Source organism: Mastacembelus armatus, chromosome 21 (genome assembly GCF_900324485.2).
Source record: "Mastacembelus armatus chromosome 21, fMasArm1.2, whole genome shotgun sequence".
In the NCBI taxonomy this organism is placed as follows: Eukaryota; Metazoa; Chordata; class Actinopteri; order Synbranchiformes; family Mastacembelidae; genus Mastacembelus; species Mastacembelus armatus.
Window position 1 is genome coordinate 7,262,880 of NC_046653.1, and position 72,089 is coordinate 7,334,968.

Sequence of the window (72,089 nt, forward strand, 5' to 3'; positions counted from 1 at the left end):
CGTCAAAACTATCCATTCCATATAAACACCCACTTTGATCCAATAGCCTTTCGATCCTTGGGTAACTCCACTAAGTCCCATGTGTCATTTTCCAGCAGTGATTCATACTCTAAGTCAGCTGCTTTCAGCCATTCTTTTGCTTTTTGGACTCATCATTGCTTCTTTCAATGTACTTGGCTCTGTGATACAACACACATTGGCATAATGATCAACATTTGCTATGTCTGCAAACTCATTATATCCATATCTTTTTGGAGGCTTTCTGATCCTTCTACTTTCTGTAGACACTTCACTGGTGGTGGTCTCATTTTGTGACATTTCTCTTTTATGTTTAAGTTTACGTCATTCTCTGATGAGGACACTTTTATTTCCTGTTTCCATCCAAAGTCTGATTCGTTGAAGATTACATCCTGATGAATGAATATTTTCCTTTTTTCTTCATCCAGGAGACAATACCCTTTCGCATTAGCTGCATATCCCATGAAACAAAGTTTTTCTGCCTTTTTGTCCAGTTTTCTTCTTTCTGTGTCTGGGACATGTGCATAAGCAATGCAACCAAAAACCTTCATGTGACTCATGTCTGGCTTTTTTTCCATACCATCTTTGATAAGGTGTCTCCCTCTTCAGGATAGATGTTGGTAACCTGTTCTGTATTTAAGCTGCAGTTGCCACAGCTTCAGCCCAGTGCATTTTTGGTAGCTTGGCATGTGACAACATACTCCTTGCTGCTTCAATCAATGTTCTGTTTTTCCTTTCTGCTACACCATTTTGCTGAGGTGCATGAGGTATAGTCATCTCATGATGGATACCCTGAGATTTCAGGTATTCTTGAAGCTATTTGGATGTGCATTCCCCACCATTATCGGTTCTCAGTTTCTTCACTTTTTGTCCACATTCATTTTTCACTTTTTTCACAAATGACATATACCTTGCAGCATCTGGAGTAGTCATCAATGAAAGTAACAAAATACTTCGCTCCACCTATGGATTCAGTCTGCATGGGGCCACAGACATCAAAATGAACAAGCTGCAATTTGCTTGTGGAGCGTATTTCTTCCACTGGTTTGTGTGGTTTTCTGGACAACTTGCCCTCCACCAATGTTTCACAGAAGGTAGTTTCCTTTTCTGTAGTAAAGTCCACTCCTTTTACCAGATTTTTGAGTTCAGTCAGTTTATTTGTGTGACCTAGTCGCTGATGCCACAGACTGGCTGCAACTGATGTGCTGTGACAAACAGTGTGACTTCCCTCAATGTCCAGTTGATACAGTCCATCAGATCTTTGTGATCCTAATCCTTGAAGACTCCCATCTTTCCCACGTATATAGCATTGGGACTTCTTGAACTGCACTGTGTTGCCTTTCTTGGCAGCAGCTCCCACTGAGAAGAGATTCAAGGAAAACTTTGGAACATACAGGACATCACACATCATTACATGTTTTACATCACAGTCTCATTTTGATGTTGCCAGATCCTAGAGCTTCATCCACTCTGCCATCACCAAGTTTGACAGACTGTGGCTCTGTGAAGTCCTGATACTGCTGAAGACTTTCTTTGTGACACGTCATGTGTTTTGAGGCTCCAGAATCAATCAACCATTCTTTCTCTTGTTGCACTTCATTCTCACTCGACTCTTTAACAACAAAGGCACCTTTGCAACATCACACACCATACTTTTGGCTTTGTGGATTTTCTTTTTCTTTTTCCACTTTGGACAATCATGTTTTACATGTTCTTCATTTATTTAGATGTAACATTTCCATGAACTGGTTTTGTCTGCTCCCTCTACTTGCATGTTTTCACAAACTTGAGTTGACATGGCTGATGTTCCACTGGACATCTACATGGACAAATGGTGCTTTCAATGTATCCCATGCTTCCCTCAGGTTTTTACAGCTTGTTATCAGGTACAACTGGGATGTACTTACATTCAGAACAACCATGGAAAATGCTTTCTCTCTGTGCCTTTCAAACTCGGCTTGTGCATTAGCATTAGCATCCACTGCTAGGTGTTCTGTCTCCGTGACCATGCTCCATAGTCCTTTTGCCTTTAGCAGATGCTCCATCTGGAATTTCCATGTTGCCCAGTTCTCTGATTCTCAGCTTGTCAGTAAACTGTTTATCTTCCATTGTGAATCCCACAACACTGTTTATTCCACACAAAACTCCGTGCGTAACTGCTGTTTTTCAGCGACGCACTGGGCCCATAAGCTGTTGCATGGAAATAGCATGTATATATTGTAACCAGCCGCAAATTATTAAGATGGTTTATGATATTCATAATTCCTAAACCAGACATAATAAACTTTCATGTTTAATACATGTATATATTTAAATTCGCTACAACACTGAGCAAGCATTGATGAGAGCAAATCTAATTGGTGGTTTTGCTGGGGTGGGTTGAGACAAAAGCATTATAGAAACAGAGATTCTATTTTAAAACAGTGGTATAGTGAGTATATCTGTTCCGAATAACAGACCTTATGGGAAACCCATCAAACAAGATACTGGACTGTAGATCTTAGTGGTGGCATGCATACTCAGAGAAGGGGAAGAAGCAGGCCAGATAGGCCTGATGCAGCATGTACAGCAGTCTTTCACTCCCATGTGTTTCTGATAGGCAAACTGAAGGGGATCAAGATCAACCTGCAGCCTCATGCAACAGACAAGGAACTGCTCCAAGGTCTTCATGATGGGGGATGTCAAAGCCACTAGTCTGTAGTCATTCAGCTCTTTAAGTGGAAGACTTTAAGTTTTCCACAGTGCTTTTTCCATCTGAACACTCATATTAAAGAGCCTCTGAACAGGGACAGCTGGTTGTCCTGCACAGTCTTTAGGAAGCCTTGGACACACTCCATTTGGTGACATTGCCTTCCCTAGCTGAAGTCTCCTGAGCTGAGCTCCATCCTCTGCTGTTGTTAGAGACAGCAAGAGCTGTTCAGATTGTAATACAGGTGGATTGTGAGTGAGCAGCCTCAGAGCTGAAGGTGGAGGGAGCAGCTGCAGAGGTGAAGATGGAGTAGCAGCCATAGAGGCGGAGGTGGAGGGAGTAGCTGCAGAAGTGGAGGTGGCAGCTGCAGAGGTTGAGGTGGTAGCCATGGAGGGGGCAGCCTCAGAGATGAAGGTGGCAGCCGCAGCGGTGGAGGTGGCAGCTACATATGTGGAGGGGGAAGCTGCAGAGGTAATAATGGTGGACAGAGCAGTCGCAAAGGTAGAGGTGGAGGGAGCAACCATAGATAATGGGGGCAGGCAGCAGTCACTGAAGTTGGAGGGAGCAGCCGTAGAGGAGGATTTGTGGTGTAGGGAGGAGCTGCAGAGATGGAGGGAGCAGTCATAGAGGGTGAAGTGTAGTGAGGAGGTGGAGGTGAAAGTAGATATATTGTCAAACCAGATGTAATATTGGTTGATGGTATTGGCTCTATCCACATCACCTTCCAACGACTAAGAGTTCTTCAGTTTGTAGCCAGTGATGGTCCTTACCCCCCTCCACACACACCCCGTATTATTGTTTTCCAACTGTATTTCCAACTTCTGCGTGTACTCCACCTTAGCTCACCTCTTGTGTCCTTTTGTATACTCCTCAGCTTCACCTTAGCCCTGTCCTGGAATGCCCTCTTCTTCTGGTTCAAGAGGTCCTTCATGTCACTGGTGATCCATGGTTTATTGTTAGGATAGCACCATACAGTCCTAACTGGAAGTACTGTATCTCTACAGAAATTAATGTAGTTAGCGATGATGTTGACTCAAACATGACATTCTGTTCATCTCCATTTCCTGCTCCTCCAGTAGTACATCCCAGTCTGTGCACTCAAAGCAGTCTGTCAGTGAATCCCTCACATCTTGCAACCATTTCCTGAAAGAAATTATCTGCAAACATCACGTGAAAAGGTTCTGCTCTGTAAATAAATTTTTGAACCTACCTAGAGTCTTACTTATTCACTATTTGTAAAGAGCTGCTGCTGCTGACTTCGCCATAGTGTTACTTCCTTTAAACAAAGGCTGAAAGATTAACATTTCTCACGGCTCTGGAATTTGTTGCTTTGATTGGTCAAGCTTATAGCCATCCTATCACAGACAGGATAGGGGTGGGTCCATAACACATGCAGGCAAAATGTGAATTTTGACACCATGAGGGCGCTGACTCCAATCCACTAGAGATAGTGTTTCACTGCCAATTGAATAAAGAGCCCAAACTCCCACGACAATATGACATGCAATTAATTTAGCTGTTATTTAAAAATGTATCCAAAAATAATTCAAAGTGAATTATGTGTTGAATTGCCACTTTGCATATTGAATTCCAAATTGTAAAATTAACTGCAAATTGAATAAAGAGTCCAAAAGAACTTCCATATCTTACAGAAAACACTTAAGTTAAGTGATTAAATGCATTTTTGGCATGCTCCAGAATTCATTTTTAAATGTGCAAAATATTTCGCACATTTACTTTTTAATTCGCTTGACAAAGAAAAAGGCATTCTCTCTGCTGGAGAGAAGAAGACCCTTCCTCCAAAATATATATTTACTCATTTAACATTGGATCATTTTTATACTGATCAAACCACTCAGTGAGCCCTTGAGTTCAATGCATGGGGGCCCTAAAACTCTAAAGGAGTAAATGGATCCACACTATGTCAGCAAAGTGCCCCCCACAATGTAACAGAGCCCCTCAGTGTATGGTGCTACTATTCAGATTTCTTTCTTTTAATTTGCTCCCTCTGTATGTACACAGGGTACATTGCATTAAAAGGCCTGTGCAGAGTGCCAGCGTAAAAATTACACATGTATACATGCTCAAAAGTTTTATAAATCTAAAAATAAAAGCTCCAAGAAAACACCTTGCACTTAGTATAGAAATGGTTCACTACTGGCACTAACTTTGAAAACATTGTGAGGAAAGGAAAAACTGAGGGGATCACTCCTTCCTTTAAACATCAGCCCAGACCCGTCAGAGTCTTCTAATGACAACTACACACATTCATACCTGCAGACCATGCTGAATTGATCTGCTGGGAAGCTACAGCATACACAAACATGTCCAATGTATCCTGTATCAAGCATTTTTATTTTGTCCTGATAGTTACTGTAGCTTATTATCAACAGTACTTTTATTGTTGTTTTAGGAGAATTGCAATTAATACCACTTATTGTAAATTAATTAAATTCAACACGCTATAAATTTGTACATTAACCCTGGGTAAGGAATATGCAGGTATAGATAATGGATGGATGGATGGACGGTTTATGATACACTGCTGTGTCTGGTAGTTGTTATTTCAGGCAAATCATAAAAACTATTTGTCTAGCACATCCACAGCTAGGGTATCAAAGAGCAGCTCAACAGATGATTGCTGAAAACATTTATTAACAGTTAACAGGGAAGGGTGACAAGGGAAAAAACGACAAATGTCACAGAGAAAAACATCTCAATGCATTTGACGCTCAGATAAAATTAAAACAAATCCTTTCAATTAATTTGTTAAGCTCATTTGAAGCAGGAGATACACATAATATACAAACACAATAAAGATTCTGTTTTCATGACAAGATCTACACCCAGTGCACTGACAAACACGCATGCACAAAGCAAACATAAAACCCTTAAGCAGCTACTATATATAGCCCTTCACCAAAACAGTTGATTGTCAACAATATAAAAACCATAATTTTGTCTTAATGGCACTTTTGATGTACCATAAAAACAGTGAAGTCACAAATGTCAGCAGTGTTGACAAAGATGTCAAAGTTGTCTGTGCACACATGCACATCAGCGCTTTCCCTAAACAATGAGCAATATCTCCATTTTAGTTTTGGGTTAAAATCCCCCAAATTATTCTGGATACAGCTGTAGGTAACTAGTGTCTCTTCACAAAATGCAGGATTCTGCATAAAATGCAGGAGGCTTGACTGAAATGAAACATTGTGAAACTGAAACATTGAAATGACTGAATGACACACTGTCTAGTGACCTATTCTGGTTTATCACCATCCTCAGGCATGGTAGTATGTTATATACAATCAGTATACAATCAATATAGAAATGCTTGGTGTCAGACCACCACAGTTACTGTATGTGTAATGATATATTTTCATACCTATTGAATGAACTCCAGTGGCTGCTGGACAATAGAGGGCACTATGGTGTTGCCCTCCCTGAGAAAATAATTTCCAAAATGTGGTTCAAGAGATTTTTCTGTTTCTGATACATACAACACAGTACAACCTTTTGTTTGACCTTTGTTCCCTCTTTAGAGTTTGAATTATAGGACGCTATAATGAGTTGGTACAGCTCCACCTGCAAACTTGTTCATCAGTCTCTAAAATTCTTTCAACATTAGACACCTGCTACAGTGTTTCCTCCTCATCCTCACCTGTTGCACTGGTACTTATAACAGGCAGATTTTCCTTCAGTGAGATATCATCCACTTTCTTGGGGCCACTGTCCTCAGGTTCTTCAGGTATAGATGGGTCTGAGTTACTGATCACATATCCTGGGAGGGTGGCATGCATGCTGATCACAGGGGGACCTGTGCTCTGATGTGCGCGGCTTGAAACAAGCATGATTGATCGTGTGGAGGCCCCACCCCCAGCCAGGTGGGACTGACTGCTGGTGCTGTTGTTGTTGAGGCCGACAACAACGGAGCCATAACGGTAGCGGCCACAAACCACTGGGCTTTCCCATTCAAAGGCCATGTTCCAATGTGTCCATGTTTTCTTTATTTCAGTCTGGACCTGTGGTGATGGGAAGATCAAATGATATAAATATTAAGAATAATAATAATAATATAATATTGAGAACAAAGTGAAAATGAGCCTAATTTCATGCCATTTTCTGCCACTACATTTAAGAGCCTTGTTTCTGTTCATGGGAGCCCTGAAGATGCTGATTTAATTCAATCACTAACTTCACCCCTGTTAGGATCACTGCCAGAAAGTAATTGTATTACAATTAACACTACTTCTTCCATTCCCACTGCTGAAAGCATGGATTGATTACTCAACTGAAAACCTAACTGATCAAAATTATCAAAAAAGTGGCAAAACAGAAAAGCAAAATAAATGAAAAGAATTTCAAAATGTCCAAAAACTCTTTATTGCAGTGGGAATGGGAACTTCTGTCTTCTTAATGTTAGATCTCCACATATCTGCCTGAATTTTATCATGACCAGCAATTCGGACTTTTTTAATAAACAAATAGTTTTGGATTATTTGATGACTGCATCTCTCTTACTCAGTCATGAGTCCCAGAATTTTTATTTTTTCAACAGCCAAGATTAACAGGTCTGGCCTCATATCAACTCTGAAGTTGAGAAAATTAGTTTCTGGTACCATGATGCACCCTGCTACTGGAATGAACTGCAACACAGCTGGAAGTTGAGAGCCACTCATTCCTTTAGAGTTTTTAATTCTGAGAGCCTTTCACATACATGGGTCCTTTCATTTTAAATTGTTTGAATTGAAGTCACTCCAAAAGTGCTTTGAGGGTGAAATGAGTGCTCAGCAGGATACAGTGAAGATCACAAAAGGAGAGAGAAAGAGTGATTTGATTATGTGTCCCCTGGAATAATTAAACCCTTTTCGTGGTTATTTTAATTTAAAACTAAAGTAAAGTGTGTTTTAAATAATTATTGCTCACTTGTTTTTTGCTGTTTTTTTTCTGTGATGCATGTCATTTGTAAAAGACCTATCCACTCACCTCTCCATTACAGTAGCAATAGATAATGGACACAAAGAAACCCTGAAATAAAGAGATATATGAGAGACATAATGTGTGAGCATTAATCACAGTGGGAGGCAAGTAGGAACAAATATATCAAACATCATTCTTATCTGAGTACAATACCAATTCTGCCTGTTGAAAGAGAAAAGACAGGGAGTATAATTGGCTGGTTCTGTCCTGACCTGCTTTACTCCATGTTCCTGTTTCACGCTAAGATAAGAAGTTGGGAGACACAGTGTCTTCGTAAACGTGATGGATTACAGGAAGCTGGGAAGTTGTGTGTAAATGTATGTGTGTTGTTCTGATTCTATGTGCAAGTGCCCATAGTTCCCACAGTGTATTCTGGAAAGAACGGTCTCCAGGAAAGTTCATCCTAACAGTTTTATAATAAGAACATATTTTTCAAGTGGAGAAGAAGTCACAACACCAACACCTTCTTCTCACAGGGGTGGAAAGTAACGAATTACATTTACCCACATTACTGTAATTGAGTAGGTTTTTGTGTACTTGTACTTTTTAAAGTATTTTTAAAAAATCTCTCGACACGCTGCCGCCCAGCTTCCCGGCCCAACACCTCAGGCCACCCACACTCCGTGTCAATAATACTATTGTGTAAACTATTGTGTTACCTTAAAATGGTGTCACCTTATGTCGGACAACCGGATGTTTTCTGTTCAGATGGTGAAGCATTGATGAAGTGCTGTTGTGGTTCGGCAGTTCTACTTTACAATACACACATTGCACCATGTTGTCAGTTTGAAATGTCCCAGACTTTGGACATTTTCTGCCTTTTACAGACGGTTTCGCTCTCTGCCATTAGGGGTGGGGGGATCGATCCTAATATCGATAATATCGATACCAACGCTAGTATTGATATCAGTCGATACCCCGAAAAAATATGGATACTTTGGTTGAATTTTTACTCCCGTATGCACTGCTGCCGTTTTTTCAAAGAGGCAACCTAACTATCTTGTCTGTCTGCATCTCTAAGTAAGTACCTGTGTGTAAGTGGCATGCTTGTGCCTGTATGCTGGTCTTGTAGAGTGAAGCAGTCACACACCAACACCGTGGCCCAGTATTTACTTGGTATCGGATCGACACCAAAGCTTGCAGTATCGCCCACCACTAGCTGCCATAGTGCCAACTTTTGATACAGAAATGCATTGCGTGACAGTGATTATGGTCCGTCTGGAACAATGAGCCCTAGGGGGAGTAGGTCTAACAACACAACTGATTAAACGAAGACCCGAGACAAATAATTTGTCTCAATGATTTTTTGTAATCAAATTCGTCGACTTGAGTATTTGGTGCAGCCCTAGATCACACTCCTCAGCCTCCCTGGGAAGGTCTATGCCAGGGTGCTGGAGAGGAGGATCTGGCCGATGGTAGAACCTCGGATCCCGGAGAACCAATGCAGTTTTCGTCCCAGTCATGGAATACTGGACCAGCTCTATACCCTCTTCAGGGTGCTCGAGGGTACGTGGGAATTTGCCCAACCAATTCATATGTGTTTTGTGGACTTGGAGAAGGGATCGTGTCCCTTGCGATATTCTGTGGGAGGTGCTCTGGGAGTATGGGGTCCGGGGTTCTTTGTAAAGGGCTATCCGGTGTCTGTACAACAGGAGCAGAAGCTTGGTTTGCATTGCCGGCAGTATCCTTTGTCACTGGGTCCGTTCACTATTTTTATGGACAGAATTTCTAGGCGCAGCCAGGGGCCGGAGGGAGTCCAGTTTGTGGACCACAGGATTTCTTCTCTGCTTTTTGCAGATGATGTTGTCCTGTTGTCCTTCACTGTGCACTGGGGTAGTTTGCAACCGAGTGCGAAGCGGTGGGGATGAGACTCAGCACCTCCAGGCCCAAGGCCATGGTCTTCAACTGGAAAAGGGTGGCCTGCCATTTCCAGGTCAGGGGAGAGACCCTGCCCCAGGTGGAGGAGTTTAAGGATCTTGGGATCTTGTTCACCAGTGAGGGAAGGATGGAGCGTGAGATTGACAGACCAGTTTGTTGTGGTGAAGAAGGAGCTGTCAATGTCCCACCGGGAGAAGGCCCCGGGAGTGAAGAAGTGAAGTGAAGTGAAGTGAAGAAGTGTCCAGGGAAAAGGAAGTCTGGGCATCACTGCATAGGCTACTCTCCCGGATAAGCGGAATAAGATGGATGGATGGAAAATAGTTTGTCAACTCAGTTACCAATATAATGTGATGTACCTGCGTATTATTAGATTATGTCAGCGAAGCACAGCAAGTTGTATTTTCAGCACCATTTTAAAATTTTGAGTACTGGAGTATTAATAATACAATGGAGTATTGCAATATATGATATTAGACAGATAGATACGTTATTCATCCCCCATGGGGGAAATTCAGATTGTCCAGCAGCTCTTATATTTACTTTACACAGAAATTTCACTATATACAATATCAACAGTTAGGTTTAAAAAGTCTAATGGCTGTGGGGACAAAGGATCTCCTCAACCTCTCAGTTCTGCAGCGCAATGAGATGAGGCTCCCACTGCAGCTGCTACTCTGTTTAGTCGCAATTTCATGAAGGGGGTGTTTATTGTTGTTTCATTATAGCAAGCAATTATATAATGCAACCACAAGGGGGCACAATCCAGTGTTTTCATGTGCCGGTCCCAAGTCCGGGTAAATGCAGAAGGTTGTGTCAGGAAGGGTGTCCGACGTAAAATTTAAGCCAAATCAAAAATGCGAATCACAAATATGACTTCCATCCCGGATCGGTCGCGGCCTAGATTAACAACGACTGCCACTGGTGCTGTTGACCTACAGGGTGCCAGTGGAAATTGGACTACTGTTGGTCGAAGAAGGAGAGGAGGAAGGCGTATTAGTAGGCAAAGAGAAAAGAGGGAGGGCAGGAGTGCAGGACTTAGAGTAGAGACTTTGAATGTAGGGACTTTGTCGGAAAAACTAGAGAGTTGGCTGATATGATGATATGTGTGATCAGGAGACCAGGTGGAAAGGTAGCAAGGCCTATAGACTAGAAGCAGGGTTCAAGCTGATTTATCATGGTGTGGATGGAAAGAGGAATGGAGTAGGAGTTATCCTGAAGGAGGATTTTGCTAGGAATGTTCTGGAAGTGAAGAGAGTGTCAGATAGGGTGATGAGTCTGAAGCTGGAAGTTGAAGGTGTGATGTTGAATGTTGTCAGTGGTTATGCCCCACAGGTAGGATGTGAGTTAGAAGAGAAGGAGAAATTCTGGAGGGTGATGGATGAGGTGATTCAGGGTATCCCTAGTGGTGAGAGAGTGGTGATTGGGGCAGACTTCAAGGGACATGTTGGTAAGGGAAACGGAGGTGACAAGGAAGTGATGGGTAAGTTTGGTATGCAGGACAGGAATGCAGAAGGACAGATGGTGGTAGACTTCGCAAAAAGGATAGAAATGGCTGTAGTGAACACATTTTTCCAGAAAAGGGAGGAGCATAGGGTGACATATAAAAGTGGAGGAAGGAGCACACAAGTTATTTACATCTTGTGCAGACATTACAACCTGAAAGAGATCAGTGACTGCAAAGTAGTGGCAGGGGAGAGTGTAGCCAGACATCATAGGATGGTGGTGTGTAGGATGACTCTGGTGGTGAGGAAGATGAAGAGGACAAGGGCAGAGCAGAGGACCAAGTGGTGGAAGTTGAAAAAGGAAGAGTGTTGTGTGGCTTTCAGGGAGGAGCTGAAACAGGCTCTGGGAGGTCAGGAGGTTCTTCCAGATGACTGGACAGCTACAGCTAAAGTGATCAGGGAGACAGGTAGGAGGGTACTTGGTGTGTCATCTGGAAAGAGGAAAGCAGATAAGAAGACTTGGTGATGGAATGAGGAAGTTCAGGAGTGTGTTAAGAGGAAAAGGTTACCTAAGAAGAAGTGGGACACTGAGAGGACAGAAGAGAACAGACAGGAGTACAAGGAGATACAGCTTAAAGTGAAGGTAGAGGTGGCAAAGGCCAAACAAAGGCCATATGAGGAGTTGTATGATAGGTCGGACACTAAGGAGGGAGAGGTGGATTTGTACAGGTTGGCGAGGCAGAGAGATGGGAAAGATGTGCAGCAGGTTAGGGTGATTAAGGACAGGGATGGAAATGTGTTGACAGGTGCCACAAGTGTGATGGAAAGATGGAAGGAATACTTTGAAGAGTTCATGAATGAGGAAAATGTCAGAGAGCACAAAGTAGAAGAGGTGACTGCTGTGGAGCAGGAAGTAGCAAAGATCAGTGAGGATGAAGTGAGGAAGGCGTTGAAGAGGATGAAGAGTGGAAAGGCAGTTAGTCCTGACGACATACCTGTGGAGGTATGGAAGTGTTTAGGAGAGGTGGCAGTAGAGTTTTTGACTGGGCTACTTAACAAGATCTTGGAGAGTGAGAGGATGCCTGAGGAATGGAGGAGAAGTGTACTGGTGCCCATCTTTAAGAACAAGGGAGAAGTGCAGAGTTGTGGAAACTACAGAGGAATAAAGCTGATGAGTCACACAATGAAGTTATGGGAAAGAGTAGAGGAGGCTGGGCTGAGGTCAGAAGTGAGCATTTGTCAGCAGCAGTATGGTTTCATGCCAAGAGAACCACAGGTGCAATATTTGCTTTGAGAATGCTGATGGAGAAGCACAGAGAAGGCCAGAAGGAGCTGCATTGTGTCTTTGTAGATTTGGAAAAAGCGTATGACAGGGTGCCGAGAGAGGAGCTGTGGTTTTGTATGAGGAAGTCTGGAGTGGCAGAGAGGTATGTCTGAGTGGTGCAGGACATGTATGAGAGCTGTAAGACAGTGGTGAGGTGTGCTGTAGGGGTGACAGAGGAGTTCAAGTTGGAGGTGGGACTGCACCAAGGATCAGCTTTGAGCCCCTTCTTGTTTGCTGTAGTGATGGACAGGCTGACAGATGAGGTTAGACTGGAATCTGCGTGGACCATGATGTTTGCAGATTACATGGTCATCTGTAGTGAGAGCAGGGAGCAGGTGGAGGAAAATCTACAGAGGTGGAGGTTTGCTCTGGAAAGGAAAGGAATGAAGGTTAGCCTCAGTAAAACAGATTACATGTGTGTAAATGAGAGAGACTCAAATAGAACGGTGAGGTCACAGGGAGTAGAGGTGAACAAGGTGGAGGATTTTAAGTACCTAGGGTCAACAGTCCAGAGCAACGGAGAGTGTGGAAAAGAAGTGAAGAGACGTGTGCAAGCAGGTTGGAACGGGTGGAGGAAAGAAGAATGAAAGGAAAGATGTACAAGACAGTGGTGAGACCAGCAATGTTGTCTGGTTTAGAGACAGTGGCACTGAGAAAAAGACAGAAGGCAGAGCTGGAGGTAGCAGAGCTGAAGATGTTGAGGTTCTCTCTGGGAGTGACGAGGATGGATAGGATCAGGAATGAGGACATCAGAGGGACAGCTCATGTTAGATGTTTTGGAGAAAAAGCCAGGGAAGCCAGATTGAGATGGTTTGGACATGTTCAGAGGAGGGACAGTGAATACATTGGTAAAAGGATGCTGAGGTTAGAGCTGCCAGGAAGGAGGCCTAGAGGAAGACCAAAGAGGAGGTTCATGGATGTAGTGAAGGAGGACATGAGGATAGTTGGTGTGGGTGTGGAGGATACAGAAGATAGGGTTAAATGGAGGCAGATGATTCACTGTGGCGACCCCTGAAGGGAGCAGCCGAAAGGAAAAGAAGAAAGAAGATAGCAAACAGTTATATATCATTATCATATCGGTATTGTATCATATCATATTGTACCACACTGTATCAAGGTACATATTGTATGTATTGAGGTATGTATTGTATTGTAACGTCTTTAACAATACCCATCCCTAGCAATTACATCCCTGATTCTTTTTGAGTATGATGCAACAAGCTTTGCACACCTGGACTGGGGCATTTTCTGCCATTCGTCTTTGCAAATCCTCTCGATAGCCATGATCAGGTTTCTCCAGAGATGTTCAACAGGCTTCAAGTCAAGGCTCCGGCTGGACCACTCCAGGACATTCACAGAATTGTCCCTAAGCCACTCCTGTGTTGTCTTGACTGTGTGCTTACAGTCGCTGTCATGTTGGAAGGTGAGAGCTGAGAGTCCTTTGGATGCTGTTTTGCAAACCCCAACAGCTTTCAAGTGTTTTGCACTGAGCAAAGGCTTCTGTCTAGCAACTCTGCCATAAAGCCCAGATCAGTAGAGGACTGCAGTGATGGTTGTCCTTCTGCAACTTTGTCCGATCTCCACGCAGGATCTCAGTCAGAGTGACCATCAGGTTTTTGGTCACCTCTCTTACTAATGCTGCTATCCCACAATTGTTCAGTTTGACCAGGCGACTAGCTCTTGGAGGAGTCCTGATTGTGCCAAACTTCTTTCATTTGACTATTATGGAGGCCAATGTGCTTCTGGGAACCTTCAGTGCAGCAGAAATTTTTTTGTAGCTCTCCAGCTCTGTGTATCAACAATCCTGTTTCTGATCTCTGCAGCCAGATCCTTTGACCTCATGGCTTGGTTTTTGCTCAGATATGCATTGCCAGCTGTGAGGCCTTCTACAGACAGGTGTGTGCCTTTCCAAATCATGTCCAATCAATTTCATTTACCACAGGTGAACTCAAATCAAGCTATAGAAACATAGCAAAGATCAAGAGAAATGGGAGGCACCTGAGCTAATTTTCACGTGTTGTTGCAAAGTGTCTGAATACTTCTGTAAATGTGATATTTTAGTTTTTCCTTTTTTAATAAATTTACAAGTATTCCTAAAATTCTGTTTTCACTTTGTCATTATGTGGCACCAAGTGTAGGTTAATAAGGAAAAAATAATTTATAATTTACAATTATAGTATCAGGCTGCAACATAACAAAACTGAAAAAAGTGAAGGGGTCTGAATACTTTCTGAATGTACTGTATGTGTGTGTGTTAATGGTGGTGAGTGGAGAGTTAAATTATATGTGACTCGGCCACTACAGACAAAATGAAACGGTGAATTCAGTTTTAGGATCTTATTGCATAATTAGAAAGAGTTCAGAAGGTACCTGAAATGAATTGAAGAACAGCTCACAGTACATGCGGACCTCCCAGCTTGATCCTTCAAATGTATGAGGCATGCCAACAAAGATGATGTAGTGGATCCCAAACACCAGCACTAACACAAGTGTTGACTTTGCCAGTTTCCTTTAGGCACACACACACACACACACACACACATATACATCGTATAAATCCAGATACATACAGAGTATAGCACAACTGCTTTAGAGGTTTGTATTTGATAATAATATTGTTATTAGAAAGTAGTAATTGCTAATAGTAAGTTGTTGAAGGCTGTACAATAGTAGGGGGTGTCTTTATTTATTTTACATACAATACAATAAAATGTACATTAAAGTTGTAGCCAAAAGCCAAGTTGGGAATTGTGCAGTTTCATTAAGACCTGCAAACATGACATATCATGGAACAACTTAGCCATCTTCATGTGACTGATTTGAAACCTGAGACAAATATTAAATTTTAGGGATGTCCAGATTAAGGTCCACAGTGCCCCTGTTCCTGATCTGAGTCATTTGATATTCTGTATCTGACAATACTGAAACTTGTATTGTACTAAAAAAAAAAAAAAGTCTGCACAGTTCACACACAGGAGTAAACCAACTAAAAATCATTTATATGGCTCTTATGACATTTCCACTTAGTGCAGCATTGTATTTTTTTAACAATTAACCTAGTAAAGAAACTATACTATATATGTAAATGACTCACTTCCACGTAGCGTACTTCCACTTACAGTAGCATTGAACATGCTACTACTACTGCCTTGTGAAATGCTGACATTGCAGGCAGTACAACTGGCTACTGGACAGTTTTTCTTTTCTAATTTAAAAAATTTCCACACCACAGACATTTTTGCTGCATCAGGCTGCAAACTGTACTCTCCGTTTACAACATGTGTGTGACAGCTGACGTAAAACAAAAATCTGGTTTAGGTTCGTGCTCAGGAAATACCAATCAGGTAAAAAAAAAGACTCTATAAGTTTACTAACTTTAAGGTAGTATCAGGATATCCTTATTCATTTTAAGAGAATTTTCTCAGTCTCCTCAGCTGCATAGCTTCCAGACTGCAGCACTGAAGGGCAGAACCTTTTTTTCCAGTTTATTGTTCCAGTATACCAAGTGGAAATCTACACTATAAATCATGCAAACTAGCTCTGGGCCTGTGTTTCCCAAAGCGTATAACAGCTGTTAAATATTTTGCTGACTTCAGAATCCACTAAGCCAAGCTACACATCTAAAACAACAAGTGACAGATGTTTGAATTTGTTTCACAAACCTTTTCTCCAGGGATTGTTTCCTCATAGAGAAACACTTTGAATATTTCTATCTGAGGTCCTTTCTGCATAATTCTGTATAACCCTATAGAGCACTTTATACTGCTTTGTGAGCTTTACTCCACAGTTATATGCAATTCCTGGATGTCAAAATAAACAGATGGGAATAAAACAAATTCTCATTATTGTTCTAACAATATAAGCGTTGTAGACTATCATGCTGCATCTCTAAGAGATTTTCATTGGAAATGCAGGCTGGTTTAGTTTATCTTGTCCCAGCTGCCCGATTTACATGCACCTACATTACTACATATCTGCAGTCCCTTAAAAGGTAGAGTAGGTGGTTCCTTTCAGTGTTACCACTTAGTTTTTATAGTGAGCCCTGGAAGAGAAGGTACCCACAGCAACAATCGTTCACAAACTGAAAACTGTATTTATTTTAGTTTGTGCTTTTTAAAGATGGCAACAACTGAGAGAACAAAAGTAATACCACGGAGGCCGTATTTCTGCTGGACCTGTAATAATTGGTGTTGCTTTGTTTCCTGTGGGTCCAGTTATTTTCCTGAAATCTGTAACATTAACCAACAAACTTAAGTTACTTCAGAATGAGCCATGACAACTGCTGCGATCCATTTCTCAGCTCTATCATGGAAAAAATAATTACACAGTCGTTGCATTCATGTTTCTTAGAAGATAGGCTGGGGTGGAAAAGAATGTTAACACATTTTTTGATGTGTGCATGTTTTTCCATACAGCATAACGTTACTATCAGGATGAGAGTTGCAGTGTGCCCTGAGGGGCACAGCAGTATACAGCAGATATCATACTGCTGCAACCCTGTCTCCTAGAAATTACGTTCCTATACAACTAAACTGCATTCTCATTTACGTTTTGCTACGAAACATAATTTGTCTTTTCTTTGCGTTTACTAGGAACGCATTGAATACGTTCACATTTAGTTAACGTACTGTATCTTTGGCGTTTATTTTCATTCATTCATATGTCAAATTCACTTTTGTCCTTGCCTTCGTCTTCAGACAAATTGCATTACTTCACTTGCCTCCCATGTGTTTTATTTTGCTTTTTGCATGTGTAAAATGGGTTGGCTTTAGCTTACAATCATCTTCCAGCTTCCAGTCTAATGCACCTGATCACTATCATCTTTTTTTAACAGTCTGTTCATCTACACAAAACAACCTCGCTTTCAGCATTCAATATCGTACTCTTCTTTATAATGCCCTATAATTAAAATGTTTTTATCTGACACGCTGATGTCAGAACCAGCAGGAAGAATAATAGTGGTAATTGCAGATGTGAAAATGTTAGAACAGTTTATGTGTGTGCATGTGTGAGCGTGTGAATATGTGAGTAAACATGAATTACATATTGTGCAGCAACCTGTCTGCTAGAAAAATGTTGCTGCTGAATGCATTTCAGCCAGTGGTTATGTTTCCTACAAAACAAAACAAAATGCACTGTTACTGTTTTGCCTATACTGTATATAAGTGAAATGAGAGACAGGATACATAGTGTTACACATAGTTATTTCAGTACAAACCTGTACTGTTTCCTTGTGTCGTATCTCCCTGCATTTGTCTCTCGAATTTTAGTGGCCAATACTCTCACAATGTTCACAAACAGGATAAAGTTGAGCTGAAACAGAAGAAAACAGATACATTGGTCTATTTATGCAGAAAGTGTAAGTGCACCCACTTCCTTTTACTATTACTGAGATTTCAAAGAAATTAAATCACTTTTTAAGCCGTGAAGTTGAAATATTAGTAATCTGGTTGGTGTAAACCAACAAAATGATCAAACATTTCGACGAGAAATATGTGAACTCTTTTAAAGGTTCAGCTTTTGTGTTCTGTTATCCCTCATCAGACTGTGAAGCAGAACAATAAACCTTAATGAGTTTTGTTGATTGCACCTTTAAATTGCTATAAAGTGACTAACATACTGTATCTAACATTCCACGAAACCTTTGAAACATTTGTTACAAGATTTTCAAAATCTGTTTATCACAAAGTAGGATGACGTAGGAATTGAGTGGCTACAGGTTCATTTTGTGGACAAATATTAAAAATGGTAGCGGAATATACATGCTCTTGTTTGCTTGGGGGTTTTGGCTTTTGTTTATAAAGACATTAATGACTGTGAACCCCAGACTGTGGCAACATCATTTCAAAGATTTCACTGATAAAGAATTGGACCCCTGAAATAACATCATCGTGCCACTTGGATGAGCCTGAATAAGAATATAGGGTCAAGGGGAAAATGCTTTGCTTGTAATTAATACTTTGTGACTCTGAAAGCCAAGAATATATGTGACTTTGTATGATGAGAGGACCAAATGAAATATTTGTCATCAGGGACTGTGATGATTATTAATGTCAGCATTAGTGTGGAACAGTCAGGCGTTTAAATAAAGTCAGACCATGCACTTGACATACCAACTAATGAGATGCTTCCACCAGTAACTATAATTATAACAGTATTTGACAGGTAACTGACATGTAATTTACAGCAATGTCAATTCATTTTAAGTGGTCTGTGTATGTGTGCGTGTGTTTGTGCATTTATCTGGAGCAGTAGTAAACTGAACAAGACTTATAAACATCTCGTGTATTCTAATAAATAACTTTTTATTTTGATGAGCTTGATATAGAAAACCTAGATACAGCATTTCAAAATGTCAACATTTTATTTTGTTTTCTTGAATACACACACTAAATTCTTCCTTTATGTTTTTCCCCATAGTTGCTCCAGCATCAACTATCAATGCACAACTAATATTTATATAAAAAAGTATACCTAATATCTCTCAGAAAGTTATAACCACAATATCAGGCTTTTAATGTCATGACCAAGCACAGGCCAGAAAATTGTCTAGCCGTTTGTTAAAATTGAGCTAGATTTCATTTAAGTTTTGTAAATTATAACCTTTATTTTAATGCAATTGTATGATATTTTCAACATCTGGACATCTTGCACAAGAGAAAGTGTTGTTTTCAATCATTTGAAACTCTTATTTAACACCCATGCCCTCACCCGTGGGTTACTATGTTGTTCTGTTGGAGTTTTAGGCTGTAGATTTTCCCTTGTTTCAATTGATCTTCCTCTGTGTACACTTGGTAAACAAAGCACTTCCAGTGCACGAGTGAGATGAAAAAATTTCAACACATTATAATAAGGCAGTCATGCATTGATGCATGACAATCATAAGAGTTGAGGTGAATATATAAAGTACAATATGGCCTTATTTCTGCAAGTTTAATCCCCTTCTGTATCTTCAAGAACTAATCAATTGCAGCCAGCGGAGTGTCAGTCCACTGCCATCTCTCATTAGAATCAGCAGAAGATTTTTCCAGTCTCGGCTCACTGTAGCAACTTAAGAAATACAGCTAGACAACACAGGTCAGAAAATCTCTTTCAACAGATAAATGTATAGATTTTTCAGTAATTAGGTCATTATTTTTGAAATTTGAGAACCTGGTCCTCACAGCAAGACATTGCATGTTCAAACACTCTCAAAGCTTCCCTTTCTTTAATTTGTGTTTTCATGGCAGGATCCAACGAAACCCTCATCCTGCGGAGGGTTCTTTCATGGTATAGAGGGTAAAAGAGACACTGTGACAGATCACAATCAGATCACTGATTTTCATATGTATTGATAACAAATCAGTTTCTTCATGCCATGAAGCTCATCTGAATTTAAGAAAGCGGAAGAGAGAGATTCTGCGTTTTATCACCGTACTAGATGTACAGTATCCATATGTTCAGGAGAAGGAAACGATATTCACATTTCAAATACCAGGTCCACATAACTTCTTCCAGCAAAAGACAAGAAAAGTTTAACTCAGTCTATCGTAATTTGTCCTCCCTGCTCCTCTCAGTTTATTGTATCTCTGCGCTTCTTATCTCTGCTGTCCTTTTTATTATAACCTGGAGATCATTAAAATCAGGCATATACAACCAACTCTGAGAGTACTTTTTGTCATAGGGTTAACTGTGCTCAGATGTATTTTTGCTTTGAATGGCCTATGTCCTGGTGGGGTGCACATGTTTATTATTCAGTAATTGGTTCCTACAAAGGGGCAGTGAACTGTGCCAACACATTTTTTTTTTTTTTTTTTTTTTTAATTTGTCTCAGCTTGTTGTTGGGTGGTCTCTGTGGAGGACATGCTGCAGTGATAAGATTGTATTGCTGTGCATCAGTTGTAACAATGACAGATTTGAAGAAATATATATATTTTTTTGTCCTATATACACATGGCCAGTGGCTGGTGGTATAATCAAAGGTAGAAACCTAATCTAAACAGCCTTTTAGCGTTTTACCCTTAACAGGGAAATGTGACGTATGAGTATATAAGTAGAATGAATACTATACTTGTATACTGCACGGGATGTAATGTGTATCATAATTTGTGTCTCCACAGCCACATTTCTGACAACACAAGATTTACACTGACCATCAAAGCATCATGATTCATTCACACTTAATCTAATTCCCATGTGTCACTGTGACCTGAAAATTGACTTGCACTCTGCAACAAAGAACTGCAGTTGCTCCAGAAGCTCTGTTTTCATTGAGGGGGTGGTGGAGTAAATTTACTGACAGTCAAGGGCTGTGTTGAAAATCTCTGTGTTGTTGGCAATACATCACATGAATTTAGGTACAAAAACTAAGCATTTGGCAATAGCTCAGTGCACCAGTGTTAAATAAAGACATTGGCTCAAATGAAACTGAATTTGAAGTTAAAACAGTCTCCTGGTTTAGACGAGGATATATCTTATCCATATATATCAAAAATATTCCAACTCCTGTTAGTTTACACTTGTGGTTGGAACCCAGCCATATTATATTAAGCTTCAGCTGCATAAGTAAATATGCAAGTGACAAAGACACAGGGTCAGAGCAGTGTTATGGAATTGCTTTTGTGGAAATTAAAATTGAATTGAGTCGTGCTTAGCACATGAAGAATTCCTACTGTTCCAATCTGTTTATCGCCTATAATGGGCTTGAAAATCTCTAGTAAAGTAATAGAGTTTAGGGCAGACAGAAACCTGATGGTAATGACTGGAGCTTTGCAATTTAAAAAATACATGTAAGCATCTGTCTGAACCACAGGAACGTGTTTTGTTTTAATATAAAAGTCTTCCTTCAGCTCGCTCTGCCCATTAGGTCTAGTGAGACTCAAGACTCACACCATAAGGAATACCTTGGTGCTGTTTGCTCTTCCCATCCTGTCCTCTTTTGTGAATTAGAGAATACATTTACTTAGTCATGTGTCTTTAGATGAGCAGATGAACAACTAAACTAATTCAGCTTTTAGGGCCTAGTTTATAAAGCTAGCAGATCAGTCCAGTCACTTCAGTTTAGTTTTGAGGTAGCACTCAGTAAACTCAAATGTGAAAAGTAACATGAAAATTAGAGAACAAAATAATAAGGACAGGCAGTGTCAGATAAAACAGGCTTATTTCATATGGATAAAATAAAAATGTCCACTCCTGTTATAAACTAATGCAATTCTGTAAAGTATTATTGTATTATTCAAGCCAGTGATTTTAACCTGATTTCTCAAGGTAAAACATTAAATAACCTATTTAGTGGTTTAGAACAAAAAAGATTTAGAACAAAAATATCAAACTGCGATGTCTAAAACCTGTTTTTAAAATTAAATGGCAGCAACATATTTTCAGACATCTTCTTAGAGCTTTTATCTGCTTCTGAAAAGAAGACACATTACGACAGATTAGTTACAGATTTTTTGCTCTGAAAAACAATTTGTCATAGAGTCTCCACCATTCAAGAGGATCCAATTCACTATGTGCATTTGTTGTGGACAGGTAAGCCTTCAGTTCCCACCTATTACCTCTCTTCTCTCTGAGATGGGGAAGAAGATGTGGCAGCTGCTCATACAGCACCTAAGGTTTTTAAAAAGCTGGCCAGGGTTTTCTTTTCTTTTCTTTTTTCTTTTTTTTTTTCTTTGTGCTTCTGCCTCTGAATTCCATGATGTGGACACAGGCTGATGCTGTGCATCACATTCAGCATGGACCCCAGCTCAGATACAGTTCTGGCTTCTAGTCCCTGTTTCTTGTTACTGTTAATGTATTGGATTTTGAACATTGGATCAAGAAGTGAAACATCAGAGGTGGGATCCTGGTATTTTTCAGTGAGGTAGTTGAGGATAGTTGTCTTTATCATTTTTGTTAGCTTCATTATTCAGGTGCAGGAGATTGACTTTCAGCAGTTGCAGAACTGGTTTGACATAAGAGACACTCACATAGTCCTCCCCTGAAAGTGCATCGGTGAAATCTCTCAGTGGACCAAGGGCCCTCATTATGGACTATATTACATCCAGATCTTGCCACGATGGTACCAAGTGCCTTGTCTTCTTGTCTGCTTTCAGGACCTGAGAAATTGCCTTTTATTGGTCCAACACTTTCTCAATCATGACAAGTTTAGAACCCCATCTTGTTAGTTTCATTTCTGTTTGAGCGTGACTCAAATCCCTCTTCTTCCAGCTAAAGGAGAATGTACTCACCACTTTCTTGGAGACAAATGTACATGCATGTTCACTCACCAATGACTAGGTGCAGTCTATGCCCAAAGCACTGCTGACGAGTCCAGTTGTTGAGTTCCAAGGCCGTCACCATGTTAGTCCTACTGTCTGTGGTCATGCAGGTCATATTATCCTCTTTGAGTCCCCATGCCTGTGTTAACATGGTTTGTTTTTAACATTAGCTGTTGCTGCTGGCTGGGGGGTGGTTGGTCCTGTCACCTCTTGGCTTTTGTCATAATATTTAGGACGTTGTGTTCCCATCCAAGGTGCGAACCTCGTCTGTGCAAACTTTGCAGATGACTTGTTTTTGCTTTTTAGTTTGGGGAAAAGCCAAGTCAGTGCCATTTAACTGCGGTGGAGTTCTTTTACGGCACCAACTCTTCCTTGTTTTCATTTTCAGCCAATGTTTTCTGCTACTGAATTAAAGTGGGAAGTAAAAATCCATGGCACTGCATATACTTTGCTATGATTGGTCAGCCAGGTAAGCATGCAGTGGACTAGCAAATAGTCTGATTTTGTCTGAGGAAAAACTTCTGATGGCTTTGTGCACTAGAACTGCAAAGAACAGAATGATTCTTAAAGATGATACTACAATCTCTTTGCTTTGGCAGATCATCATGTTCTAATCCGTCACGATCTAATATCGTCATATCGCACACCCCTAGGCCCTATCATGATAGCAACAGGGACGTTGAACCACACTTAAAACTTGAAACAGAAAGTAGTTGATGAAGAGTTGTAGCACACAGGTAAGGATGGCAGAGTTTGTGTCATTTTTAGGATGACTGGTGTCATGAAGAGGGTTAGTACAGCTAATAGGCCTTTTCCACTGTAGGAACAACCTGACTTCTTCTGGCTTCTGTGTTACTTTCGACAGGCCTCTACACACTTTGTAGGCAGGTTCCAGGAGCTAAATTGAAGCACTCCTCATGAGGTAGTACTAAATCAAGGTCCAGGTATTCAAGGGGGGAGGGTTTGGGTGCTCACGGGGCTGTTGCCCATGACTGGTTAAAGGTGTTGTCAGAGGTTCTGCAGCTGTTAGTGATGATTTTTGATTTTGCTGCTCACTATTAAGGTGAACTAGTGGATGAGTGAATGACCTGGTTTTTACATACAACACTGCTTGTTAGCGAAGGCTGTGAAGACGGTTCTTATTAGCTATCATCACCTTTGCATGCTCCTGATGACCATTTTAAAGTAAAACTGAAAAGCTTGAGAAAGCAGCTGGAATACAATAAAAGAGGTGATTTCAAGTCAGGGAGGTTTACACTCCAGTGTAATGCTGCCACAAGATGAGGAAACTATAAACCCTTAAGTTGATACACACACACTTTCCCTGTTTTGAAAGTGTTAATTCTTACTTCAGTCATCAGTAAGTGTTGTAAGTGTCGTAGCAACCTGTCACGCTGTATTCACAGTTAAAGGTAGGGCAGGCGATCCTCCAGGAAGCCTAATTTTAAAAGTAAAAGCAGGTTTTAGTTCTAGCAGCATCCAACTTCATTTTAGTAGTAGCTTTCTCGATACATTTTTCTTTTTGAAGAATGAATGCTGCTGTGGGTACTTTCTCAGCCGGGCAGGTCAAATAAAATTATTAACCTTTTTTTTTTATTTATTTGGAGCCTAGCTGCTGCCACCGATTATTTTGACTTTATGTTGTGACTACATATAATTTATTATCATCAGGATGAAAGGATAGAGTCAAGAAATATAACATAAATGCTTCTGAAAGGAATCACCAAGCATGCCTGTAAAAAAACAAATAGCAAAACTCTTTATTACACACTCACTCTTACCCCAATAGCTGTCAGAATAGGGCCTTGGTAGATCCACTTAATGTTACCAGCACTTAGCTCCCAACACCTGCAGATGAGTCAAATACAAATAGGAGCACAGGATGACAGCAGCAGGAAAAATAAGGAGCAGAGGAAAGAAGAATGTGGGTTCTTTAGTTCAGAAGACAGACTTGAGCTTAGACAACGATGAGATAGAAATAAAGGGACACCAGATAAAAGACAAGTGAGGTTAAGGATTACATTTTGGTTATAAATTATTAACTGTCCAACCAGCGCAACCTTTTTAGTTTATCAAAACTAAACTTCAAAAAGATTCTCAAGTGAAGACAAAGAAAAGCAGTGACAGATGTGGAAATAGAAAATAGAAGCAAACAAAAAAAATGCCTCTTTTACTGCATAAAAAGCCAAAAGTTTTGTAGTTTAATGCCAGTTTTCTTTTTTAATCTGTTTCTAAAAGTCAGTTGTGGTTTTGCTGCATCTTCTAATCAAACTGTTTATTTTGATAATTTTATATAATTCATATTTATCAAATTCCAATTTCTGTTGTAAAAAACTTTTCTTATAATGTTCAGACTTTAGATTTCTACAGAGCCCTAGAGGTCCCTAAAGTTATCATTTTTCCATTGAGTGGGAGCAAGTTATTTAGCTACATGAGTTTAAAGGAATACAAACTGCAGGGGTAGGTTGAATTTCATGTTCTCCAAATATATTTGAAACATGGAGGAGTTTTGGTCTGGTCATCAGATGCAAAGATTTACATGTTACTGGATGACTCAATTGAATTTTATCCCACATAGCCAAACTAGAAAAAAATACTATAAAAGTGTAGGAAAACACACAATACATGGACTTCAAAACCATCTTCTGTGTAATGTTGGGGAAATTGCATAAAGGAGTCATAACACACGAAAACATACTGCACTTTCATGAGAGCTAATGTGCCAGTTGAGGAGGAGAAATTAATTTGGTTTTGAAAACCTCACCTATTCAAATTTTAAATGTGATTTATCAGCTGTGTTGGCACCATGCTGGTAAATGCAGAGACTTTTTATTTTTCAGGTTACTGAGTTTCAGCTGTACTGGCAGGAGAATAACAGCATATCATTTCTCATGCACAGAGCCCTCACCCTCAAGTCTGGTGGCTGTTTGTCTGAGTACAAACAAAACTACAGACACAAGGTTATCCTCATCTGCATCAAATAAATAGTATGACTCAAAAAATGTTGACTACTGGGTTATGATAGTATGCAACGTTTGAAAGAATGAGGTGAGATTTGTAGAGAATGAAAGCAATGACAAAACATAAATAAAGAAATATAGGAAATAGCCAAGAATATGGCAATCAAATACCTGCATCAATCATTTGTGACATGGTTGATGCAGGCTGTGTGTAACTTGATGCTACTATGACTTGTGTTTTCCACAGACATAATAATAATGATAATACATTGAATTATTCCAGGACTTTTCCAATATTTTTGTACATGGTTGCTCGTGGGTTAGAGCTAAGTGGAAACATAATGGACAATGTACAAAACAAACCAAAAAAAAAGACTAAAAGATCACCTGCCTTGTTAGTCCTCCACATATATAAATTGTGCAGTCTAGCAGGTTTTACCCCTGTTATTATAGATTGTTTAGTATAACTTTCTGCAGATATTGTACCCAAAACATAGATGGGTGAGAAAAACCTCAACTGTAATGTTTGATAAAAGGGATTTTTTTGCTCAGTGGTGACAGGGTCAGCAGTATGCACCCCGTGAATGCACAATGATGCAACAAAATATTTGTAAACCCAACCCTTAGGAATATCTTGTTTGTTCCAGGGGGCAGGTTTGACATTGCTGGTGTTTGTGACTATATAAGCACTTGCATTCTGCAGTCTGCCTGGATGGTAACACTTTACAAAAAAGTTTATTGTATATCCAGTATTTTACAATACATAGAATATTCAACATTTAAATGGAAAAAATACACTGATTATTCTTCCAGAATTGTATTACATGTTAAAGTTATGTTTAATCGGATTTCACAGCTGATCCAAATGTCACCACATTTGCACACTAATTATACCTTCTTATGTTTCCTTTGGTTTTTATATAGTTTATCATTTAGGTATGTTGCCATTTTTGTTTTACATCTCTGTATCTTCTTGAAATTCTGGTGTCGTGTAACTTTTATGACATGGAAGAGGCACAGTGTTAGTGTGACTTGATCTCTCACCTTGCATCTGCTAGCGATGCCCTGACAATTGCCCACACTGCCACAAAAACAGCTGGAACACCTGAAATTTCACAAAACAAACCATGAGCCATGTTGTCCCAGTGAGGTCATATACTGTATAGTAGTTAGCCATATATAGTATGAAGAAGGTAAAGATGTCATGTATCATCCCAAGTTACAGTATTGGCTACACCCTTTAAAGTCACATGACCCACTTTCATGGGCAGCATCCATCAGAAAATTAAGGTGTGAGCATTAACTCTCTTACATGCTGTATCAAAATGTCCTTAGAAAAGCATTCATGTTAACCACAGCTAAAATGCTGCTCTGATCAACTTTTAGGTGAGTGAGTAAAAATGCTCTCTCACACAGACATGATCGTTACCTACTCACTGCATAGTTTTTATCACCCATGGTGCATGATCTCCCATCATATTTATACAATCCCTTTTAGGCCTCACATAGGATATGACTTGCATTAAAAAAATCCACATACATTGGTTTCTGTGTAATCCCACACACTGCTTGCATATGGACACAATTAATTACACATTCTCCAATCATTCTGTCCACCAGCAGTGATGTGCATCAGTTCTCCACAGCAACAGCAGTTTCATTTCTTTTATTGACCCAGAACAGCATATCCTAGTTACTGTACCTTTATTATTATTCTGTGTAGAAAGCTCTGGGTGTGGTAATGACACTATGCTACATGACACAGCCAATGTGTGTTGCACTTTACTACAGAAACTTATTTACTAGAGTATTCACACTTACTTTCATTTCACAACATACTAAGCAGCTGCTATACATCCAAAAGCCCTTATAATGTGAAGCAACACAACTTCCTAAAGAAACTTTTTGTTGGGTCAGTCTTGGTCATTGGTTGATTTGACTCCATCAGTCTGTTCATTTATAATATACTTCTTAACAAGTTACCAATGTAGAGTTGATCTGTTGTAATGTGTCGATGTAGGAATTTATCAAACAGGTTCTCAAGACTGGCTACACTGCTTGCTCTGTGAGTCAGTTCTAAAAGTCTATTTATCCTTGCTTATATGTCCAGGCTTGTAATAGCCTGCTATGCACTTTTAAAAAGTCACAGCTTTTTGTATGCTTGACTAATTTTAGAAATAACCTTTCAAATGGTATTGTAAATAGAACTGCAATAGAAAACAGCCTAGGAGGCAAACTAAGCTGTGGAGGGACGCTGTATACCTAAGATCCAAGGTAACAGTATGAAAGAAAAAGAAAAAAGTTCTACAAACACTCTTCAATGGAGCAAGGATTTTGATAAAAGCCTTTTTGTTGTAAAAGTACACCAGTTCGTGGGTTGACATACTTTTAAGAAATGTCCAATAAATTAAGGCTTTTTAGATATTTCCTGATCCATTTAAAAAACTTTTTTTTTTTTTTGCATGTTCAGTTCATCTTCAGCAGCACTCTAATATTTTTGGTCTCATTGGCAAGCACAAAGCTTTCGCTTCATTTTCATAATGCAGTTTGACCCACAAGTGTTTAAAAGATGTATTGTTGACAGTTTAGAAAGTTGATTTTTTTTTCTCTACAGTAATCAACAGTAAGATAAAAAATGCACATATTTTGTCATGATTACAAGACTTACTCCTGCAATCTTGACAGGAAATTTAAATGACATTTTGTCATAAATAATTCCTCTGATTTTATTTTTATTTTTCTTTAGAACAACAACAACACCCATTTTACCAGCTGGTCTAAGGAAAGGATTTGGTATCACAAAGACGATTTGGGACACCCATTAAACATTCCCAGTGCTGCTGGAAAAAGTAAGTGAACCCATAGACTAAATTATTTAATGAAAGCTAATTGGAATCAGTAGTTACACACCTGAAGTCCAATTGATGAAATGAGCTTGGAGGTGTAGTTCAGAGCTACTTTGATTAGTAAATATTTTAAGTTTGTTTCATAAGAAACATCTGCTGATGTGAATCACACCTCACAAAACGAAGATCTCTGTTGATCTGCGTAAGGTTATAGAGGGATACAAAGTCATCTCAAAGTTGGTGTGGTAAATGAAGACATGGGAAATCAGAATTAATATACACTCAGTGCCACATAATGACAAAGTGAAATATGCATATCTGAGCAAAATCCAAGCCATGAGGTCAAAGGATCTGCCTGCAGAGATCAGAAACAGGATTGTTGATAGGCACAGAGCTGGGGAAGGCTACAAAAAAATTTCTGCTACACTGGAGGTTCCAAGGAGCACAATGCCCTCCCTAATACTCAAATGAAAGAAGTTTGGCACAACCAGGATGTATATATATATATATATGTTTTGTGTGACAGAAGTGTGCTTTTATTGCTTACCCCATCCAATGAACGTGAAGCCCCACAGGTATTTGGAGTCCGATCGGAAGGCCATGAAAATGAGACTGTGGAGATAGAGGCCTTCCACCAGGATCCAGTAGTAGTTGGTGGCCAGAAAATAGATAAAGAGCAGCACTGTCACCTTGCAGCCAGTCTGATAATGAGACAAAAACATTTATTTGTACCTGCTATTACTCTGCTTATTGTTGGCCAGTCTGTTGGCACAAATTGATCATAGTACCTTAAACAAACTGTTCTTAGACCACAGGTGCCCCTGTGAGAGTAGATGGTCAAATTAAATTTTGTGGCATCATTTTGCAGAAATTTGCAAAAATTTGCAGTGAGGAAAATTGTACTGCGGCGAGACAATAAGTACAAAGTCCATGTTAATGAAACCATGAAATCCAAGCATGGTGTACACATTTCACTGACAAGCATTAATTTATGCTGCTGTTAGTTTTTATGGAACTGAAATGATTGCTTAAAAATATAATACAGTGAAGGAACATCAGCCGAGTCTTGTATATGTGCAATTGAGATGACAGCCACCCAACAGAAAAAATATAGTAAAAATAATATGGCTGTATATAAATGATAAAATAACATGTACTGTATAGGCAGTATAAAACCACAGCCTGTCCCTACTAGATCAGTATTGGTATCTGCTTTTTAGACATCATTTCCCTTTCATCTTAGTAACAACAGTGACACACACTGAATCTATGCAATGTACTGATACCATCCATCCATCCATCCATCCATCCATCATCTATACCCGCTTATTCCTAACCAGGGTCACAGGGATCTGCTGGAGCCTATCCCAGCTCTCTTTGGGTGAAAGGAAGGGGTACACCCTGGACAGGTCACCAGTCCATCACAGGGCCACATAGAGACAAACAACCTCACACACTCACACTCACTCCTATGGGCAATTTAGAGTCACCAATCAACCTTGGTACTGGGGTCTTCCTGCTCCTCCTAAAGTCCACCACCAGTTCTCTGGTTTTCTTGATATTGAGCTTTAGACAGTTGTTACACCAATCAACAAAGCTTTTTATCAAGTGTCTGTATTCCTCATCATTATAATTATTGATGCATCCAATGATTGAAGAGTCATCAGGGAACTTCTGAAGGTGACAGGTTCCTGAGTTATAACAAAAGTCTGAGGTGTAGAGTGTAAACAGGAATGGTGCTAGTACAGTTCCTTGGGGTGCACCTCGTGCTGCTCATCACCACATCAGATACGCAGCCATCTAAGCAAACAAACTGTGGCTGCCCAGTGAGGTAGTCTTTGATACACTCTACCATATCTGCGGGAACTTCCATATCCTGCATCTTTGCACTTAGCAGGTGGGGCTGAATAGTGTTGAAAGTACTTGAAAAGTCAAAGAACATGACTCTCACAGTGTTGCCCTGTCTCTCCAGATGGGAGTATGCTCTGTGCAGTAAGAAGATGATGGCATCCTCCACTCCGATATGTTTCTGATATGCAAACAGCAGGGGGTCCATAAATTCCGACACTTGAGACCTCAGGTGTTGCAGGACCAGTCTCTCAAACACTTTAATGACATGTGATGTTAGCGCTACTGGTCTGAAGTCGGGGTACTGGGGAGACCTCTTTTTGGTAATGGGACAATACAGAAAGTTTTCCATAACTTAGGCACCTTTTTGAGCCTCAGAGAGAGGTTGAAGAGTTTCTGAAAAACCTCTGCAAGCTGTCCAGCACACACCTTAAGTACTCTGAGATTGATCTCATCTGGTCCTTTTGCTTTGTTGGCCTTTAGTTTAGCTAGTTCCTTCCTCACCTGTTCTGTGGCAAAGGCTGCGCCTGTGTATTGTGTTGATGAGGAGTCAGATGATGAGGGCAGGGGAGGAGTTATTGGAGGTGAGGTATACTTCAATATTGTATGGCTGCTGATAGAGGAGATGGTATCAGTGGGCAATGGGGAGGCTGCATTGGCAGAGATGTTGAATGGAGGGATGTGAAGAGACCCCAAGGCATCAGCTAAGGTGGTGGAGGGAGGAGGGATGGTGTGTGAGGACAATGGATCAGAGTAAGAAGCAGAGGTGGTGTGAAATCTATAAAAGAACAGGTTAGGTTCATTAGCAAACTATGAGTCTCCTTCCACAGCAGTGTGTGACTTCTTATAACCAGTCATTATTTTCATCCCATTCCACACCTCTTTGATATTATTCTGTCTCAACTTGTGCTCTACTCTGTCTCTATAGAGCTGCTTTGCCTCCCTCAGCTTCCTCTTGAGTTCTTTCTGCACAGCCCGGAGTTCCTCCTTGTCTCTTGCCATGAATGCCCTCTTCTTCTTGTTGAGGAAACCTTTAATGTCCGTATTTATCCATGGCTTATTATTGGGGAACTTTTTTGGATGGAACAACATTGTCCTCACAGAAGCGGATGTAATCTGTGATACAGTGAGAGATACCTTCGATGTCCTCACCATGAGTGTTCATGAAAAGGTCCCAGTTTGTAACCCTGAAGCACTCCTGCATGGCCTCCTCAGCATCCTTTGACCAAGCCTTCACATACCTCTTGGTAGCTGACTGTTGTCTTACTATGGGTTTGTATGTTGGTACTAGATATATTAAATTGTGGTCTGATCCACCAAGCGGAGTGAGGGCTTAAGAGCTGTATGTCTCCTTCACATTGGCATAAAGGAGATCAAGAATCTTATTTTCTCACAGTTGCACAGTCCACATACTGTTTGAAGCTGGTCAGAGTTCCTGAAATACTGACATAGTTAAAATGCCCATTAATTAGTACAAGGGCACTGGGGTGTTTTGTTTGGAGACCAGCGACAACTGTGTGGATGATGTCACATGCACTCTGTGCTGCAGCTGATGGAGGAATGTAAACAGTCACAACAATGGTGTGTGAAAACTCACGGGGCAGGTAGTATGGCCTCAGTCCAACCACCAACAGCTCAATGTCTGAGTGCAGATGCCTCCTCAGGTCTTGGGGGATTTCAGGTTTTATACCAAGTAGCAAACTTGTTCTTTTGAAAGCTAACAGTTGCTCCCTTGTGTAGATGCCGTTGCCACAGAAACGTATATTTTCTGATGCAGTTTCCATAATCTCCATATGGCTTTCCACAGGAATTAGAAGATCCCAATTCATCCACTTTCATCCGTTATCAAAGAGAAAGCATAGATCTTGACTTGACTTGGATTAACAGATGATAATTCAGTAACAAATTGTCAAAACAAACAACAGAAGAGGAGGACTGCTGTAACTGTCTGCCACCTAACAGGCAGCATTCTAGAACTATATGATATATAGTTAGTCTATAGAATACATAAATATATATATATATATACATACATGTATATATTTGGGAGTGACGAGGATGGATAGGATCAGGAATGAGGACATCAGAGGGACAGCTCATGTTAGATGTTTTGGAGAAAAAGCCAGGGAAGCCAGATTGAGATGGTTTGGACATGTTCAGAGGAGGGACAGTGAATACAAGGATGCTGAGGTTAGAGCTGCCAGGAAGGAGGCCTAGAGGAAGACCAAAGAGGAGGTTCTTGGATGTAGTGAAGGAGGACATGAGGATAGTTGGTGTGGGTGAGGAGGATACAGAGGATAGAATGGAGGTGGATGATTCGCTGTGGTGACCCCTGAAGGGAGCAGCCCAAAGGAAAAGAAGTTATATAGTATATAAAATAATTTGAGGGCACTACTGTATTTGTCTGGTATATCCACATTTGATAAGTAATATACACATAATCGGTGTTCCAGACAGTCTAAGCTCAATATAACGAATTACAGCACCAACCTACACACATTCATAAAACTCAAAAGTTTTTTTTTTTGACTCTGTACAAGTCCACCTGCAAAAAGTGTTTTGCTGGATGTTTGGCCTTCACTGTGCAGGGTTTTCACATTTGTACTAATGAAGCAATGTTTCCATGTGCTCACATCAGAGTTTAAAGCATTTAAGCATTTTTTTTTCTGTAAGGAAGGAGGCATCTTGTGTCTAAAAGCATTATGGAGTACACATGTATTTATATGTATATTCATAGATCCTGGACCTTTCAGACTCATAACTGTAAGTGAGATTGGGCCACTGATTGAATTGATTGTTAAATGTTACTAAATTGAAACAAATTATTTTTATGGTGTTTTCGATCTGAAAAGTCACCACAGGGAAATAAGTGTGGAGGTGTTTGTTATGATAAAGCATTTTTTTCTTCTAAGCAGCCACAGTTATTCAGCCCTGCAGATGCCAAACCAGTAGATACCTCATTAAACAACTTTATGTATCTGTCAGTACACAAATGGTGAAGGGCTATTACTTTCATTATTTGAATCAAAAAAAAATATATTCCTTACAAAAAATATATTCTTTGTATTATTTTGATGCATGGCTGGTCTCACAGGAGGCAGTACAACGTTTTTAGATAGGCCAGTTATTTTCACAGTGCTGGCAAAGACATCAGGAATGAGCAGGATGACTGTAGCAAAACAGAAAAGGATTAGGTTTTGAATCACAGTGGTCAGAAAAAAATTACAGATAAAACTGTGATCTATTTCACTTTTATTTTCTAGTTATATCTTTGTGACTTTGATGGAATTAGACTTTAGTGTTTAAATTCTACTACAGCTGCCAATATTTACATTTGCTTGTAAGACTGTCACCTCTAGAATGAAGCAAAGAGTTATTCTGTTGTTCATGGCCAAAATGGCACAGTGTAACCGAGGGCAGGAACTCAGAACAGCCCCCTAAAACCCACCTGGACATACACCATATACCTACACAAGAAGATGCATCAGTTAAGTGCTAAAAGGGATTTGAGTACATCAATGAATTTGAACTGTAAATTGTCTTCTAATGTAAAAGATAAAACATTATCCACAGTCCTCATTCTGAGGAAAAATCATTTAAACAGCAGATGCTAATAATGTATGTTCCTGGTGCTGCCTGCAATATTGTAATGTTTCCACTGATTACTGGAATATATTTAAATCAATTTATACCAATTCTTAAGCAAATAGAAAAGAAAATTACTTGCAAAATAACAGGGGTCTAGCATCTGTGATACCTTTTGAAAAATGTGTTGCTCAGATCACATCTGTAAGTGTTCACAAGACAAACAAGCCAACAGCTGTGTCATTATAGCTGTGCAGTATAGCCAGGCCTCTATTCAGACTGAATGGCAGTCTGACAAATCTGGCAACTACCTCTGGAAACAGTTAATCAGTTTAAATTGTTTGAAAGAAAATTTCTCTGAGTGTGTAAAGCATTACTGCTATAATTCAGATCTAATAGCCAAACATACAGTTAATGTATGAGAAACTAGTACTTACATACTGAGACTTGTCCACTGATGCCATGCTAACTGATTTTAAGTTGTCCAGAAGGGCAGAGTCAAAGTCCTGTAATCCATCACTGGAATAGACAACTTTGTCTTTCACAAAGATGCTGACTGCCCGTAACATAAAGGACACAAACAGGTGCATGTGGATGTAGTTTCTGGTGCAGTGAAGACGCCTGTCAAGTAAGCAAAGGTAAATCTGTATTTAAAAGTACAATAAAATGCAGCCTAAAACACCAAAGGGATTATGTAGAGGAGTTAATGGAGTTCAAACCATGTAAATCTAAATCTAATGTGTTTTGGTAATAAAATGATCTTGCATGGAGCAAGTCCAGAGCTAGTGATGAGACTGTTTAGCAGAAATGCAAGAAAAATGACAGCATCTTGATGATATGAGTGCTTATCATATCACACCAGGTTTAATTGCAGCTAAAGGCCTTTTCTCCCCATGTTCACTCTCTTCTGTGAATAATAGATGTTCAGTGTAAAAAATTTACAGCCAACCAGTTTTGTACAATGAGGTGAAATGAATCCTCAATGGCTTTGCCTTTTCTGTCAGAGAGATGCAGCTTGTCGAACACTATGGCATCTTTTCTTTGGTTATGTTTCTGAGCCTGCGCTGCTTTCTCTGACTCCACCTATAGTAAACTAGTGGTGATCAAGAAGAGTCTGGATGTGCCAGAGCCACAGCATTAGTCTCTGGCAGTGGCACGTCTTTGCGGAATAAAAGCCAGTACAGCACTTATCTACAGTGCTGTGAAAAATCCTCCACAGTGATGTGAAAGACTCATTGCCAGTTATCGCAAACACTTGATTTGCAGTTGTTACCACCAAAGGTGGCACACCTAGTTATTAGGTTTAGAGGGCAATTACTTTTTCACATAGGGCCAGGCAGATTTGGACAACTTTTTTCCTTTAATAAATGAAATGCATTTACTCAGATTATCTTTTTCTGTAATGTGATATAAAAAATTTGTTTAAAGATCTGAATCATTTTAGTGTGATAAATATACAAAAAAAAAAAAATGATGAAGGGAGCAATTACTTTTGTGTAGACCTGTATGCATCTCCCTTTTTCTGAGATCTGATCTTACTCTTAGTGACTGCATTTACAGACAGTGTACCTTTGCTTCACATACACAGCATGATCGTAAATTTTCATCATAACCACTCCTACTGTCATTGATTTTTGCTGTTTATACTCACTATGAAATATTCTCTCAACCCTCATACCCTTTGTGTAAGTGCACGTAATACACTTCAGTCATATAAGTGTATAAGCTGCTTTATAAAGTAAAGACAAGCCAGATATAAGATCTGTGTCAAAAAAAAAAACATCTTTATGGCTGAAATGTGCCCTGTTTGAAGTTTTCCTATTTAAACATGCAACTGTGATTACCTTTACATGGAAGGTGTGAAAGCTGGCTAAAACAATGGGCAACACTTTCAAAGTTAAACAACCTAAAATAAGCTTCTTCAATGTGAAATTACAGCCAGTAGTCACTGCATATCTGGGATTTGAGTTGCTTTATACTCAGCATCCCTGAGTTGAGGGAATTGCTTTGGGATTTGTTTGGTAGAAGTATAATTACATTTAAGCACATCAGCTGTGATTATGTGTTATGACACAGTTTGATCTTTGATGTAAATCATGGTTTTCCACACTTCTTGTCTTTATGTTAGCCTGCCTCTCCCACGTTAAAGGCAGGGCCACCTCAGCTAAGTGGGTTCCTCTTATTACGAACAGTTTCAAGTAGGGGGGATTACCAAAAGGTTTTTGAAGTACTGTTGGGATGATTACACTTATTGTATAATGCCATAGTAAATCTGAAGTGCCTTGTCAGTGGAATTACAAGATTAAATGGAGTTTAAAATATCATCCTTTCATCAAGGCTTTTGTTTGTAGTGCAGGTATAGAGATTGCCTCCTGTTTACATGGAACTATCTCAGATCCAAGTCAAGAGAGGTAATGCTTTATGTTAGGTTACATCTAAGCATTTACCTTCTGAGGTTTAGGGGAATAGCAAACCTAGCGTGATATAAAGCACTGTAAACATACTGGCAGTTTCCAATGTGAAAACTTTGTAAATGAAAAGTAAAATAAACACTCAATATATTCTTGTTAATTGTTTCTCTAAGATATTCGTGGGCAGAAGATATTTATTCTTTATGAGCAAATCCGTCATTTTCATGTGCATGCACTGTGGTGGGACAACAATGTTTACTAGCACCACATGCATAAAATTGGCACTCATAATTTTGTCATTCTGAACATAGTACATCACAAATTCAGAACATGAAAATGTTTCATGCAACTGGAGAACAGCAGGACATCCAGCATACAAATACAGAGACTTGAAAGAAGACAATACAAATGTAACAATTACAATCCACAGGGTTCTGGAGGCTGTTCAAAACCCACTGTGATAACTTGTATGGACTTCATAGGCTAATAAGATAATTGTGTTTTTGCACTGCATTTTGTTACAGCATGTCTCAGGTAGTACAAACTGCTCTCTTGCCTGAAATATCCAATGATGAAGATGGCCACCAATAGAGAGCTGAAGGACACGGCATAGCCAATGGTATACATGACATACAGCCGCTCAAAGAAGTCTTGCTGTGAACACAGAGACAGAGATATTTGCTGTTCAGTCCAATCTATAAAGTGAAACAGTCTCAGAAAAGATACACAAGCATGACTCTCTGCAGCTTGGCTAAATAAGATGCTGCCATGAGAAGAAGAAAGTACTCACCGCTGGTTTTTTAGGCATCTAATTACTTGTATATTTGCATTTTGAGAGGAGAAGGCAAAGGAATAACAGGTGCACTAAATATTAAAGCTGAAACTGACACTAATGCTGCTATATAGCCTGTAAATATTAAATAATGGATAAGTACCCTGTTCCTAGATCTATTATTGCAGTGTGGGAGGGTGTGTTTTGTCAGAAGTTAATTAAAACCAGAAAAAGGCAGACTTGTAGCACAGATGTGACAGTTTAAATTGTTAATCTCTGACTGATTGAGCTTTACAAATGCTCAAAAATGGGAAAAGATATCAGGGATTTTAACAAAGCAACAGTTTGCCTGATAACATCATCTTTTCAAGGATTGGTCAGTCTCTGAGGAGGATTGAGCTGATACCATGAAGAAAAGCTTTATCTCACCTCCTAGTATTTCAATTTCACAAACCAGATGACGAATACCTTCTCAGGTTGCTAAGATGAATGTGTTGAATATCAAAAGGTGAATAAGATAGATCAATTTAAAATGTGTGATTATTTATGCTAATGGTGAGATGTATATACCCTCTGTCAAAGTTACACAGAGCTTCATGGTGAGTGAGTCTAAACTGAAGAAAGCTTTTGATGATGCAGGCTTTTTATGTGTCCTTTCATACAGCTGTCTCAGGAAATGAAAATGTTCCCTCCTCCAGTTAAAAGATGACAAACCAGGATGAGGAAAGGTGTTCCCTTATGGGAAGTCCAGCTTTCAGGCAGTCAGGCTTCAGTGACGTGAAGCCCGGAGTCATACAGTGGAGCATTTACTTTAGCTGTAAATGCAGCTTTCTCAGGAGATGGTGGAGAGCTTCAGAAACATGTGTCTGCTGGATGTGTAAATAGGCACATTTGCAATATCAGTTGATATGATAATACAAATGCAACTAAGCATCAATGAGCTTGACACACACACACTCTGTGTGTTTACTTATTTCCTTCCACTCATCTGTGCTATTTTAGTGCAGCTCCAAACTGAATGAATGACTGTCAGATGCTGCTATATGATTAGTGTCCTGCTTTTGAATACAGTTTAGTTTATCAACTACTTAGTTGTCACTGAATTTGCCATTGCTCATGTTTGTATTCATGTTTAGCTGTAGACTCTCACCGTCTGATGCTGTCTCACTTCAGTGTTTATTCTCATGTATTTGTATGTTTTTCAGTTGTTATTAATATTATTAATGCTTTTATTATTATTGTTTTCCTGAAACTTTCCTGTTTTACTTTCCAAGCTCTCTTTTGCTATTTTTATCTACATCCATTGTGTCTGCTGCTGTGGCAACTCAATTTCCTCAATAAAGTCTCATCTGTCTATCTATCCGTCAATCTAACATTTACTTAGGGGGCAATGGTGGGGCGCTGTTTAGCACTGTTAACTGACAGCATGAAGGTTTGGGTTTTGGGTTCAAACCTCTGTGGAGATTGCATGTTCTCCCCTGCGTGAGTTTTCTCCAGGTACTCCAGCTTTCTTCCACAGTCTACACACATGCAGCTTAGGTTGACTGGTGATTAAATTGCCTGTAGGTGTGAATGGCTGTCTCTCTCTCTGTGTCAGCCCTGTGATAGATCTCCCCAGGGCGTACCCAGTCAGGGGTTGTTATACATGAGGAACCAAGACAGATCTTTTGGGATATGATTATATCATTTTGTTTGATGTTTCTTTTCTGCTGTATATTGCAATATAGTTTGAGCTGCTTAGGCTTGTTAAAAAGTTAAAGTTAAAAACCAAACTGAGAAGGGAACCTCACTCTTCAAATGAAGTGTTCATAGCAGTTCATAGACATGCAGCCTGTGATGAGGAGTAAAAACGTGGTATAGCTTCATGTTGAAGGGTCAGGAGGCAAAAGAATGTGGGAGGATGAGGAGCTTTTCATTGGTTAGACAATTGTGTGAAGATGTGAATTTGACCCTCCTCCCACAACCTAGTATGATGAAGTACACAATGCTGCCTAGTATCGCATTTCATTCTTCAAAGAATCTCTCAGGTTGTGCACAGCCAGCCTACACAATAGATTGTCCCAGGGATCCTGTTGGGATTTCAACTTTGAGTGCTACCTTAGCCAACTAAATTGTACTAAAAACTACATATGTACTGTAAGTGTGAAAGGCTGGAATAATTTTTTTTTACAACAAAACTTACCCTCCCTTCCTCATCACTGGGCTGAAGGAAGCGGAGACATTCTGAGTAGTTCGTCCATGTTTTGTTCCAGTGGTCCATAAACACCCAGGACCCATTGACATCGCACATCCTATAAGCATGCCCTGTAAACACATACTTTTAAATGTCTCTGGAACTAGACAAATCAAATTAGTTAGTTACATTTGAAGCACATCTTAAAGGCATGAAGGCCTGGATGACATTTTCTTCTTCTAATATCACACAAAACAGACATTATCATATTTGGGTTTAAGGCCTCAGAAATATGTTACGTGATCATATAATTACTCTAGATGGCATAGCTTTGGACTCCAGCTCCTCTGTGAAAAACCTTGGAGTTATTTTTGACCAGGACATGTCCTTTAATTCACACATAGCACAATCTCTAGAACTGCCTTCTTTCACCTGCGCAGCATTAGGAACATCCTGTCTCAAAATGATGCAGAAAAACTAGTCCATGCATTTGTTACCTCAAGGCTAGATTACTGTAACTCATTACTATCTGGATGTCCCAGTATCTCCATAAAAAGCCTCCAGTTAATCCAGAATGCTGCAGCCAGAGTCCTGATAGGAACTAGCAAGAGAGATCATATTTCTCCTATATTAGCTTCTCTTCATTGGCTCCCTGTAAAATACAGAATAGAATTTAAAATCCTTCTCCTCACATACAAATCCCTTCATGATCAAGCTCCTTCACATCTTAAAGACCTCATAGTACCATATTATCCCAATAGAGCACTTCGCTCTCAGAGTGCAGGTCTACGTGTGGTTCCCAGAGTTTCCAAAAGTGGAATGGGAGGCAGAACCTTTAACTATCAAGCTCCTCTCCTGTGGAACCATCTCCTAGCCTGGGTTCAGGAGGGAGAGACCGTCTCTACTTTTAAGGTTAGACGTAAAACTTTCCTCTTTGACAAAGCTCATTGTTCGGACTGGCTCAGATGACCCTGAACCATCACTCTGTTATGCTGCTGTGCTGAACACTACTTCTTTCCTCTCTTCCCTTCACTCTCCATGCATTTATATGTCACCATTACATGTAATTATCTTTGTGCCTTTTCTCTCCTGTGGTTTGTGATCTCTCGCTGTAGGTTTCTGCAGGCCTCTCTTTCTCTGGAGTTGTACTGTGTATTTCTGATGTGCAGTTATTGGCCTCACCAATCTTCACAGCAAGAAGAAACAACAGACAAACACTTGAAAGATGTTTGTCTGTTGTTTCTTCTTGCTGTCCTTTTCTCTCAACCCTCAGCGCCAAACAGATCGCAGCCCAGCTTAATCCTGGTTCTGCTGGAAGTTTCTTCCATTACAGGGAGTTTTTCACCAAGCGCCGCTCGAAAGGAATTTGTTGGATTTTTTTTTTTTTTTTTTTAAGTTGTTCACCTTACTACTGTATGTAAAGTGCCCGAGAGAATTTGTGATTTTGCCACTATACAATTTTGCAGAATACTACAAAAAAAAAAAAAATATATATATATATATATATATATATATTGTAATATTTTATTATATATATATACATATATATATATATATATGTATATATATATATATATATATATATAGTCTCCTAGTTTCCAGAGAAAAAATAAAACTGTTAACCTTTGTGATTGAAGTCATAGATGTAAGCTGGGCAGGGAACCTTGGTAACCAGCCCAGGGGAGCCATGGGGCCAGCAAATAAGACCATCCCAGTCTGGAGGGCACACATCATCTATAGCACAAAAGAGAGGAAGTCAACACTTTTACGTAGTCATTTTAAGCTCTTCTTTTCTAAAAACATGTATTGCTAAATTTTTCTTTGCTCTATGTCATATTCAAATTATACTGTGCTAATTAGTCTCTGAAACTATTCTTGGTTACAGTTACAGTTTTAGATTTTTGCAAACCTATCTGTAAACATTTTCTGTACACTGAGTGGCTAGAAAAACAAAACCACCTTTACTTTGACAGTGATGCACATTTTCGGCTGGTCTTTTTTTCTGAAAGTCATCTGCTGCACTCATTTGTTGACACAGAAATGCCAGGAAATTTTTTGTGTATGAAGACATTTCAACCCTGCTCACTTTCTCACCCCCACGTAGCTGGTCATTTATGAATGTTTTGGATACTCACAGAAAAACGTGTGAGCTGAGGCGATCTGCTTTGTGTTAGTAGCACAGATGCAGTACTGACGGGTTCTAATCTTATACAGAATACAATCCAACACTCAGTGTTAGTTCACAGTACTTTGAGAACTCCCATGATTGCAAGAAGTCACAAATATATTGTAACTACTGTCATGAAACATACTGTGACAATAGAATATAGTTGAATATAGCAACCTTGCTGTAATGCACTGATGGCTGATGACGTCTTACATTGTTTAACATCTTACATGCTATTTACCAATGCTGCTTTATTTAGGTTTGCAGAGATGTCTGTCAGTTCCTGTCTGAATACAATATGTGCTTCCATGCTGACAATTAAATGTCACTGACAATTGGCAAAAGGCAAAAAAAAACATCAGTTTGTTTGATAAGTGTTGTCGAGGAAGCACTGAGTTGAGAAGGAATTTTTAGAAACTATAATCTTTTTTCCTCTTACGTCAATCGCTGCTGAAAACACCAGTCAAACTATTAAATTCTTCCTGAAGTTTTCTGCTTCTCTGAACAGAAGTGAGCAGTTTGATGCTCTCGCTCAGTTGGCAATCAAGTCACTATAGTCATACCATTGTCTGATTTCAAAAACACTCAAAAACTATTTCACTCACATCAAATGAAGTGTGAAAAACAATACAGTGTAACTGCTTATGAAGAGCAGGGAGCAACAGAGCAGAGGTTATCCTGCTGAGACAAAATAGGTTAAACAGACAGTGTCCACTAAAGACAGTAGTGCAGAACTATGTTGTTTGTCAACTAAAATGAGGAGGAATAAAGTTTGGCCAGTTCTCTGTTTTTTATTAGCTGTGTACATTTTATGATTAATACATATATTGAAGTTCATTTATTAGATGTCAGAATGATTCAGATTTATTGTAAAAATCTTGTAAAGATCTTAGGGCAACCCGATAGCCGAGCGGTCTTGGTGCCTGCAAACTACAGCTGCACATTACATGCTCAAAGTCCACGATTCAAGTCCAGCTCTGGATTTGTGTCACAGGATACGCACCCCTCTTTCCTGTCCCAGTCTTTGCCTCTGTTTTTCAAAAATAGCCAAAATGTGTAAAAAAATACCTTTTAGAAAGAAATATGTTCACATTCTTTAAATTCTTGAGCACATGAATGTTTATTCTTTAGGAAGTAGAATCTTTTTTATAGAACCCTTTCCCTCATCACTGCTATGATGGCAATCTACAACTATTTTTTACTTTGAGTCCAAATGAAGCACATAATGTAGCATCACTTTAAGTTGTCTCAGAAAACACTGGATACCGAGACATTTTCTATAGCGAAATGAGAGTAAGATAGGTCTAGAGAGATTACTGGTGCTCAAAGGTTCCGTAAAGATTCAGTAAATGCTTTTTACTCACTGTGGTCAAATGTCTGTGCACATACAAGAAATCAGTTCTGACCCTGTGTTAAAACAGTGTCTTTCTTTTAGAAATCTAGAGGTAACAAAGACATTTTCCATTCGATATCAACAGTTTGATTCCCAGAGCTTCCCCATCTGATGGCACTTTTAAATCCCAGCTAAAAACTGAATTTTGCACAGATGATTTAAAACAAATTTAGAACAACACAGTGGTCACTTTAACATGCCATTTGAAATTACTTTGCATCAGCATCAACAGAAATTCAAAATACCCAAAATGTGCAGAATTGTGTAGCAGTTAAAAAAAAATTGTAACTCTCATGATGCACGTGTTGTACCTGTGGACCCTAGGTCAACATTGGAGAGGTTCTGGTGGCACTGCAGTTTAATTTCATAAAGGATGTACATCTGCTCCTGTGCAGAGAGAGGATCATCAAACCCCATCTGTGGAGTACAACAAACAAGATTAGTTCTGCGATCCTTAGGACACATATGGGCAATTCAGTGTTGTTAGGTTGTATGACTTGCCTGACCAAAAAAAGCTTAAAGGACTGAAAATAAGCAGAGCCTTTGATATGGTAATTACTGCATTGATGAATATGTTCTGAAGGGTCATATTCAGGGCCTGCATCAAACAAACAAGGCACTTAAGGTGACTGCAGAAATGACTGGAATTTGGCCATAAACGCACATTAACTCTGCACTAAAACATGGAAGGATGGTGGTAACTATCCACTTTATACAAACAGCTATGGAGAAACGGCATGTGATCTGCTAAGAACAGATCAGATCTAGCCTCAGCAGCGTTATGATGCAATGAAATAAAGTCAGCTAACACTGAGCAACCACAAATAATGTATCATTACATTTTTTTGTCCATATTTTTCATATATTCAAGACACTGCAAAGGCAACATTCTGTTCTCAAATATGTACTATTATTGTTTTCTGTTGCATGTTATATTAAATTCAGCTCTGTTTAAGAGATTTCCAATCTTTTTGGACACTGACTACTTCAGTCAAGTGATCTTTATTTGGCTAACTGGTCTCTTGGTTTGAAGATGTCTTTGGGCATTGTCGGCTATTCAGGCATTTAAACTTTACTCTTGGCAAGCTGATGTCGCACGAGAATCATTACATTGAGCATTCAGAAAGAGTCACAGAATTTAAGTGTGAATTGCTTGAGGAGGGATCATCTGTGTCCACAGCAACTCCATCTGTCAAACCATCTGACAGACAGTTTGAAAGAGGAGTGAATGAGTGAGGAGTGAGTTTTGTGTGTCTAGAAGCATCCCAATAGTGGTAGAGTCAAAACTGGATTGGATTTGGATTGGATGGTAATTTTTAACATGATATTGGTCAGTTTTTAGTATCTGGCAACCATCCATTCAATCCAGCAAGACTCACTTCACTAAGATCACTGTAACCTTGATGTTTTAATTTTCAATGTTTCAAAAGGCCCAAAGTCTTTCATATGAAGAAACAGTTCTCTGCTTTATGTCCATGGTTGTCTCATGTCATGTCACCCTGAGAATAACATTTTATTTATAGCACCACCTGAAATGAGACCATCAAGCAGTTCAGCCATAATTAATGCTTCGGTGCATGTGATTGTAGCTGAAATGCCGGAGAGGATTTTTTCAGAAATTTTTGGTGTACATGTTCCAGGATGGGTGTGCACTTGAGAAAATGGACAGGAAGCTTTCTGAAATATTTGCCATTAACTGTGAATGTTCATTTCAGTAAAAGACTTGGACTAATGTGTCCTATTTCCACCTAGTTGGTACTGTTGTGATACGAAAGCTTGACCCATCACTAGATTCATGCTTCAGTATAAACTGCTCAAAAAATTAAGGGGACACTTAATCATCACAGTTTAACACTCCATCAGTTAAACTTCAGGGACATCAATCTGTCCATTTAGGAAGCACAAATGATTGTGAATCAGTTTCATCTGCTGAATGAAACAACAGGAGCAATGAAGAGACAAAAGCAAGACCACTCCTAAAATGGTTTAGCATGTGATGGCACAGATCATCCAGTTAGTCCAAGATGTCCAAGATCTATACAGGCTACTGGTGTGCCTTATTCTGACTAAACTGTTCATGAGGGTGGCATGTGGGCCCAATGAACTCTAGCACAACCGGTGCTCACAGTCCAGCATTGTGCAGTTCAATTGGCATTCTCCGGTTTGGTGGTGGGTCAGTGATGGTATGGGGAGGCATATCCTTGGGGGGACCACACAGACTAGGATGAAATCCTCAGAGCAACTGTCAGAACATACACTGGTGCAGTGGGCCTTGGTTCCCACCTGGTGCAGGACAATGCCTGGCCTAATGTGGCCAGAGTGTGTAGGAAGTTCCTGGATGATACACTGATGCCATTGACTGGCCCTCACATTCCTCTGGCATAAACTCAGTTGAAAAGCTATGGGGCATTACAGTATGTCTCAGGTCATCCGATGCCACAATGTTCCACCACAAACTGTCCAGGAGCTCACTGTTCTACTGATCAAGGTCTGTGAGGAGATTTCCCAGGATACCATCCACTCATCTGGAGCGGCTCAGACATTGTTAGGAGTACATACAGGCACATGGGGACCATAGAAACTTCTGAGTCCCATTATGAAAGGCTGTGATGAAATTGACATAACTTGAAAGAGGCTGTGATTTCAAATTTTCATTTTGATTTTCTGTGGGCTGGTGATTTTAGTTTTTATCGGCTGTCAGGTCATATTGTTCTGAAAAGATTATACAAGATTTTCAACTTTAATAATTCATTCACAATCTGCTGTGTGATTGAAGTGTTCCCTTAATTTTTTTTTAACAATATATTAAAGATATTAAAGTAGCTCACTTTATAATGTTTAGCTTACTCAAAGCTTTTGGTTGAGATTTGACAAATGCTGCTAGCTTGTTTAATTAAGTCAACTGAGTCAATTGAGTCAACTTTAACTTGAAGCACTCAACTTTAGGGCTTTATATAATATTTATAATAATCTGTAATTGTTATGGTTAGGTATTTTGAGTTCCGGTTATAACTTTTATTTTGGTTTTTGATTTCCCATCATCTATGTTGGTCATAGGTTATCAGTATAGCTTAGTTTCACATGTTTTCTATTAGCCTTGTGTTTTAATGTATATATACCTCCTTTGTTCTTTTGTTTGCTGTTGGAGGATTGAGTTAACGTTATGTTAGTTCCTGCCAGTGAAAGACAGAGGTTTATTTTGTACGCCAAGTGGCGACATGTCTTGTGGCCAGCCTGAGCTGTGGAGTTTTGACGCCGAGTGGCTTGACAGCTGTGTTTAGTGCAGTGCCAGAGAGTGTTTTCATATGTGGCCAAGCCTGGTGGATCCAGGAGAATAAAAGACCGTCATCCTGCATTTGGGTCCTGCGCCTCTTCTCCTTCACCATCACTCCACCTCATAACAGTAATATCTTAAACCAAGACAACAGTCTTTACCTGTCCACCATTGTTCCCTGATCATTTTGGTGCCCTAACCCTAAACACAAGAGACACATCATGCCCACCTGTCGCTGAATTCAAAGTCCTGTGTTTTCTACACCCACCATCCACCCCAACCATTTCTCGCTCAGTGCTCGCCCCCCTTCTCGCTCATGTGTCTCTACCTGTTCCTCTCATGTCTGTTTCCTTGTTTATCTAACTGCCCGCAAGTGCACTGGGTGAGAGAGGTACAGAGCCAACGATCCACACCTCGTACTGTCTGCATGTCAAGGCTCCGCCGTCAGGTGCCATGATTTGGCCACAGTTTTTGATAAGGACCGGGTGTTGTCTGTCCCTCTCCATTGGCCATATTATTGTGCCATATGATTGTGACTAAGTGCCTCTATGTCCCTGAGTCAGTCCATCTACAGGTTCTCCAGTGGGCCCACGCCTCTAAGCTCACCTGTCATCCAGGGGTAACTCGGACTAGGAATCTGGTGAGCCGCCAGTTCTGGTGGGTCCAGCAATGGATGCCAACATATGAAACTTCATAGTGACTTGTACCATCTGCGCCCAGGGAAAGGCCTCCCACCACCCCACTGCAGGACTTCTCCAACCCTTGCCCATCCCTTCGAGGCCCTGGTCCCACATGTGCTGAATTTTATTACCGGACTACCACGTTCTACTACCACCTTGGATTGGGGAACCCAATTCAACTCTCAAGTATGGAGAGCTTTCCTCAAGGGTCTGGGAGCCACAGTGAGCCTGTCCTCCGGCTTTCACCACCAGACAAACGGTCAGACTGAATGCACCAACCAAGACATGGAGGCCACCCTTAGGTGCCTGACAGCATCCAATCCGGCCTCCTGGAGTTCCTATCTGACATGGGTGGAGTATGCTCACAACTCCCAGATATGTTCTGCCACTGGTCTAACCCCCTTTGAAACATCATTGGGTTACCTGCCTCCCATCTTCTCTTCCCAAGAACAGGAGATTGCTGTTCCGTCTGTCCCGCATCACCTCTGCTGATACCGGTGGTTTTGCCTCCAGACTCAGGTGGCTCTATGACGGAAAGAGACCCTAAATAGCAGACCACCACAGAGCCTCTGCCCTGTCTTACTAGGAGGGGCAATATGTCTGGTTATCCACTAAAAACATTCCCCTCTGGACAAGGGTAAAGAAGCTGTCACCTCACTTTATAGGACTTTATCCCATCACCAAGGTCATCAATGCTGTAGCTGTCCAGCTGTCTTTACCATCCTCCATGAGAGTCCACTCAGTCTTCCATGTCTCCCAGGTGAAAACAGTCTCTTCCAGCCCACTGAACACCCCCCACCACCACCACCTACACAGTGCGACACCTTGTGGACGTCCGTCGCTGAGTTTGCAGCCTGCAGTACCTGGTGCATTGGGAGGGCTATGGACCAGAAGAGAGGGCTTAGGTGTCCTGCTCAGCTATTTGGATCAGGACCATCTCCGCCATCAGGACAAGCCCGTGGGTCGCCCGGAGGCACCTGTTGGGGCAGGAGGGCACTGTCATGAGGCAGCAGTGCTTGCCCCCCTTCTCCCTCATGTGTCTCTACCTGTTCCTCGCGTGTCTGTCTGTTTCCTTGTTTGTCTAACTGTTCACAGGTGCGCCAGGTGAGAGAGGTGCAGAGCCAATGAGCCACACCTGTCTACAATTCTTATTTCAATGCCATAAAAGCCCTCAGTCTACAACAAGGAATTGCCAGTTCATTTGCATACCATGTCGAGGCATACCTATTCAGCTATGCCTCGACATGAGCGCTGATCATACTTCAAATACTTACCTTGTGTTTCTCCCGGCAGATCGTACCTTCACCCCGGCTCTCCTTACCTGCTGTTGGCCTCCTGAATCTTCTCCCTGGTGACTTCTCCCCCAGCTCAGGGGGTTTTCCTTGTGGTAGTGGCTACCAAGATCCCTGACTGCCTGCTGTCCCTTACCCTATTGGATATCTCTTTCACGAGACGCTTTAAGTTAAAGAGACTTTCAGTAAATAAAGACTTATTTATTTTTCGGATCCTCTGTGTGGGTTCTCCTCTCTTTCCCAACAAATAACAATGTGTTTGAAGGGAGAAGGAAGAGAAGAAAAAAGAGAGGTTGATGTAAATGTTTAATTACAGAGATTAAAAACCGGCTATTGTTTCTTTCCTAGATCTACTGGATGTAGTTACAGACAATCCTATTCACTTCTTTTTTCAACTCTTAAGCATTTCCTCCTGATCATAGAACGACATCTGCTGTTCTGCAGAACTGTCAATCAGCTTGACATGTCATGCATGAAAGATGATGTGGCGGCCACTCCTGACTTAATCTAAAGTGATGTGATGCCTTCCAAGAATAACTAAAAATACACTACGAGTTGAAATTTTGGACACACTTTGCCTTTAAATTAAATGAGAAAGAGTGTCCAGACTTTTACACCATCCACAGTTACATTTTTAGTAATTTAATCTTCAAACTCTTTTCGTTCACTCCACACATTGTGGCCTCTATTATCCCCAGGACACATTTTAAAACATTTTAAAATGTTGCTGAAAAACACTTAAAAGCCCATCTCTCCCACTGAGAATTGATCTATTCATATGCTAATATTAAGCTGCCTGCCTGGGAAAAAATCACAGATAGTGTTTGTCAAGCTGCAGATTTGAACGTTTGTCATATGTTAGGAAAATCAGCCAAAGTACTGATTTGTGCATTTGTGATACTAGAAGTACTGTCTTTTCTGCACTAGGTTTATATCATCAGAAAAGTTCAGTCAATCACACTGCAGAGTACAAAAAATAGAAAAAAAATGCTCTGTAAAGGGCATCTGCTCCAACTGCAGTCTCAAGTATAAACAGCTGTCACATTTCCAGGCTTTGGAATATCTTTCTTAACAAAACACTTCATTTTGAAAGATTTCACCATTTGGCACATGCTGCTTAGGTGGGCTTTACCTAGTCTGACTCTAGACTTCCACTCAGCAAACATTTGTTCGAGGATGAATGCAGGTCTGGTTTCATGTGTGGATTAATGTGTGTGTTAACTCCCTGGATAGCTCCCTAGTTACATTCATGAAAATGCAGACAAAAATGAATGTAACTAATGCAGCATAGATTGATTCCTGCTCCTAACAACCCATAGCATGTGTATCATTTCAACTGGAAACCTTATTGGCATGAAAGACACCTTACTCACTACCGATTGGTTACAGCAAAGCAAAACATGAACAAGACTGGAGGCTGATTATATGGCTAAAGCCCTTTTACCAGAGGGATTCCAAAGGTACCTTCAGGTGACAAACATGGGGAGTAGCCCTAACCCAGAAATCACATCAGTACTGAGTTGGTTTTAAGTTACAGTGAACTATGGAATCCAACAGTCCCACACTAGAGAAACATTTCTACACTTTCACCCCCTCACACAGAATCAGATAGTTTTATTTTAACCACACTCTGTCATTGTTTTTTATTATTAATGACATTGTAGCTACTTTTCACTTTCATGGCAGCACACAGTAACTCCTTGTTCCACCTTTACACTGTGTCTTTCTGTATTTTAAAGGCCACTACAGGTGCTGTCCATGGTGCTGATATTGCTAAGTTCAGAATAGCACACAGGACAACAGCCATCTTCTTGGTCCGGCTTCATTCTGAAAAACTTTCATTTCAAGGCCAGTAACTAATAACTGTGCACATCCAGTGATTGGTGTGTCCCAACTTTACTCAGTCAAGGCTGCTGTTACACTCTCACATAGCCTACATCACCTGTAGCTTTTTACTGCAGCGCATGACATTCAGCAGGTATAATTAATCATCTGAAATCTACTTATGTACACATAGAGTACTTCCATATTTTAAAGGAGCTCTTTAGTTTTGCTCTGCGTGTCTGTCTTAACTAGAAATCATGCAGGCTTCCATCTGATCCCGGGCAGAGTCTAATCCGATATTAAGCATCCACTATGGGGCAGAGGGTCAAATGACTGAAATGTGGGGCAGATATCAACAGGTTATGTGTTTCAAAAATGGACTGTACTGGCAGAACAGTTTCAGCTGTGAGAAAAGATTATTGTACAAATCACATGACTCATACGTTCCCTGGTGATGACCGCGCGTCCTCGTTTTGTATGTAGAGCCTCAACAGCAATGCAATACTGGAAAAACATACAGGAGATGGATAAACGCGCCATGACTAACTACACAGACATCTCAGTTGTACATGCGGTTTGCCTGTTGCGCTTCCGTACTTAGAGGTGAAGTGAGTCATGTTTTGTAAAATCTGTTCCATGTTGGTGTTTTATTCTGCGGGCTTTCACGATGATCTCAGGCTAATTGGATTTTATTTCAAAAACATTAAGCTTTTTACTTTAGACCCAGAGGAACACTGAGAGAATGCACAAATATGACTTTAGTAATAAAAATCGAAAATGCTCCAGTGTCAAAACACTAAAAATAGACGAGTGGACAATTAATATTTGCCTACCTGTGCATCAACCAAAGTCCAGCACAACAAAACGTTCAATATCCGCATGAGCAAGTTCATAGTTCGTCTGTCTGTCTTCATCTTCAGAGTGTCAAAGTAACTGTTCCACTATGCTTGGAATAAACCCCTCCACTGCGTGTCATCTGGCGAAGAGCTGCACAAGTTTCATCGCAAGTTGTGATCCAGAATTCAGCTGTCCAGCGAAAGTGGGAAGGATGCGGCGGTGGACTTCGTCAGATCACAATTTCCACGTGGTTTTCCCATTCAGGCAATTCACCTGTGTTCTCAGAAGGGCTGAGTACCGTGTCATCGTTGTCTCTGCAGACAAAATGTCCCGGACGCACGCTGGCTCTGGAGATTTCCGTTAGACTCGGATGTGGCGCTCACAGACACCGCTCGACCTGTGCGCAATGAGAGGAAAAGTGGGCTTCATCATGAACCCCCCACTCTCACCCCACGCGTACTCTCTCCCAGAGTTGGACGGTGCTTTGTATTAACAGGCTTGTTAACACGAGTCGTCACCGTGAGATTTAGGACCTTTTTACTTCTCTCCCATCGCGCTTTCATTCATGGCACGTGTTGTTGCTAAATTGACGTGCGTCAATTTTGGCTGATCTGCTTTTGACGCACACAGTTTCTGTGTGCGTCAAAAGTTTTTTTTATTCGTATCTCTCTTTTTATCAACTCTCTCTCTCTCTCTTTTACACTCTTAAATCGTTTTAGTCTCTTCACAAATATTTTGTGGCCTGCGAATATTGAAATAGTAATAAAATACAACAAATGAAATAAAGCACAATAGAAATGAAAATGTATGTACCAAAACATTTTCTAACCAACTGAAGAACATAATATTAAAAAAAAGAACATTTTGGGCAAAGTGTATTAACACTTTAGCAAAACTGATCAATGACCAATTCAGCATCCTTTAAGTCTGCCCTGGCCATACCATGTTAGCCTTTATGAGGCTGACAGAGAGACGGGCACATAGCAACAAAATAAACAAAAAAATAAAATAGGCAAGGCAAAACATTAAATGACACCACAAACTTTACTAACCTCTAAGAAAAGGAAGAGAGTTTCTTAATGCTAGTGCAATATGTGTATTATTACAGGTAAATACCTGTAATAATACAGTATTATTTAACTAGTCAATAATAACTGGGCCCATGGTGCCAGCTCACACCTTTCATTAACATGCACAACAAGTCGTCTGTGTTGTTTAGTCTAAGTGAGGGAGCTCGAGCCTGCAGAACATACTAATCTTAGACCATATCTGACTCATGTAACAAGCTTCCAATCACTTCATTTATTGTTTCTATCTTTACTTGTGTTTTCTAATGAAAACACAGTGTTAACCACTCTACAACTATGCCATCCAGAATTACTGAGTTTTATTACAACTGATAGCTAATGTGTTTATACTTAATAATTCACTGTTTGCTTCAGACATCTTGATTTTAACAGCATCAGAGCTCATGTTAACCTGAGCCACTGCACTTCTTTTTCTTTAAAGTGTTTCATTCAGCGGAAGCACAGGTGATGAGTGGTTAGCCCTGTTGCCTCACAGCAAGAAGGTCCCTGGTTTGAAACCTTGGGAACCTGGTTTGGGGCCTTTCTGTGTGGAGTCTGCATGTTCTCCCTGTGCTTGCGTGGGTTTTCTCCAGGTACTCTGGTTTCCTCCCACAGTCCAAAAACATGTATGTCAGGTTGATTGGTGACTCTAAATTGCCCATAGGAGTGAGTGTGAGTGTGTGAGGTTGTTTGTCTCTATGTGGCCCTGTGATGGACTGGTGACCTGTCCAGGGTGGACCCCTGCCTTTCACCCAGAGAGAGCTGGGATAGGCTCCAGCAGATCCCTGTGACTGGTTAAGGAATAAGCAGGTAGCCTATAGATGATGGATGGATTTTCAGTGATTATGGTACAAATCAGGGCCAATTCAGACCATGGGACATGGATTTCTGACACAGCAGCCTGCTGTAATACACAATGCCAGCTTTTTTTCATGGTGTCATGTTTGTGCTTTAATCAAGCTGTGATTTAAGAAGGCATGAGAGTGGCAACTCACTTTAGCACAAATTGTGCCAGCAGTAGTTTTGGATGAATGACCACTCCTGCTCACCTTCTCTTTATAAGGCCTCTAACTGTTTGTAAAGCAGTTTGAGCATGAATCTCTAATTATACTGCCCAGAAAATCAAATGCCAGTAGCACAGTGCACACGTGGGCAGAGTCTGCTTTGTGACTCACAATGAGCTAATGCATTTAGCACATACACCCAGACGTCAGACTGTGTACAGCATCCTGTTCAGATGGTAATGGTTGATGGCATGCAGCTGCCAAATCTGACACTTGTGGGCCAATATTAATCCAGTACAAATTGGGTGTAAAATAAAATCATTTTACACCTTATGTCTGAAGTGTGACTGTAACGTCAGAGACACAGAGAGATAATGATCATGAAACAGAAATGGTCCATTTACTAATCAAAAGCTTTCTCAAACTGAGGGTATGTTTGCAGAAAGAGAAGATACTATGTTAGTATGCCCTCTGTCTCTCATGAAAAAACTGTTTGGATTGGCTCTGCCTATGTTCTCTGCTTAATTAGTGGAAAAGGTCATCCACTTAGTTTCACGAGTTCTCTTTAGCATCCCACAAAGGCATCATCACCGTGCTGGAGCAATGGCCAGGGCAGGTATCCATCTCCCCTCATGACACCTGAAGTGTTGAGAAACCAGCATGAGTCCTTGACAATAAGCCCCCTGTTGTGAGAACTTAAAGCCTCTCTAAAACTCATTTTGTTCAGACTGAAAACTGGATTGCTCTAGCAGCTTGAGTTCACCAGGCAGCTACACATATCTGTGGAGACTCTTGGAGTGCAAATAGGGCTTTTTGAACATTAGAAGCAAAAGAAAACTGTGAAAAACTGTCACTGCACTATCGTAATGTCGAAGACACAAGAGGTTTGTATACTTTATATATTCTGGCACTCTAGAGGCTAAAAAAGAGCCAATTTTCACATGTTCACTTAAATTGCAAAAACTGTTTTCATTGCTGGCTACCTTTCTCCTTTGGCCATCAGCAGTCAAAGCAACCCATTCAAAAAAGCAAGGCTTTTGTGTCTTCAAATGCCTTTCCTGTACTTCAAATATGTCTAGTGAACGAGTATATAAGTTCACTCAAATTCTAAGCAGTGTAGAGAATTAATGCTTGGATGGAAATATTTGCATTTGTCCACAAAACTTGAAAAATACCATTCTTCGGGAATGTTTAGAAAAGAATAAAAATGTATGCTTACTTGCGGGTTAACTAAAAACAGAATTAATTGGGATCAAAAGATTTAATAGATTTTCAGCTACGGTTTTCATAACACTGATCTTGAACTGTCCAGCACAAAATCCTGTGGAGGCCAGCAGTTCACAGTTTGCTTACTGGACCTGAAAAGGAAAAATACATAGTGAAACAGGCATCTCAGATCAACTACAGTTAAAGGCTGTAATTTCCAATAGAAGGATTAACTAGGGTATTTAAAAAAAAAAAAAAAAAAAAAACAACCAAAACTTGAAACTTGAAATTCATTCCATTTATTTATTTATTTATTTTGAAAAGTTATGTTGTTTCTTTCTTGGTCATAAAATGCCATAAAAATATTACGATTCATATTTAGGAAGTTTAGTTTAATATCTAAATAGCAGTTTACTGCACAGATACAGTATTGTACTATTTGAATTCTGACATTGCGGCACCTCATTGTGTCATAAGGCGGCAGGACCCTCTCTCCCTCTCTCCATCTCTCTCTCTCTCTCTCCCTCTCTCTCTCCCTCTCTCCATCTCTCTCTCCCTCTCTCTCTCCCTCTCGTGTCCCCACCTTTTCCTCGTGTGCCTGGGTGTGTGTCTTCCCCCTGTTTGTTCTGATTGAGCACAGGTGCGCCAAGTCAGAAGAATGCAGTATCAATCAGTCACACCTGCAACCCCCATAAAGTCACCGGCTTCTGACGAACACATCGCCAGTTTGTCTGCTCACCTACGTCGGTAGTAGCCAACCCAACCTCTCACTGACCAACCTGTCACGGTGACTTACCTGTTTCTCTCCTCGCAGGCTGCATCCTTCTGAGAGCTCCTGCCCACTGCTCGACACACCTGTCTCTTCCCTGTCGGCCTCCTCCCACACAGGGAATGCCACGCCAAGGATCGGCGCTGCCAGCTGCCCTGGTCCCACCTGCTGCCTGCAGAACTTCCTCCTTCCTGAGGCTCACCCAGCGGGTCCCTGACCACTGGCTATCCAGTCTACTTATCTACGGATCATCTCGGTTGGAGACGCTTTCTGTTCAACTTTCATTAAGACTCTTTGTGTCCTGGGATCTGCAGGTGGGTTCTCCTCTCTTGTACGTAACACGTTGGTTTTACATTAAGATTGTGCAGAATTTTATGTGTGTCATTCAATTGCACCGCTCAAGACACAGGAGGGAGATTATCTGATTAATCTCTAATTTAATTGAAGGCAGCAAAGCTGAACTCAGAGTCTAGGAGCAGAGAGGTGGGACAGGCTGAGGCCAAAGCCAGGAGACATACAGTACGAGGTAAGTACAGAGGAAGACTGAGAGAGCAAAAAATGACTTGATAGCACACATGACAATCTGGCACTGACTGCTGAGACAAGAGAGATAATACACAAGTGATAGCGATGAGAGAACAAGCTGCAGGTGAGGTGATGGGTGGAGACGGTCTGGTGAGTAACCCGATGGATAACTCTATCAAGGAGGTGTGTTAAAATTCTTGGCATAGATTGTGTCAAGTGGTGAAATATATGTATATTGTAAATACATACCCTCCTTGGGGACATTGTGCAAAAACTCATTTCACCCCTGTAGGCATGCATAGAGAAGTGATTCTTCTTGCAGTGAATTGAAAGTCAGGACCGAAACAAAACCTTCACTTACTGAAGAATGTGTTACTATGATAGAAAAACTCTTGTCTATGCTAAATTGGTGCAGACTGACAGACACAAGCAGAGTGTTGCTTCACTTCTTACCAGCTTGAATCCCAGTGCTGTGTTTCTGCTGTCAGCCACTTGCCAGATTGTATGAATCTCCCAGTGCATAAACATGTTGAATACCAAACAGTTTTATTCTTATGCCAAAGCTAGTGCATTGTTTGTCAACAGGCATGATTTAAGGTGGTAAATATGGAAGAAAGAGGACTTTTGTTATTCTGTTTAATTAATTCATTAGTATATAGAAGAACATTTGTCAAAAATAATGTAATTTTGCCACAACCTTCAAACTCCAGCGCGTGCTCTTTAAACAGGTTACCCAGGTTTGAACTCTCAGTTTACCATACACACAGTGTCAGACTTTGTACACAGTTTACTATGACACACATAAACCAATTATTTTATAAAATTACAATTTCACAGTGTAACATCAATGTTATTAGAGTAAATGTAGTAGTTAAAATGGGGCTTTGTCAGCAGTACTTTCTAATGTAACCAAGGTAGAAGGTTTGTGGGAGCCAGACAACAGGTTGGTCCATCATAAAGTTAATTGTGTAAGCAGCATTGAGGGAAGCAAATCTGAAGGATGTTGGTCACTGATTTACCGAAACAAAGATGGTGTAAAAAATATGAAGTTTTACGAAAGTGGTTGCAGGTTGGGTTTTCCATGTTTATGAAGAAACAATAACTATTTACTACTAATTACGGCATTGCATAATACATAATGCTATATATATATCTATATATATATAGATATATATATAATAGTATTGATTTGCCTTCAGTCATGTAGCCAGATTTAACTTGACCAATGCAGCTGCCTACAAATTATGTAGTAGACATGCATCAAGTCTTCATTAGAAATTTACACACTCTGCCAGTGCAGAAAGGACACAAAGCCACACAAAGACAAGGACATGTAAAAAGCCTTTAAAACAGATCATGTGCCATTTCACACTAGTTGTCTATATTCTTACTTTCATGCAAACTAGGCTATAGATTTTGTGACCTTAGAGAATTGAAATGCCCAAAAGATTTTTATGGCCTTTGATGTTGGAAATTGTTGTTCTGGGAGCAGCTTGCCCCAAGCACACCAAGACCAAATGACAGTGTTAACTCATGTTGGATGATTACTTGTTATAAAACATTATCTCCTGTGTTTAATTAAATTAAAATTAATATATAACTGAAGCCTTCATTGGCTTTCACTTATCAAATTCTTCAACATCAGGGAAGAAGGTGAAACCATTGCATTAAAGTACCATCCTGTAATGCTGCAATGATTCTGATTTCATTTCAGGATATAATGGTTCTAAGATCATTTCATAACTGATAATATGAAACTTGCCAAGTCTTAGGAATTATTCTTGATGCTGTCTGGTTTTGCAAAAATAGCAAATTACCTTATCTGTGTTGTTTCCAAACTTTTTCAATCTGTAAATCCAGACTAATGAAGTAATGTTTCACCCTGGCGCTGTCCCCCTCTCAGCCCCCCACCCCCAAATTTAAAAGTCACGATGGAGTGAAGGGAGGTCTATTATTACAAAGGAGGAATGTTTGTATGAATAAGATAGGAACATAATAAAAAAATAATTGAGGATGTCTTCAAAATGCAAAGGCCACGAAACACCACAGACTGCACCATTTTTAAAATGATCCATTTAAATGTAATTTCCAAGCTTCATTTGATTGTACATAATTTTACCCTGCACGCAATCATAGTCGCATATAGAGTGTAGAACAAAAATTAAAGAGACAGTATTGGAAAAACTTTGATTTCTTTGTAGTAGTCATTTTTATGACTTGTACAATGTCAAACCAAATTCAGAGCCACACTTCATAAATCTATGTTAATATTTTTAATACACTACTAATTTTATATACTTTTCACTGCATGTATTTGGCAACCATAGTTTCCAGTGGCTTTGTAAATTAAATATTCTGGTCATCTTATAAAATGTGATGTGTCATCACAGATTAAACCCAGCAGTGTAAAAAGTGGGTAAAATTCACTCCCTCCTGAGTCTGATCTCCTGCAGACCATCTTACTTTACTCTTCACTCTTGATTTAATGAGAGCTGAAAGGAATAGTATTTGAGAAGCTTGGCTCATTTAACATTTCACAGTTGTAAATACAATTACATTGTTAAAATTATGGAAATGGATGCAGGCCGGTGCACATACCTGTTTCCATGACTACAAAAACTGCCCAGTGTGGTGTACACTGAACGTTGCCTTGCTGTTGTGTTCCTGTACAAATTTTTCTATGGGACACTCAACAACAACATGATCTGAAACAATCTCTATATAATTTATTTAGCCATGTAAACGGAAACTGCAGCAAATAACTGGTTGTCATACCAACTGGTTTATTGTTGGTCTTTTGGATGTTTCTCCAATTAATGCCCTCTTTGCCTAGACTGGGAGTTTTGGTTTGTGGCCAAAATCACTCAGGGCCAAAACGTATTTTGCAGCCTGGAGCCCTTAGGGTGTTAAGATGACCGTTGTCTATAGTTAGCTTGAGGTCTAGTGTGTGTGTCTGCCTGACTCACATGTTATATTGCTCCTGATAAGTTGAGCACTATACATGTTCAGAATGTATATTGCTCCTACACATTTCACTTTATCTAATGCAGTGGTTAAAACCATGTGGTTTGCAAGCTAGCAGTAGCTCTCTCCCATGTTGTAGTAGCTGGCCTAAAAGATCAGAGAAAACAGAACAATCCATGGATGCACATAATAAACAGATCAACTTCACTCAGTGAATCTGAACCTGAACCCAGACTCCACCCAGTCCTTCACCCAAGCTGCTGACTGGACTCCTCAAATTGATGTGAGTTAAGGTGTTTTTAGTTTTGGATATTATTTATAGAACTGTAACTATTAAAACAATTGCCTTATGTAGCTGGCTTGGAAAATCAATTTGATATGGTATATGAATAAATGTAACTAATAATATACGACATAAGTGGATTGGACTTTGTCTCTGAGAAAATAGGTTGGACTCAACCTTAGTGAGATGGGATGACATAAACTTGTAACTGTAATTGCTAAGGGAAAATTTAGGTAGTCTTGTAGTAAAAGTAAAAAGTGCGAAGTACTAAAAATAGTAACAGTCCAGTTCATGTTGTTCAGTCACCTGCCATTGTTTAAGGTGTAATAGAGCCTGAATCGTTCAGTCCTGCAGCTCAGTGAGGGGAGTCGTCCACTGCAGCTGCCTCTCTGCTCCATCAGGATGTAGTGAAGGGGATGATCAGTGTATTCCAGGATAGACTCTACCTTTGTCTGTGAGCATCTCTGCACCACAGCCTCCAGTGAGTCCAGCTGCATTCCAGTCACTGAACCAGCTTTTTGCATCAGTTTGTCCAGCTGCCTTGCAGCTTTTGTGATTGAACGCTTTTACCAGACCCTTGTACTCATTTTCCTGTTCATTCCTGATACACAAAACAATAGCAGTATCATCAGAATACTTCTGAATGTGGCAACACTCAGAATTGCAGATGAAGTCTGCTGTGTACAGTGTCTACAGGGACGAAAACAGTTCCCTATGGAGCCCTGTGCTGCTCTAAACTCTACCAGAGATGCAGTTCCCCAACCTGACGAACTGTGACCTTTCTGCGGTAATCTGTGATCCAGGAAACAAAGGACTGGTCCACCCCGATCCCTTTGAGCTTGTCTCTGAGGATGATTGGTTGAACGGTATTGAATGCACTTGAAAAATCAAACATAATCCTCACATAACTTCCAGGTTCTTCTAGATGAGACAAAACACAGTGAAGCATGTAGAGGACAGCATCATCCAGACCAGTGTGATCTCTGTAGGCAACCTGCTGTGAGTATCTTGCTTGTTAAACATCAAGTCGTAGCAGATGGAAAATCATCCTCTCCCAGACCTTCAAAATATGGGATGTAAGAGCCAACAGCCTGTAGTCAATATGCTCAGCCAGACACTTCAATCACAATCACTTACTGATTGAAACGCAGTACAATACATTTTCTACTCACAGAAACTGAGAAATAAAGATATTCAGCTTTCACACATAAAAAACATTGTGTTGTGTTCATATAGCAGAATATCCAAAAGTACAAGTTATGGGAACCATTTCAAAGTGTTACATCGTAGAGTGTCATCAAGGTTCTAGAGGTTGAAGTGAGAAAAGCAGTCAAAGTGCTGCAGTAAACCTGGCACACACATATCTGTGAGAACTCAATAAGCTCATTAACATTTAGTTTGACAGTGCACCCTGATGTGACCGCTATTTCAGTGTGATGACTGAACATTATGTTAGGGTTTTTTTAGTTGGAGGAAAATTGAAGCCACCAGTGAGATCAATATTTGAGTATGTGTGTGTGAGTCAATTTTGGTGTAGATGAAAATGAGTCTTTCCAAAAATAGTTCTTGCTTTCTTTGCAATAATTTAGCTTTTATGCCTTTTGAATATTACAAATGAATCTTAATATTCAACACCACTGAAGTGTGGAAAAATATATTGCGTACAGTACAAGTTTTCAATGGAAAGAAAGATAAGTGCAGAAAAAGAGTTGAAAGAGTCAAGGACATGTTCATCCATCCATCATCTATACCCGCTTATTCCTAACCAGGGTCACAGGGATCTGCTGGAGCCTATCCCAGCTCTCTTTGGGTGAAAGGCAGGGGTCCACCCTGGACAGGTCACCAGTCCATCACAGGGCCACATAGAGACAGACAACCTCACACACTCACACTCACTCCTATGGGCAATTTAGAGTCACCAATCAACCTGACATACATGTTTTTGGACTGTGGGAGGAAACCAGAGTACCTGGAGAAAACCCACGGAAGCACAGGGAGAACCCCTGCAAACTCAACACAGAAAGGCCCCTGCTGGGTTTCAAACCAGGGACCTTCTTGCTGTGAGGCAACAGGGCTAACCACTAATCCCCCATGCTGCCTCTATAATCTGGTAGACTTTTGACTCATTTTCACCAGGACGGTCAACATTTGTCCATCTATATATTTTTTTTAATATGACTTTCGTCTTCAACTCCACGTTTCTCTCAGTCAGACTTCAACCTCGATTTGCACTGTGTGTGTGTATATATGTGTGTGTGGAGAGTGAAAGGCATATATGACACACTTGCTTTGTGCCTTTCTATTTGGGGGAGGTGGGCTCTTCCATCCACCACAATTAAAACCCAGACAGCTCCTAAGCCCTCTGAAAACCCTGAACATTATATGCAGGACGGTATCTGCTCTAACATGGCTGTTGTCTGGAGAGTGATTAATTACATGCAGGAAATTTTCACTCAACAAGATGCTGCCTTTCTCATCAAAGTAGCATCCTCCATCAGGAAGGGGTTGGCTCAAATAACAGAATTTAGGTATAAACTTAGCTACGGGTTCATTAATATGTCACTTTACTCTTGTGAACCCAATGATTTAATAACTAGTCAAATCTTATCTGACAGTCACAACCTCAAACAAGCTTTCTGAGTAGCTGCAGATCAGATCTACACAGTGGGGAGTGTTGGACTGTGCTTCCTTACAGAACTGCTTAAACTTGAACATATTCTTCTGATGCATGGAGGCTTATTCTTACCTCTTGAGGTTTTCCACAAAACCTGGAAAAATGCCAGTTAAAAAAAATAAAAATAAATTCAGACCTACATTTCCAAGCCAAAAGGGCTGATTCACATACCTTACACAATTCAAGGGGCAAAAGTTAAAAAAAAAAAAACATTACAAAAATTGCTGGATCACCATAAATGTGTAGAGCTCCTTTAACAAGCTTTTCCACTTCAGTCACCTCCAAGCTTGTTCATTTTCTGACATGAATCATTCTATTTCCTGGAAAAAAAATTAATTAAAATAATCACCTTAAAGGCATCTAAACAATTTGCTTTGCTTTTATTTCTAGTGAATCACAACAAGCCACACTCAGCAGGAATAAGATGATTTGTGTCATTTCACTTTCAGGTATTTTGCTTAATACTGGTTGAGTCTCAGTATAAGTTCTGAGACAAACATTATGTTCCTTCAGGCCTGGTTCCTGTTGCATTTAGGCCTGTCTCTACAAGAAGTGGCTTTGTATCCTTGAGGCACCAAAAACTACCAGTATGTGTCAATGCTCATAATCACACTCATAATCTGTTTGAATGGAAAATAGGTTGATGGGCAGCCTCCCTATTTCCCTGTCTACTGAAGCTCGTAGTGACACTGGAAAATATGTCATGTAAACCCAGAGTAGATCTCTGGTTTGATGATTTGAATGAAATGAGCTGCATGTGAATACTAGTGTTGGCTGAGGAAAACCTTTTTACCAGTTATATAACATATTTTCTTCCCTCAGTTGTTAAACCTCCCAAAATTATGATGAAATAACTGAACAAATAGGAGTAAAAATACTTTCTAAATTTTCTTACAGACAAGACAGTCTCTCTTATTGTCTAGATTACATTGTACATCTTGGTAGATGTATTTCAGTAATGCTTAATTAGATTTGGATTGTATGTGTCTGGCAATAGGAGATTATGATTTGATGACAGGTTTGGATTACTTATTTCCCTAATTACACTATAAACCCTATGGAAATGTATTGTTATTTCTGCATTTATTGGAGCCATTTCATATTTTGCTATTATATTATTCATACTGACTTGGGTGACAGCCACACTAAACTCACTACTACTACTTAGTAGAACCTGAAAATGCACACAGACAAGACTGATGTGTCCCAAATCATGTCTCTTTATTTACCTCTGCCTTAACATATATTTAGTAGTTTCTTCTGTCGTGAACAGCAGATTTTAGGCACTTATTCTGTACAACATTTGAATATTATCACTTTAGAGGTGCGTGGCAGTGGTGTACGTGCCATAGACACACATTTTCATTTGTTTGTTTGAACATTTGAGAGCACTTTGTAGTAGACTGATTTACACTCTGACTAAGGTCAGTCATCTGAAATGGTGGACAGTAAATATACTACACAATATATTAAAAAAGCAATTTCCAGCAAGGACCAAGGCGTCAGCATCATTACATGCTACAGAGTATGACTTGGATATGAATATTAATATATGTGTGGTCTTAGTATGATGACTGAATATTTGTTGAGAATCCTCCCGTTTTACTAACTAAAATCTCACATACTGCTTGTGATAAAGTAAAGATCTCCAGTGCTTTTTGTCTACTCTGCATGATGCTTTACTCTAGGAGGCACAAAAAGTAAGTGACGGTCAGATAAAATCAAGTAACAAGAAACAACTTATTTACTGCTCAGTATGAGGTATAACTTTATTTAAAATATTAACATTTCATTATGTATCATTAGGTTTTTGTTTTTTTTGTAAAGTGCCTTGAGATGATTTGTGTTGTGATTTGGTGCCATACAAATAAAACTGAATTGAATTGAATTGAATTGGAAATAGAGGATTATCCCCACATCATATGCTTAAAGTGATTAACAGACTTGAGGTATGAACATTGGGAGTATTTTCTTCTCAACCTGCATAATTTCTCTTTTTTCTTTGTTCTCGCACTCTGTTGCTGAGAACATGGTGGAGGGTCATGGCCATGTTGAGTCAGTGTGAGTGTGCTCCAAGCTTTTTTGTTAGCTGAAAATACAGGTAGCTCCTCTGAGGTTAAGCTATGACTGAAATTTTTGTGGCATATGGATTAAGAAAAAAGTCTTGACTTCTACCTTTCTACCCTCTCTGTTGTGTTTATCACTTTTCTCAGCGGTGCTGCCCTCTAATTCCAGGAAAAAATAGCCCATTTCCCTCAAGGACCTTTAAACACTCACAGATCATCACTTTCATCCAGCCTGGCTGCCTATTCTGTTTTAATGATCCTTCTCTATTTTTCTCTCTGAATGGCATGGGGAGAAGTTTAACAAAGATGTGAGTAGTGTGAGGGTAATAAAATGTATAAGAATGTGAATGCACTGAAAAACGTCTCACTGAAAAGCAGAAGTACCATAAGAGATTGCAAGGGCAGTGACATAATAAGTGCCCTTCTCACATAATAAGGGCCCTTCTCACGACATAACAGTGATGCGATGTATGGTGGCAGCAAGCTGGCCACATGTGGATGGTGACAGCTGAGGAGCAACACCTTCTATTCACAACACTCCTGTGTGTAATACAAAATGTCAGTCAGTCCTTCAGCGGGTTCTTTTCTCCTATGGGTTGGGGAAATAGGAGCATTTGTATTAGACAAATCTCTTACGGTCCAAACAAGAAAAGAGGTGAAGTGCTGACACCTAGAGGCAAAACCCTTCAATTGCAAAGATTGTACAGAAACTAAGATACAGACAAAATGTGTCCAGTTTTGTCCACATCCTGTTTCGTCCTCTGGTGGAAACTGCAGAGGACTATGGTTTCTCCCTGGTGATTATCAGTGATGCAGAATGCCCCATTTATTTTTGATGCAACTGTGTAGATCACTTCTTTTCTCTCCCCTCTATCCACTCACCCCAACCGGTCGAGGCAGATGGCCGCCCAAACTGAGCCTGGTTCTGCTGGAGGTTTTTTCTTCTATTAAGGGAGTTTTTCCTCTCCACTGTCACCAAGTGCTGCTCATAAGGGATTTGTTGGGTTTTTTGTTTTTGTAAAATGCCTTGAGATGATTGTATTGTGATTTGGTGCTATACAAATAAAATTGAATTGAATTGAACTTAGCTGATCAAGTGCACTGTTTAAAATTTCAAGCTAGACTTTCATATCCATGTCTTTTTTGAAGACATTTAAGTGTTTTTTCCTGATTCATAGACAGAAAGTAGAAATAACTTCCATTTTCTCAGAAGCTCTCTTGCCTCTCATCTCATGTTGAGGACTTTCCGTACCAATTGCACTCCAACAGGATTGTGAATGTAAATCAATATGAGATGTAGTACCTGTCTTGTGTGCCAGGCTGCCTCTTCCTCAAGGGGCTGAAATCAATGAGGCAAAATGGGGCTTTCAGGTTTACATCGTGTTAAACTCAATGGGCCTCGGTGGCGATCAGGATTAATGAGGTGAAGTTCTGCTGAACAAGCACCTCTGAAAAACGTGCAGCCTGTAGCTTGTTCACCATGGCTCCTCATAGGTTATTCAGCAGCCAGTTAGTGTGTGGCTCTGCATTTCAATACTATGTGCTGTAGACCTACCTACAGTGGCATCAAACAAAGATAAAGCCATCAGAGATGTAGAGTCACAATACTTGCATTTTTTTATTGAAATATAATCGACCCCTGAGGCTAGATGAAAAGGCCAGTTTGTTTGTGCCTTGTCTAGCTCCTCAGTCTGACACAGCCAGTTAAAACACAACAGACCTGTCAAAAAACACATTACACAACTGTGTGAAAAGATTTTTTTTTTTTTTTTGGGTTGTTGATGTTTACATGGCCCTTTCAACATGTACACAACTCAACTCATCAGTTGCATAAATGATAAAATAAAAAAACACATATGTTTGGAAAATGATGCATCCTCCCATCACTGGAAACAAAAGTGCTCAATTTAGCTCACATACACTCCAGGGTCAAATAATTGGTAATAAACTAAACCATGCGACAAATCAGCAGGTGTATTTGTACCAGCCTGTTTTTTGGACCTGAAACCATAAAGTTAAATAGTAAACTACAACAAACCTGACAGGTATGTGAACATGGTCTGCCTCAAGGAACAGCTTGGGATTTTGGAAAATTCTTTTTTGCTTTCTTGCCCAGTGTTAGTTGACTTTTTTTTTTTTTCACCCTTCAGACAGAACCTGACCAGCTGTTTCCAGTTTTATGTAAAGCTAAGCTACCTGGCTGTAGCTTCATATTTAGAAAAATCTTCTCAACTCTTGGCATTATGCCAAATAGATACTTCCCAAAATGCTGAACTATTTCTTTAAGGGATTTCACATTAAACAATGAAACTTACTTAAATTACAATTTAAGTGAAAAACATCTCGTTTTGGCCCCTGTGTGATGCTTTCATGTGAGGTCATTCGCTTGAGCTCCAGTAAAGCAGAGGTCCTTATGCTTCTTAAACTCAGGACCACATTCAGTTTCTTCATCTTGGTCCACAACACATTACAAGTTTCTTATACTGGGCCTCTAAGGCAAAGGGCCTCTGAACCATTGAGTCCCAATGAGAAAAAAGGAAAAATACATAGGAGTTTTTTTTTTGTCCAGGTCTGGGACACGCTGAGGTAACAGAGACAGTAATAAATTATTTAGTTGCTTAAAAAAACACTTTGCAAGAATTATATCAATAATTCATATCAATATTACAAAATGGTATCAAACATACATGATGCAACATTTTCAGACACTTTTTTTTCCTTCCCCCCATGATCCAGAGTCTCATTGCTTCATTGCTTTGATCAATACTTCAATGTTTCTTCAATGCTTCTCTGGAAATTTTCTGTGAAGTCCCTTTAACAGTAAAGTATATAGATTAATACTGTTTTCAATCTTTTACTGATGCTGATTTTCCACTTTAATGCTAAGTGAATTTGTATGCCATTCAAAAAATTAGGTTTTTCATATCCAACCTTCTAATTTCAAAATGGAGTAATACAGAACTTTTTTCTCCAACTTTCAAATGATCAAATTCCAGGTCTTTTAATCTTGTTACAGCCATTGCCAAGGCAAAAGCATACACAGGTACACAGGGCTACAATGCTAATCGCCTATTTGCTTATTTTGCTTCTTGATTTGACATTCAAATTATTTCGACCATGCCTTTGGTTTCACTTAACAGACTGAACACAAAACAGCATGCCAATAGGAAAGTCAAAAATTGTATTAAAAGTGCAAAAATGTATTCCTTCAAGAGACTGTATTCATCCAGACATAAAAAGTTGTCCACCGAAACTTTAGTGCGTTAACAGTACAAGCCATTTCATAGGTTATTAAATTGTACATTCCTATCCACCTCAACGCTACAAACATGACTATACTGAATGTTTTGTTAATTCGAGTGTATGGTTTCCTTACAACTGAATGTTGTCTATAGCTAGGTTAACATGGCTTTGAACCCTAGGAGCATCACACTATGGTATTCTGTTAGGCTTCTCAACTCTGATGTATTCCCAGGGCTACAATATATGTATATCTTCAAACTAAAGCAGAAATGTCATTTACAGAGTGTGTTTCACAGTCCTGAATTCAGTGAATTCTGAAAAGCCCCTGTGAAATAAAGTGACATCACATTATTTTGGTTAGTGGCCAGTGCAAATCAGGTTCTCCAGTCCGTTTCATATCTGAAACATCTCACTATCCCAATATCTATATTTGATTTGGATTTCCTACAGATCCTTTTTACAAGACCATTAAATTTGTTTACAATGCACCCTATAATTAGATTTTTAAATCACAAATATAATTGTAATTTTCTCTATTTCAATCCAAAAACATGGAAAGTAACTTTGAAGAACCTAGGATGTAAAAGATGGGGGAAAAAATATCAGGGCTATGGTTGATGCAGTAATAGTCAAGGACAACATTGACCATTACTGCCCTCTTATACCATTATGTATATGTAAGAAAAAATCTTTTATAAGAGTGTCTGTAAACAAACCCCTGACAGTGTCTGTATAAACCCTGTTACAGTTACACTAACGTGTAACCACATACACTTATTCTGTTTTATAGTTACAACGTTTACACATTTATTCAACAAACTGATGTGGCCATAGCGTTCACCTGTCAACCAATATGACATCATTTCTCAGAGTCCTGTCACATTTCTTTAGCTTGCAACGACATGTCCTTCCATCCTCTCTAAGCTAACATTTCAAAACCAGAGCATCACATGACCACAACGTGCATGCTATACTCAAAACACAAAGCCCGCAATACACCACACAACACCTATGTTCACTATAAAAACATCACTTTCACCATTCTCATATTCACCCACCAGGCCCTTATCATGTCCACAGACAGGCTACTTAGTGATCTGCTTTTCTTCCAGAAATTGTAGGAGTGTGAGGATAGAAAGGAGATGACCAAAACATTGTTGGCATTAGTCCATGAAACACAAGGTGCCACTATAAGAGGCCTCCCTTCTCTTTCCGTTTGTCAAAGCAGAAGTTTTGATGTCATTCTGATTTTCTGTCCTTTGAGAATGAATTCTGAAATTGATTGAGAAACTGTTTGGTGATGCTGTAGTTTTGTGCGGAACATAAACAGGAGCAATTAAAAAAACCTTTGAAAGTGACCATAAATTGAGGAGAGAGGGCGTAGCACTCATTCCAAGGCATGTAGAAGGGCTGAGGGGACATCTGTCCATCATTTCATATTTACATCTTCCATTCTTTTGGATCCATCCAGTCACTGACCCCCGAAGACCCCACCCCCTCCCCTTTGTGCTCCAGCAGTTAACCACCGCTGGGGAGCTCCCTGACATCCAAAAGGTTTGTAGGTGTGCATGTCGGTGTGTGTAAGTTAAGAAATACAAAGAGGATGAGGGATGTCACAATATGGCACAGTGGAACCTGTGTGAACCCGTGGAACGTTCTGCCCTCCATTTCATTTTCTTCTTTTTCTTCTGGTTTCGCTCTGGGACCTGTTGTCTGTGGGTGTTGAAAAAGAATTAGATAGGAAGTTCAACACCACTCTCACATCTCTACAGTAAATATAAAGTTTTAGCCTGTACCTTAGTTAAGTACAAAATCTGGAAATAGGCAAGCTATCTTGGAGATGGTAATATATTCCACTCCGCAGTACATCTAAAATTCTAATCATATTATATCTATTGACTTGTTTAATCTGCACAGAAGCCCATGTGACAAAATAATAATAATAATGTGAGGGATTTTACTGGGGATTTCATTCTATTTCTTTGCTGAGGCCAGTACATTCCTGTTATAAACCAGTCAATATGATATGTCATCTCTTAAAAGATTTTATGTTAAATACTATATAAATGGCTGCTCAGGACAACCTAAAGAAACCTAGGGAACAGAGTGGATAGAAAAAGAAGAAAACAGTCAATCATTTTTAGGACTGTATTTCTAAAGTCTGACCACATGGGGGCAATGTTGCTTTATCAATCCACTTCTCTCAGTTTTAGTACATTATGAAAGAAGAGACGAATTTACTCATGAGTCAGATACTGACCTACAAATAGAAATAGAAAGTCGAACATAGAGACCCTCTACATGGTGTTTATTTAGGTATTTGAGTACAAGTTCTAAAACATTTATGATGTGACTACTAGAAACAGTAACACATTACCACAAAGAAAACATAGGCATAAACCAAATTCTTCTAAAATTACACGTCAGGACAGGAAATAGCTCTGGGATTTTTTTTTTTTTTTGCTCCATTTTTCGATATTGCTAAAAAGACACTGTCACTGTCCTCTCGGTGTCCCAACCCTCTGAAGAAGTACAATACACACTGGAAAAATGGTGATATGCCTTCATTACTGTCCAAAGGTCTAAGAGCTGTTGCAACAAATTAATTGGTCTGACATCATATTACCTGCAAAGATTTTAAGGCCCTTACCTCATGAATAAAAGTGAAAAACAGAAGTGAACCTGGGTTTACCTTATTACACGGACCAGCTCATGAAAGGCTTTGTCCACATTCATTGGAGGATCCTTGGCACTGGTTTCAATATAAGTTATCTGAAGAAGTAAGAAGAAATATCCTATACCTGAGTATAAGTGGTATTACAGTGGTAGTAGCAGTGGCTAGTTACAAGTCACAAGCAAACACAGCAACTCTGAGTCCTCTCTTTTTGGCCTGGGAGTTCAGGTTAATAAAGGGTTTCTTTATGGGACATGTGAATGAATTTTGAAGACCAACTGTGATTGGTCCAAAACTGTTTTATCCTCACTTTTTAATAGTCATGCTTTGGATCATAGTTGATCCGTGATCCATGCGGATCACTACCCACGGTTCGGCATGCACGTGACCCGCGGATTACTCATTTTCTCACTACTTTTTAAAGTTTATGATTCATGATGTTGGCTTTGTCACAAAAAGTTCTTAGTTTTCTTTGATTGGTGTGTTCTGTATAGAAGTCCAGATTAAACACAGTTGTGTTTTCCTGCTTCTGTTTCAATGTTCACTCAGTATCTATCATCAAAATGATTTTAAGCTTTTTGTTCAATATGAATTGTTTGTTTAGATTGAGTTTTACTCTGACCACCATGGACTGATACGCTGTAAGTATTTCAGGGACATGCCTTTGTTAGCAATCATCTTCCCATTCACTGACTGCAGCTATTGTAGTGGACACCTGCATGAGTAAAAACACCAGGAACTCTGTTGCACATCTTTAAAAATCAGATGGCTACAGAAAGCTAACAATAAGCTAAGGGCAACTGCCTAAGAAACAGTGCACTTCTTACGTTATGTTTTGCAGCCATCTCTTGGCCCTGGTCTGTTGTGACTTTTCTCAGGTGAACCAAATCCACTTTGTTTGCAACCAACACCATAGGGAAGGCCTCCCTGTAAGGAAAAGAAACACAAACATACAGTGTGATGTACTCCCTGGATAGCTTAATGTCTGATTGAATTCCACCTACATTGGTCCTAAAGTGTGTTGTGGTCTTACAGCCTATCAGTTATAGGTCAGGTCAGGATATCAGCCCTGTACTGACTGAGAGTACTGTCACTGTGGCAACCAATATATATCTGTAAGCGTTGTAACTGAAGGGAAGGAAGGGAGTGAATGTTATTGTGCATGATTAACCGTATTACTGATCCCACCTCCTTATCAAAGTGCGTTGCAGGAGCATCAGGCAAGCCTAGTCACGAGAATACCAAAATGTGCTTGGCAAGCCCCTGCCACAATCAGAAGAGCACACTTGTCTATGATCTGCACCACACAAAAATAGAGCCCAAATGTGTCATTAACACCTTAGGCAGGGCTTTTGTTGAAATGCAACTACAGTGAAAACAGGCAACATGTACAACTAAATAGCATATGAAAGCAGATTATATGCACATCATTTTAAATAAGTTTAAGATGTCAATTTTTTGCAGCACTTATGCCAAAAGATAAACTGAGCTAAGACAGAGCACATATGAACAGGCAACTTTCTCAGTTTTAGTTTCTATTTTTGTTTCATCACAAGCCCAGTTTTATTTCCTGCTGTCAGTCAGTGTCAGTAAATAGATACTTGTATTCTCTCATAGCTGACGTTCACAATATAACAGAATTTTGGAATTGGCCTGAGAGATCATGACCTTTGACCATTCTCACTGTGAAAGATTTGACAATGCTACCTGACAGCAGAGTGACTTATTGATCCGAGAGCTCAGAATCTTTTTAATTCCATTGCACCCCTCTGGGCACGCTGTAATTTGCATCCTGGGTAGTAACATTAGGCTACATGGAAAAAAGCGTTTACATGTACACGCTGTCAAAAATCTGTGAGTACCATATTCGTTTATGAAAATTTGTAAACATTCTCACCCCTAATGGTTACTTTAACATTTTCCTCACAAACATATCTAGGACAGAAAAATCTGTTCCCCAGATTTACCTTAATGGAAATGTCTATTAGATGTGACAGAGCTACTTCCTCCTGGGGTTACCCTGTCTTCATGGTACAGTAACTCTGACTTACTAAATTTACCATTAATGTAACACACAAGGGCAGCATGGTGGAGAGTGATTAGCACTGTTGCCTTACAGCAAAAAGGGCCCAGGTTCACAACCTGTCTTTCTGTGTGGAGTTTGCATGTTCTCCCTGTGCTTGTGTGGGTTTTCTCCAGGTACTCTGGTTTCCTCCCACAGTCCAAAAACATGTATGTCAGGTTGATTGGTGACTCTAAATTGCCCATAGGAGTGAGTGTGAGTGTGTGAGGTTGTTTGTCTCTATGTGGCCCTGTGATGGACTGGTGACCTGTCCAGGGTGTACCCCTGCCTTTCACCCAAAGAGAGCTGGGATAGGCTCCAGCAGATCCCTGTGAGACTAAATAGGAATAAGGGGGTATAGATGGATGGATGTTCACACAGTTTTTCCATTTCAGTAACTGCATTGCACATTATATTTGTTGTTTCTTTTCACTACCAAATAATCTGGTTAAAGGTACCTGACTGCACATACAGCAATCCAAATGGATTCACTCTACTAATTACTTTGGACAATATATAGTTGTCATAACCAATAGACACAAGTTATAAAAACATGTATTTTCCTTAAACAAAATAAGGAAGCTAAGTAGATGCCACAGCATATTAGCCATATGAAGAGTCATTGAAAAAAAATCTCTAACATTGAACAATCCACTGTTCTTCACTAAATAAAATTCACATAAGTAGGTGTGATTTTTGAACATTTTCCCACAAAACATTATGGGGTATTTCCCAGGTGACCAGTTGGATCCTACCTGTCTTTGACCCGTAGTATGAGTTGATGAAATCGGTCAACATGTTCAAAGCTGGCCTTGTCTGTCACAGAGAAGACGATAAGGAAACCGTCTCCTGTCCTCATGTACTGCTCCCTCATTGCACTGAACTCCTCCTGGCCGGCTGTGTCCAGCACTGCATAAGTAG

General features: G+C 39.9%; 2 protein-coding genes across 2 annotated transcripts in view; both read right to left on the minus strand.

The window, feature by feature from the left end:
- Positions 1–6,342: 6,342 nt before the first annotated feature.
- Positions 6,343–50,708, minus strand: pth2ra (parathyroid hormone 2 receptor a). Its single transcript, XM_026295774.1, has 13 exons — positions 50,628–50,708; positions 43,036–43,141; positions 40,788–40,898; positions 39,174–39,295; positions 36,776–36,873; positions 34,246–34,429; positions 28,923–29,076; positions 26,574–26,634; positions 24,351–24,417; positions 17,550–17,644; positions 14,702–14,840; positions 7,694–7,735; positions 6,343–6,729 (listed from the first exon to the last, which is right to left on the minus strand). The coding sequence occupies exons 1-13, from the start codon at positions 50,706–50,708 to the stop codon at positions 6,343–6,345; spliced, it is 1,647 nt and encodes a 548-aa protein (XP_026151559.1).
- A 14,075-nt stretch (positions 50,709–64,783) lies between these two features.
- Positions 64,784–72,089, minus strand: part of LOC113123022 (ras-related protein M-Ras) — a 15,204-nt gene continuing 7,898 nt past the window's right edge. Inside the window, exons 3-6 of the mRNA XM_026294730.1 lie at positions 71,924–72,077; positions 69,934–70,033; positions 69,125–69,204; positions 64,784–68,145 (exon numbers count right to left, since the gene is read on the minus strand). Of these exons, the coding sequence (XP_026150515.1) occupies positions 68,046–68,145; positions 69,125–69,204; positions 69,934–70,033; positions 71,924–72,077 (434 nt within the window). The 3' untranslated portion in view covers positions 64,784–68,045. The remainder of the gene's footprint in view (positions 68,146–69,124; positions 69,205–69,933; positions 70,034–71,923; positions 72,078–72,089) is intronic.

What these genes read in the sequence shown, in the direction of transcription:
- pth2ra (XM_026295774.1), bottom strand. Translation starts at nt 50,708, where the DNA reads ATGAAGACAGACAGACGAACTATGAACTTGCTCATGCGGATATTGAAC. An exon ending in GGACTTTGGTTGATGCACAG is followed by an intron (nt 43,142 to 50,627) that starts GTAGGCAAATAT and finishes TGTACTCCACAG; the next exon opens with ATGGGGTTTGATGATCCTCT. An exon ending in CAGTGGACAAGTCTCAGTAT is followed by an intron (nt 29,077 to 34,245) that starts GTAAGTACTAGT and finishes TCTCATTATCAG; the next exon opens with ACTGGCTGCAAGGTGACAGT.